The sequence below is a fragment of the Nycticebus coucang genome, chromosome X, assembly GCF_027406575.1.
Source record: "Nycticebus coucang isolate mNycCou1 chromosome X, mNycCou1.pri, whole genome shotgun sequence".
In the NCBI taxonomy this organism is placed as follows: domain Eukaryota; kingdom Metazoa; phylum Chordata; class Mammalia; order Primates; family Lorisidae; genus Nycticebus; species Nycticebus coucang.
In genome coordinates this window covers 62,472,046-62,544,134 of record NC_069804.1, presented here as the reverse complement: position 1 = coordinate 62,544,134, position 72,089 = coordinate 62,472,046, and the positions used below count along the sequence as shown (strand labels likewise).

The following is a 72,089-nucleotide window of genomic DNA, read 5'->3' as shown; positions in this document are numbered from 1 at the left end:
AATTTGGGTATCGAGTTTTTCGAAGGTCCAGTGGTCATTTTTAATCCTTTCGCCAGTGTGGAAGTTGGAGTTTGATCCGATGTTTCTGAGTGAGTTTACTTTTGTGGTATAGGATTGGGTTGGACATTGTGGAGGATAGGTCTGAGAACATCCTGAAGAGCTGGTTTACTTATGGCAAATTTTTTCAACATATGAATGTCATTGAAGTATTTAGTTTCTACATCATAGATGAAACTCAGTTTAGCTGGATACAAGACCTGGGTTGAACGTTTTTTTGCTTTAGGAGATTAAAAGTTGATGACCAGCCTCTTCTGGCTTGAAAAGTTTCAGCAGAGAGATCTGCAGTTATTCTAATATTCTTACCTTTGGACGTTATAGTTTTCTTTCACCGGGCTGCTTTGAGAATCTTCTCTTTCATGTTAACTTTAGTGAAGCTAGTTATGATATGTCTGGGGGATGACTTATTGGGGTTGAATCGTGCTGGGGTTCTGAAGCTGTCCGCTATCTGAATTTCAGATTCTTTAGGCATGTCTGGAAAACTTTCTTTCATAATTTCATGCAGAAGGGCCTCTTTGCCCTCGGAGGCGACCTCATAGTTCTCAGAAATTCCTATAATCCTTATGTTGCTTTTTTTCGAATTATCTGAGAGTTCTCTGAGTGAGTGATCCGTTTTTGCTCTCCATTTCTCTTCCTCTTTGAGAGATTGGGAGCGTTCGAAGACTTTATCTTCATTGTCAGAAATCCTTTCTTCTGCTTGCTCCATTCTGTTACTGAGGCATTCTACTGTATTTTTCATATCTTTGAGGGCTGTAAGTTCTTGCTTCAGTGTGTCTAAGTCTTTGGTGGTTTTGTCTTTAAATTCGTTAAATTCTTGAGACAATTTTTGAATTTCTCCTCGAATTCCTAATTCCATTTTATTAATCTCTGCAATCCAAATTCTGAATTCGATTACTGACATCTCAGCCAGTTGTTTATGAATGGGATCTTCCATCACATCTGCTGTATCTTTTCTTGGGGGGGGTTGATCTATTCTGGTTATTCATGTTACCAGATTTTTCCGCTGATTCCACCCCATGGTTATTTGACTCCCTTTGGTTTTTCCCCTGGGGTTTTATCGAGGGCCCGTGCTGTGTTGTGGCCTGAGAAACTGGGGCCCTGTCTGGTGTGGTGGAGCAAAGTGATTCTGTCTTGCTTTCAGCTGGTTTCTGTTCGATCCTATTGCAACTTCTACTCTGGCTTGAAGTCTCAGCTGTGTGGAAAAATCAGCAATTAAGTCACCCCACTTGCCCACCTCTGGCCCCAGTTGGAAAAGGAGAATCAAACCTTCCTACAATCGCACACCCAGGGCACCACCTGAAAGGTCCTCAGTCTATTAGCCCAGTTCAAAAGTTCCAAATCAACTGTCTCAATAGGCACTTGTCTCGGGTGGGAGAGTTCAAGAGGTCTCTGGGAACTGGATCACAGAGTCCTTTTGAGTCCTCTGACACGGCTCACCCCAGTGCAGCGTGGAGTCAGGAGGAGCCACCCAGCAAACAGAGCAGTCTAGGAAGGTTGACGTCTCCTTCCCCACTTTGCCCCTCCGTCGGACCCAGTCAGTGGTATCTCTGCAGATGGCTAACCCAGTTGCCTGCAGTGAACAGACACTCCAGGGGTTTGCACCTGCCTGAATCACAAGGAAGTTTGCCAGGCCCCCGCAGACTGCCGCTATCTAGCAGGAGGAGATGGGGCCTGACATCTTTGAGTGTTTGATGCAAGTGATGGGAAGGAGGTGTTCACTCAGGCTTAGCCCTTTCCCTGATGGGTGCTGCTAACAGAAAAGAACAGAACAGACAACTTTGCGGGGTTCTGTCTCTGTTCCTGTCGAAATCGCCTACAGAAGAAGGGCTGTTTTGAGTTCAAACGTCTTTGCTCCTGGATATTTGCGTCCGAACACCTCTCTGTGTCGGCCCCGCCCTGGAAGCTTCCCGGGTTTGTGAGCCCTGTCAAGAAATCCCCTGCTCACCTGTGGCCTCCTCTGGTTGCCCAGGGAGACAGGGGGTGTGGCCTCAGAATCCAGAAGTGAGCATTCTGCCGTTAAAGAAAAAACGGCTGTTGATCTACCTCCAGGGAACTGCTGCTCTGGTGTGGGCACTCAGGCGACCCTTTTCTCCTCTGTCCCGCGCCCCAGTGTCAGCACTGAGTGGCCACAGTTTGTGCTGGGTCCACACCCCTCAAGAGATCCCCCAAGAATCAGAACTCTTGGGGGATGGGCCCCCAGGCCCCGATTGGGAGTGGGGGGGTAAGCTAGAGTTTCATTCAGTTTTACGCAACACTACGGCCCGGGGAGGGCTCCTGCACTGCACCGCAGGGAAGTGCCACCAAGGCTTGATTTCCCCTCATCAGAGTGCCCTCTCCTCGCTCACGTGTCCCAGAGTCAGCGCTGACCTGACGCAGCTCAGGCACTGTGCACTCCCCTTGAGAAATCACCCAAGGATCCGAACTCCTGGGGGATCGGCCCTCAGACCCCGAGTGAGAGTAGGGGCTCTCAGCTCTCAGCGGGGAAGCTAGAGTCTTATTCAGTCTTGTGCCCCGTAATGTTGCCCAGGGAGGGTTGCTGTACTGCACCGTAGGGAAGTGCCGCCAAGGCGTGACTCCCCTTCAGCCCGGTGCCCTCTCCTCACTCGCGTGCCTCAGAGTCAATGCTGACCAGTCGCAACTCGGGGACTGTCCACTCCCCTTGAGAAATCACCCAGGGATCCAAACTCCTGGGGGACAGGCCTCCAGACCTCAGTGGGCGAGAGGGGACCGCCGGGGATTCAGGGTTGCCGGCAAAGGATTCCCAAAGTTTTATTCAATTTTATGCCCGGCGGGAGAACGCCACGGCACCCCAGTAGGGGAGGTAGGTCCAGTTTTTAGAAGGTCTCTCCCTGGAGTGTAGTGGGAGGACCTATAATTTCTGCCCGCTTGTTCAATTGTGGGGCTCTTGAGCCGGTCTCATGGGGGAGGTGGACTCCCATCCGCTTGGTGGTAGATTTTGTACTTTTGTTTGCATCCTTGTGATCACAGCTTGCCTCAGCGGTGTTGATGTGCGTTCTTCAACCTTCTCTCTTGGTGAGGCTCAAGTCCACCAGGATACTTACTAAATTCCTGTCCCTTAACTCTCCTTCTGGACGGGAGCCTCTGTTGAAAGCTGGCTTCAGTCTGCCACCTTTTCTCCCCTCCTCTCCATCTTTTTTTAATGCTGTATAGTATTCCATGGTATACATATACCACAATTTATCAATCCATTCATAGTTCGATGGCCATTTAAAATAAACACAACACTGGGTAACCTCTATACTGTTTGAGTAAGACATTCAACATCGTTTTGCTGTCCACATTCTTATTAGGCTTGGTTAATCTTGAGAAATGTATAAAATCTAGGCAGGTTTTGTAGCTGTAGTCCCAGTTACTCAGGAGGCTGAGGCAAGAGAATTGTCTAAGCCAAGGAGTTGGAGTTTGCTGTGAGCTGTGTGACAGCACAGCACTCTACTGAGGGCAATAAAATGAGACTGTCTCTACAAAAAAAAAAAGAAAGAAAGGAAAAGAAAAGAAAAAAAGAAAAGAAATGCATAAAATTTTGGTTTCCGTTTTTCACACTGAATTGTTTCCTTGCTCATTTCAAATAAGTTTAAAAAGGGGGGGGTTCACGGTGGGTTTAGTACACCTTTTGCGGGCAGGGCACAGGCATAAGAGGGTTTTTATCTTACAAATGCAATCAATGTAACCTGGTTCTTTGTATCCTCAATGAATCCCCAACAATAAAAAACAAACAAACATACAACAATAATGAACAAAACAAAGGGAGGGTAGGTTTTGACCAGACCTTTCGAATATTTAAGAACAGTATCACCAGTGCTTTTTTTTACATCTTAATGTAAGGTTTTCAAGGTCATCTTTTTTTTTATTAAATCATAACTGTATACAATACTGCATTTATGGGGTACAATGTGCTGATTTTATACACAATTTGGAGTGCTTCCATCAAACTGGATAACAGCCTTCACCTCACTTACTTATTTGTTGTGTTAGCACAACTATATTCTTCTCTTAAAAAACAAATGACACATACCTTTGCAGTATGCATAATAGGTAAGGTCCCATCGATTACCCTGCCTTCACCTAGAAACACCCACACTCTCCCCTCACCCTCCTCTTCCCTCTTTCATTCTGGGCTATAGTTGTGTTTTATCATTCATATGAAAGTGTGGGTGATTATATATTGGTTTCACAGTAGTATTGAGTACATTGGATATTTTTTCTTCCATTCTTGAGATACTTTACTAAGAAGAATATGTTCCAGATCCATCCATGTAAACATAAAAAAGGTAAAGTCTCCATCTTTTTATGGCTGCATAATATTCCATGGTATACATACACCACAATTTGTTAATCCGTTCATGGGTCAATGGGCACTTGGGCTGCTTCCATGACTTGGCAATTATGAATTGGGCTACAATAAATATTCTGGCACAAATATGTTTGTTGTAAAATGATTTTTGGCCATCTGGAAATTTATGTAGTAGAGGAATTGCAGGATCCAACAGCAGGTCTACTTTTAGTTCTCTAAGTGTTCTCCAAACTTCCTTCCAAAGGGGATGTATTAGCTTGCAGTCCCTCCGGCAGAGCAGAAGTGTTCCCTTCTCACCACATCCACACCATCATCTATAGTTTTGGGATTTTGTGATGTGGGTTACTCTTACTGGAGTTAGATGATATCTCAAAGTGGTTTTGATTGGCATTTCCCTGATGATTAAAGATGATGAGCATTTTTTCATGTGTTTGTAGGCCATGCACCTGTCTTCTTCAGAGAAGCTTCTGTTCAAGTCTCTTGCCGACAATGAAATGGGATCACTTGTTCTTTTCCTACTAATGACTTTGAGTTCTCTGTGGATTCTAGTTATCAAACCTTTGTCAGAAACATAACCTACAAATATGTTCTCCCATTCTGAGGGCTGTCTGCTTGCTTTACTTACTTTGTTGCTGGCTGTGCAGAAGCTTTTTTTTTTTTATTAAATCATAACTGTATATCCCAGTAATATATTTTTGGTGTTACTTCAATTCCTGGGGGAACTCCTCATAAAATATTCTCCCAGGCCAATATCTTCAAGTTTTTTCCCTGCCTTCTCTTCTAGTATCTTTATAGTTTCATGTCTTAAGTTTAAATCTTTTATTCAGTCTAGTGGATTAAAAATCATACTTACCACAACAGCCATCAATCTCATAAATCATCTGAGGAATTGCTGAAAATAAGATATTCTCCTGGGAAGCCTGGAAATCTCTTATCACTTGGAGGCAAGCCACCAAGTAACTCAGTAATCCCAGAGGAGCAAATATCAATCCTGTGGTAGTAAGGCTGATGTTAAACAGGAACTGTTTATGGTAGTTCCTTGAAGAATTAGTGAAGGAAATTGCATGTAGTCTTTTTGGAAATCATTTCCTTGAATACATAAATTTTTACCATCTTTTGTTTACCAATATGAGATCATTTTCTTGAGCACATAGCCCCTGAAGCACATGGTCCCTGAGCACAAAGCCGCTGCATGTCTTTTCTTAGTAGTTTTTCTGACCATTATGTATCTTCTCAATAAAAGAACTCTGCAAGAAGTGCTCAGTGCTATCCTGCACCTATGGTTAGCCTCACCTCTTGCAGCGTTTACTGTCAATCCGTGTCTTGCATGATCATTTATGTGGTCATGACCATCCAGTGAGAATCAATTTTTGTTAATAGTTAAAGGTGGGGGGTCCAGTTTTAGTCTTGTACACGTCAACAGCCAATTCACCCAGCACCATTTTTTTAAACAGGGAATCTTTCCCCAAATTTATGTTTTTGATAGGCTTATCAAGAATCAAATGACAATAAGTAGCTGGGTTCATCTCTTGGTTCTCAGTTCTGTTCGATAGATCTACCTCTCTATTTTTGTGCCAGTACCATGCTGTTTTGATCACTATTGATTTATAATATAGCCTAAAGTGTGATTCCTTCTGATTTATTTTTATTGCTGAGTAATGTCTTGGCTATTTGAGTTTTTTTCTGATTCCATATAAAAGAAAGTACTATTTTTTCCCCAGATCTTTAAAGTATAACAATGGTGCTTTAATAGGGATTGCATTATATTTGTATATTGCTTTGGGAAGTATGGACATTTTAACAATGTTGATTCTTCCCAGCCATGATCTGGTACGTTTTTCCATTTGTTATCATCTTTTGCTATATCATTTCTCAGAGTTTCATAGTTGTTTTATAGAGCTCTTTCACATCCTTCATTAGGAAAATTCCCAGATATTTCATCTTCCTTGGCACTACTGTAAGAGAAATAGAGTCCTTGACTATATTTTCACCTTGACTATTGTTGGCATATACAAAAGGTACTGATTTATAAGTATAGAACATGTACCCTGAGATGCTACTTTATTCCTTGATCACTTATAAGAGTTTCATAATTGAGTCCCTGGGGTTTAACAGGTATAAGATGATGTCATTCACGAAGAGTGACAATTTGATATCCTCTGACCCTGTCTGGATTGCCTTGATTGCCTTCTCTTGCCTGATTGTGATGGCTAAGACCAAGTGGCCATCAATTTGTGAGTGTATTAACAAAACGTAGTATAGTATACCATGTGATACTATTTAGCCATGAGGAAGAATGACTTAATGCCTTTTACAGCAATTTGGATGAAACTAGAGACCATTATCCTAAGTGAAGTATATACAAAGAATGTAAAATTAAACCCCACATGTTCTTGCTGTTAAGTGGGAACTAAATGATGAGAACACATGTGCAGAAAGAAAAGTAAAACTCCATGGAAATCAAGCATGGGAGAAGGGAAAGTAGAAGAAAAGGAGATTGAAGAAAAACTACCTAAGGGGTACAATGAACACTATCTGGGTGATAGACACACTTATAAGCATGACTCTAGCATTATTAAAGGCATCCAATTAACCAAAAATATTTGTATCCATGTAATACTTAAAAATAAAAAATTACTATATTAAAAAAGATAAATTTGCCTGCTTCTGATAAATGCAAAAATAGAATGATATATTGCCAGTATTAACAGTAATGATACCCCCGTCTATCTATAAAAATAAAAAAAAATAAAAAAAAGTAGTGGTGAGTAGTTGCATATGCCTGTAGTCCCAGCTACTCTGGAGGCTGAGGCAGGCTAGCTTGAGTCCAGGAGGGTAAGATTTTAGTGAGTTAATGATCACACCGCTGCATTCTAGCCTGAACAGCAAGATTCTGTCCCCCCAAAAAAATAAAATAAAAATTTTGTACAATGCCAGTCACGTATCTGTCACTGGCACATCTAACATCACTTCAATGGAATTATGATGACCTTAATTCACATTACAAACCTCACTTACCTAAAAAATCACAGAATCTGCAAATTCCAAAGCAGCGTCACTATCTGTGTGATTCCAATTTTAGTATATGTGCTGCTGAAACGAGCACATCATCACCATCTATGAAGAGGTACAGTGGTTTCTGTCATTCATTTGTGCCTGTACAGCTTCTGTGGAGTAAAATAATTTCCCTCACTCATTACACCACACATAAATCTTCCCAACACCAACTTTATTTCCTGGAAAAATAATTTGAGTAAAAACATAAAAGAAGCTTTTTGAAACTCAGTTAAGTCTCTCCACTTATATTTCCAATTCAAAAAAACATTCGTCAAGGTTTTGGTTTTCACAAAATAAGCAAACAATAACATCAAAATTGGTTACAAACACACAGCTAATTTTGCCTTGGGACCAGTCTCCCAATAATGTGGTATTTCCTAATTAAAAGGAAAATTATTATACTTACCTAAGTATTTAATCAAGTCCCTTAAGATCTGAAAGATAATATACATCAGAAATAAAGAAGCGGCAGAGGCAGAGCATGATGGCGGACAGGACGGACGTGTAGCCCACCTCTCCCAAGCCACCAGGTGAGAGGAAAGGCGGTCTGGACCTTCCCTGTGTGTGGATTATTGGAGTGGACAGACAGCTGGAGATGCCCAGGGAACTGGCGGTTTGCTATATATGAGGGGTAATTTAAAAATCACAGACTCTGTTGTAGAGATTCATCCCTGCTCGGCCATGCCGGCCAGCAGGCCCCTCCACCACGGAGGTCAGCAGCTTGTAAATGCTGACAAAATCCAATTGACAAGTAATTAATCCTGAACTGAGGGAGGCATCCGAAAGGAGAGCCACTCAAAACCACAGGGAGCTGGGCAAACTGTTGGACAATTGAAGGGAAGGGATCCTACCCGGGAAACAGACATTTTGAACTACCCAAAAGGGCGGGCACCTTTCCCCCAGGTGTTGGAGGGGGCTGGCGGTTCAGGCTGCGCAGCAAACTGGCGGACGCCCATCCAAAACTCTGAACCATAAAACTCAGAATAAATCCCCCAAGCGCTCCAACCACGGAACAGCTTGAAGCCTAGGATCCGGCTTTGCCTTCTGGGGCCGTGGAGCAACTGAAGCCACGGACCGGCTTTGGCTGCTGAAGCCCAGGGAACCAGCTACAGGAGATAATGCGCGAACTCAGCACCACTCCCCTTATGGCCAATTGCAGTTGCCAGTTTGCGGGGGAACCTGGGAGCAGAGTGGAGGGACTTAGGAAGCGTGGACACCTGCACTGAGTGCGAGGGTCAGTCGCAAGTGCTGTCCGGAGGAGAACAGCCAAGGTTGCACAATTCTTAGGCGACAAACTTTTACAGAAACTCCAAAATGGTGATCGGCCATGGAAGGTGGTTACCATGGTAACGGTATAAACTGTAAACCAGGTATAAGTCTCAAAACAACTCACAGCGCCACCTGGTGTCCAGAAAGTATATTGCAGTATGAATATATTCCTATGAAAGTTGATCCCTATAGCAGACATATAGATATTTATAGGTATATTTCTACCACAAGAATATTTTTGCAGTTGGTGCCGTTTTGTTTTGTTTTGTTTTTTGTTTTTGTGGGGGGGTTTTTGTTTGTTTTATTTTGCTGTTGTTTTCTTTTTGTCTGATTTTTCCTCACCATTTTCTTAGAGGACATTTTGATAATTTTTTATTATTACATTTTATATAGATATATTTTTAATTTCTATGTCTTCTAATTTTAATTTCTTCTTTCTTCTCACTTAACATTCCTTCTAACACCACTTTTTTCTCTTTTTTTCCTTTCTTTCAATTATTTTACGATTATCACTATTTTTATTGCAGTTGTTCTTATATTGCTGTTGTCGTGGCTATTGCTTGTATATTTATGTGTTTCCGTCTATCTCGATATCTATGGGCCCATGTGCTGGTAACCTTTGTATCTGTTTATTTGTTCATTTGGTCTCAATGAGCTTGGTGTTACGACCTGTAACCCTGAGCTCCTAACACCCCCCTCCACTCTCACTCTGTGATCTGGAGACCTGCCCCCTCAGGAGTACAGATTCTTGGCTGAACTCTCAAGAGGTATAGACAGGACCTGGACTGCACCTGGTCAGTGCTGACTCTGTAGCAAAGGAGCGAGAAGACAACGGTCGGCTGAGAGGGAATTACATTGGAGCGGTGGTGCCCCAAGGTGCAGAGCAACAGCCATCTTCAGCAATAACAAGGCCCACCCCCAGATATCCCATAGCCTCTCCTCCTGTCTTCCTGGGCAACAAGATGAGGCTGAGCATCTTCTCAGATGGCAACCACCATGGAACAGACCTGGGACTGAAACACAGGCCCTGTGAGTAAAGGGTTTAACTGAGACAGTACCGACCTGGGTAGAACACGGGGACTAGAAAACATACCCACAGAGCAGGGAAACTCCTAGGGTGGGGCTGATCCAGAGAACCGCTCTACTGAGCCTAAGACGCACCTGGCCCTTAGGGGATCACCAGCCTATAGACAAAGGAGACCAAGAGGCTACAGCCAACAACTGATCGTGCTGCGAATACAAACCCGCAGGACTAAAGACAGGGCCTGAGACACAGGTTCTCAGAACTCAAATCAGCCTCTCCTCTGCAGAGGAATCTGGCAAGGACAGAAACAAACTCCCACAGGGTTGTTCCCTTCACCCAGTAACATAAACTAAGGGTGGGGCTGGAACTGAGTGAACACCTCCAGCCTCCATCAAGTGCCTGAGGTTGACAGGCCACACCACTCCCTACTGGATAAAGACAGAGAATAGCAGCCTAGTCGAGCAGACACAGACTACCCTGTGACTTAGGCAGGTGCAAACACCTGGAGTATCTGCTTACTGCAGACAACTGACTGAGTCACAGCCCTGTGGGGCTAGCAGAGACTGGGTGTGACAGAGCTGCAAGGTGGGGAAGGAGGCATCATTCTTCCCAGACTGATGTAATTACTGGTGGCCCTTCCTGACTCCACGCAGCACTGGAGCAAGCCATTTTAGAGCAGTCACCAGACCCCTGTGACCCAGTTCCCAGGGACCTCTCGAACTCTCCCACCCGAGGCAGCTGCTGACTGAGACAATTGACTTGGACCTTTTGAACTGAGTCACTCACCTGGGAACTATCAAGGTGGTGCCCTGGGTGTGTGGTTGTAGGAAGGTTTGATTTTCCTTTTCCATTTGTTGCCTGTGGTGGGTGGGGTGACTCAATTGCTGGTATTTCTCCACAGCTGAGACTTCAACCCAGAGTAACTGTTTCATTAGGGTCACATAGAAACCAGCTGAAAAAAGTCAGAACAACTTACCCCTCTACACCAAACAGGGCCGCAGTTTCTCAGGCCACAGCACTGTACGGGTCCTCGACAAAACAACAGAGGAAAATCAAAGGGAGTAAAACAATCATGGGACGGAATCAGTGGAAAAACTCTGGTAACATGAATAACCAGAATAGATCACCCCCCCAACTAAAGATGCAGCAGACGTAATGGAAGATCTCATTCACAAACAACTTGCTGAGATGTCAGAAATCGAATTCAGAATTGGATGACAAACAAGATTAACAAAATGGAATTAGGAATTCGTGGAGAAATTCAAAAGCTGTCTCAAGAGTTTAACGAATTTAAAGACAAAACCACGAAACACTTAGACACACTGAAACAAGAATTTGCAGCCCTCAAAGATATGAAAAATACAGTAGAATCCCTTAGCAACAGAATGGACCAAGCAGAAGAAAGGATCTCTGACATTGAAGATAAAGCCTTTGAACGATCCCAAACTCTCAAAGAGGAAGAGAAATGGAGAGCAAAAATGGATCACTCACTCAGAGAGCTCTGGGATAACTCAAAGAAGGCAAATATCCGTCTCATAGGAATTCCTGAAACAGATGAAGTGGCCTCACTGGGTGCAGAGGCCCTTCTGCATGAAATTATGAAAGAGAATTTTCCAGACATGCCTAGAGAACCTGAAATTCAGATAGCAGATAGCTTCAGAACCCCAGCACGACTCAACCCCAATAAGACATCCCCCAGGCATATCATAATTAACTTCACTAAAGTTAATATGAAGGAGAAAATTCTCAAAGCTGCCAGGAGAAAGAAATCTATTACCTTCAAAGGGAAGAACATTAGAATGACTGCAGAACTCTCTGCTAAAACTTTTCAAGCCAGAAGAGGGTGGTCATCAACGTTTAATCTCCTCAAGCAAAATAACTTTCAACCACAGATCTTGTACCCAGCTAAACTGAGTTTCATTTACGATGGAGAAATTAAATACTTTAATGACATACATATGCTAAAGAAATTTGCCGTAACTAAACCAGCTCTTCAGGATATTCTCAGAACTATCCTCCATAATAACCAACCCAATCCTCTACTACAAAAGTAAACTCACTCAGAAACTTCTGATCAAACTCTAACTTCCACAATGGCAAAAGGATTAAAAATGCCCACTGGACTTTCAAAAAACTCAATACCCCAAATTTCACCAAACTTATCAATGCTCTCCATTAATGTGAATGGCTTAAACTGCCCTCTGAAGAGACATAGGTTAGCTGACTGGATACAAAAACTCAGGCCACACATTTGTTGCATACAAGAGCCACATCTTAATTTAAAAGACAAATACAGACTCAGGGTGAAAGGATGGTCATCCATATTTCAGGCAAATGGTAACGAAAAAAAGCAGGAGTTGCAATTTTATTTGCGGACACAATAGGCTTTAAACCAACAAAAGTAAGGAAGGACAAAAATGGTCACTTCATATCTGTTAAGAGTAAGACTCAATATGATGAGATTTCAATTATTAATATCTATGCACCCAACCAGAATGCAACTCAATTTATAAGAGAAACTCTAACAAACATGAGCAACTTGATTTCCTCCAACTTTATAATAGTCAGAGATTTTAACACTCCTTTGGCAGTGCTGGATCCATCCTCCAACAAAAAGCTGAGTAAAGAAATTCTAGATTTAAATCTAACCATCCAGCATTTAGATTTAGCTGACATCTACAGAACATTTCATCCCAACAAAACTGAATACACATACTTCTCATCAGCCCACGGAACTTACTCCAGAATCGATCACATCTTAGGTCACAAGTCTAACCTCAGCAAATTTAAAGAAATAGAAATTATTCCATGCATCTTCTCGGACCATCATGGAATAAAACTTGAGATGAGTAACAACAGGAATCTACATACACATACAAAAACATGGAAGTTAAATAACCTTATGCTGAATGATAGCTGGGTCAGAGATGAGATCAAGAAGGAAACTGCCAAATTTCTGGAACAAAACGACAATGAAGACACGAACTATCAGAACCTCTGGGACACAGCAAAGGCAGTTCTAAGAGGGAAATTTATAGCACTGCAAGCCTTCCTCAGGTGAAGGGAAAAAGAGGAAGTAAGCAACTTAATGGGACATTTCAAGAGACTGGAAATGGAAGAACACTCCAACCCCAAATCCAGTAAAAGAAAAGAAATAACCAAAATCAGAGCAGAACTAAGTGAAATTGAAAACAAAAGAATAATACAACAGATCAATAAATCAAAAAGCTAGTTTTTTGAAAAGGTCAACAAAATAGATAAACCTTTGGCCAACCTAATCAGGAAAAAAAGAGTGAAATCTCTAATCTCATCAATCAGAAATAACAAAGACGAAATAACAACAGACTCCTCAGAAATCCAAAAAATCCTTAATGAGCGGGGGGCGGAGCAAGATGGCAGCCGAGTAACAGCTTCCTTGCATCTGGGCACCGTGAGTCTGGGGAGATAGGACTCCAGGCATCTCTGGCTGGTGGGAACTGCCTATCATCACTCCTATGAGGATACAGGGAGTCAGCGAGAGACTTCTGGACCCCAAGAGGAGGACTAAAACAGTGGAAAACCGGCAAGTGGTCACGTGTGTTCAACCCGTCTAAACCCGCCCACAACTGTAAGTTCAGTAGCAGCGAGACTGCAAACCAGAAAGGCCTTACCTGTGAACTCTTTTGATGTCCTTGGACTTGGCACTGAGTTGAACTGCCTTGGGGAAGGCCTGAGTGGGAGTGCGGAGAACTTTGGCCGTTGTCTAGGGCCCCAGTCTGAGCCGCTGAGCCAGACGGAGCTAATAGTGTTTGGCGGTGGGTCACACGGATCCATTGTCAGTGATCTGCCCCGGCAAGCTCCGCCCTCAGGGTAGCAGAGCTAGAAACGGGTGGGAGCTGGTAACCCAGCAACCAAGTAGCCTAAGGGTGGGGTCTGAGCCGCCTTGCAGCCCTAACCCTCAGGGGCAGAGTGAGACCGGTTTTGGCACACTGAGTAAGTGGATAGCCACTTCAGCAGTGATTCCAGCGAGAAAGCTGGGAAAGCTTCTGCTCAGCAAGTTTACAAGTTCAAAGTGCCTTTTAAGTGGGCTGAAGAGAGATTTAGGGTGTCTACCTGCTGGGGTTCGAGAAATCAGCAGCCTCCAGTCGTATCAGAACTGTGACTAACATCTCATACCCCAAAAGACCACGTGTTGCCCAGACAATATTCAACAACATATACAAACTGCTTTGTTTTTGGTTGTGTATTTTTTTTCTTTTTTTTTTTGTTTGGTTGGGTTTTTTTGTTTGTTTATTTTGACGTTGTTGATGTTCTTTTGTTTCTTAATTTCAATCTTTTCCATACAGATCCCTTTTTCTTTCTCAATTTTTCTAGTTTAATTATAATTTCCCATTGCTGCCTTTTTTAATAACTACAACTTCATTTTTGCTAGTGTTTCTACCGCTATCACTTGGTTTTTCACCCAATTTTATAGCCATAAAGTTTTCTGTTTGCTTGTTTTAGTTTGATTTATAGCATTTTTGTCTTTCCTCTCTACTTGGTGGAGGTGGGGTACTGTGTCTGACCAGGTTAGCAAAGAGCTGCTGACCTCAAGGGAACCACCCAACTGGGCACCCAACCCCCAGAAGGTGGGGTTTTTTAAGGTTGTGTCAAAGTACCCTACTGTACACCTATATTGCCCTGTTTCCCTCTTTCTGTGCCTCTCTTCTTTTTGTCAATATTCCTTATCCCTACCCCCTCTCCTTTCTCTATCTTTCTTTTTTTTCTTATCACTCGGTCCTCCTTTCTTTCATCCCTTTTTTGCTCTTCAACCTTCTCACCTTTCTGGTCCTGTAACCCTTAGTCCACAGGCACAAGAACTTAAAGAGCAAGAGGAAGTGAAAGGAAAATTAGGGCAAGGAAACAGATAAAAGAAATCACTCATGAGGAAGAATCAGCAGAAAACTCCAGGCAACATGAAGAACCAGTCCAGAACAACCCCGCCAAGGGACCATGAGGTAGCTACTGCAGAGGATTCCACCTATACAGAAATGTTAGGAATGACAGAAAGGGAATTTAGAATACACATGTTGAAAACAATGAAAGAAATGATGGAAACAATGAAGGAAACTGCTAATAAAGTGGAAAATAACCAAAAGGAAATCCAAAAACAGAATCAAATCAGAGATGAACGATATGAAGAATATAAAAAGGATATAGCAGAGCTGAAGGAAATGAAACAGTCAATCAGGGAACTTAAAGATGCAATGGAAAGTATCAGCAACAGGTTAGACCATGCAGAAGAAAGAATTTCAGAGGTAGAAGACAAAGTTTTTGAGATAACTCAGATAGTAAAAGAGGCAGAAAAGAAGAGAGAGAAAGCAGAACGTTCACTGTCAGAATTATGGGACTTTATGAAACGTTCCAACATACGAGTTATAGGAATTCCAGAAGGGGAAGAAGAATGCCCCAGAGGAATGGAAGCCATACTAGAGAATATTATAAAAGAAAATTTCCCAAACATCACCAAAGATTCTGACACACTGCTTTCAGAGGGCTATCGGACCCCAGGTCGCCTCAACTCTAACCGAGCTTCTCCAAGACACATTGTGATGAACCTGTCCAAAGTCAAGACAAAAGAAAAGATTCTGCAAGTTGCCAGGAGTAAGCGCCAGTTGACCTACAGGGGCAAATCCATCAGAGTGACCTCAGACTTCTCTAATGAAACTTTCCAAGCAAGAAGACAATGGTCATCTACCTTTAATCTACTTAAACAGAACAATTTTCAGCCCAGAATTCTGTACCCTGCTAAGCTAAGCTTCAAAATTGATGGAGAAATCAAATCATTTACGGATATACAAACATTGAGGAAATTCACCACAACAAGACCAGCTCTACAGGGAATACTTCAACCTGTTCTGCACACTGACCACCACAATGGATCAGCAGCAAAGTAAGAACTCAGAAATCAAAGGACAGAACCTAACCTCCACACTGATGCAAAAGATAAAACTAAGCAATGGACTCTCACCAAATAAGACGAATAGAATACTACCACACTTATCAATTATCTCCATAAATGTTAATGGCTTGAATTCCCCACTGAAGAGACATAGATTGGCTGACTGGATTAAAAAACACAAGCCATCCATTTGCTGTCTGCAAGAAACACACCTGGCTTCAAAAGACAAATTAAAGCTCCGAGTCAAGGGTTGGAAGACAATTTTTCAGGCAAATGGAATTCAGAAGAAAAGAGGAGTTGCAATCTTATTTTCAGATACATGTGGATTTAAAGCAACTAAAGTCAAAAAAGACAAAGATGGTCACTTTATATTGGTCAAGGGAAAACTACAACAAGAAGACATTTCAATTCTAAATATCTATGCACCAAATTTAAATGCTCCCAGATTCTTGAAACAGACCTTACTCAGTCTGAGCAATATGATATCTGATAATACCATCATAACAGGGGACTTTAACACACCTCTTACAGAGCTGGACAGATCCTCTAAACAGAAATTAAACAAAGATATAAGAGATTCAAATGAGACCCTAGAACAATTATGCTTGATAGACGCATATAGAACACTCCACCCCAAAGATAAAGAATATACATTCTTCTCATCACCCCATGGAACATTCTCCAAAATTGATCATATCCTGGGACACAAAACAAATATCAACAGAATCAAAAGAATTGAAATTTTACCTTGTATCTTTTCAGACCATAAGGCACTAAAGGTGGAACTCAACTCTAACAAAAATGCTCGACCCCATCCAAAGGCATGGAAATTAAACAATCTTCTGTTGAATAACAGAAGGGTGCAGGAAGAAATCAATCAGGAAATCACTAACTTCCTTAAGCATAACAACAATGAAGACACAAGCTACCAAAACCTGTGGGATACTGCAAAAGCAGTTTTGAGAGAAAATTCATCGCTTTAGATGCCTACACTCGAAAAACAGACAGAGAGCACATCAACAATCTCACAAGAGACCTTATGGAATTGGAAAAAGAAGAACAATCTAAGCCTAAACTCAGTAGAAGAAAAGAAATCTCCAAAATCAAATCAGAGATCAATGAAATTGAAAACAAAAGAATCATTCAGAAAATTAATGAAACAAGGAGTTGGTTTTTTGAAAAAATAAATAAAATAGATAAACCATTGGCCAGACTAACTAGAAATAGAAAAGTAAAATCTCTAGTAACCTCAATCAGAAATGATAAAGGGGAAATAACAACTGAGCACACAGAGATACAAGAGATCATCTCTGAATACTACCAGAAACTGTATGCCCAGAAATTTGACAATGTGAAGGAAATGGATCAATATTTGGAATCACACCCTCTCCCTAGACTTGGCCAGGAAGAAATAGACCTCCTGAACAGACCAATTTCAAGCACTGAGATCAAAGAAACAATAAAAAAGCTTCCAACTAAAAAATGCCCTGGTCCAGATGGCTTCACTCCAGAATTCTATCAAACCTTCAAGGAAGAGCTTATTCCTGTACTGCAGAAATTATTCCAAAAAACTGAGGAAGAAGGAATCTTCCCCAACACATTCTATGAAGCAAACATCACCCTGATACCAAAACCAGGAAAAGACCCAAACAAAAAGGAGAATTTCAGACCAATCTCACTCATGAATATAGATGGAAAAATTCTCAACAAAATCCTAGCCAATAGATTACAGCTTATCATCAAAAAAGTCATTCATCATGATCAAGCAGGCTTCATCCCAGGGATGCAAGGCTGGTTCAACATACGCAAGTCCATAAACGTTATCCACCATATTAACAGAGGCAAAAATAAAGATCACATGATCCTCTCAATAGATGCAGAAAAAGCATTTGATAAAATCCAGCATCCTTTTCTAATTAGAACACTGAAGAGTATAGGCATAGGTGGCACATTTCTAAAACTGATTGAAGCTATCTATGACAAACCCACAGCCAATATTTTACTGAATGGAGTAAAACTGAAAGCTTTTCCTCTTAGAACTGGAACCAGACAAGGTTGTCCTCTGTCACCTTTACTATTCAACGTAGTGCTGGAAGTTCTAGCCAATACAATTAGGCAAGACAGGAAATAAAGGGAATCCAAATGAGAGCAGAGGAGGTCAAACTCTCCCTCTTTGCTGACGACATGATCTTATACTTAGAGAACCCCAAAGACTCAACCACAAGACTACTAGAAGTCATCAAAAAATACAGTAATGTTTCAGGATATAAAATCAATGTCCACAAGTCAGTAGCCTTTGTATACACCAATAACAGTCAAGAGGAGAAGCTAATTAAGGACACAACTCCCTTCACCATAGTTTCAAAGAAAATGAAATACCTAGGAATATACCTAACGAAGGAGGTGAAGGACCTCTATAAAGAAAACTATGAACTCCTCAGAAAGGAAATAGCAGAGGATATTAACAAATGGAAGAACATACCATGCTCATGGATGGGAAGAATCAACGTTGTTAAAATGTCTATACTTCCCAAAGCAATCTACCTATTCAATGCCATTCCTATCAAAGTACCTACATCGTACTTTCAAGATTTGGAAAAAATGATTCTGCGTTTTGTATGGAACCGGAAAAAACCCCGTATAGCTAAGGCAGTTCTTAGTAACAAAAATAAAGCTGGGGGCATCAGCATACCAGATTTTAGTCTGTACTACAAAGCCATAGTGCTCAAGACAGCATGGTACTGGCACAAAAACAGAGACATAGACACTTGGAATCGAATTGAACACCAAGAAATGAAACTAACATCTTACAACCACCTAATCTTCGATAAACCAAACAAGAACTTACCTTGGGGGAAAGACTCCCTATTCAATAAATGGTGTTGGGAGAATTGGATGTCTGCGTGTAAAAGACTGAAACTGGACCCACACCTTTCCCCACTCTCAAAAATTGATTCAAGATGGATAAAGGACTTAAATTTAAGGCACGAAACAATAAAAATCCTCAAAGAAAGCATAGGAAAAACACTGGAAGATATTGGCCTGGGGGAAGACTTCATGAAGAAGACTGCCATGGCAATTGCAACAACAACAAAAATAAACAAATGGGACTTCATTAAACTGAAAAGCTTCTGTACAGCTAAGGTGACGATAACCAAAGCAAAGAGACAACCCACACAATGGGAAAGGATATTTGCATATTTTCAATCAGACAAAAGCTTGATAACCATGATCTATAGAGAACTCAAATTAATCCACATGAAAAAAGCCAACAATCCCTTATATCAATGGGCAAGAGACATGAATAGAACTTTCTCTAAAGACGACAGACGAATTTCTAACAAACACATGAAAAAATGTTCATCATCTCTATATATTAGAGAAATGCAAATCAAAACATCCCTGAGATATCATCTAACCCCAGAGAGAATGGCCCACATCACAAAATCTCAAAACTGCAGATGCTGGCGTGGATGTGGAGAGAAGGGAACACTTTTACACTGCTGGTGGGACTGCAAACTAGTACAACCTTTCTGGAAGGAAGTATGGAGAAACCTCAAAGCACTCAACCTAGACCTCCCATTCGATCCTGCAATCCCATTACTGGGCATCTACCCAGAAGGAAAAAAATCCTTTTATCATAAGGACACTTGTACTAGACTGTTTATTGCAGCTCAATTTACAATCGCCAAAATGTGGAAACAGCCTAAATGCCCACCAACCCAGGAATGGATTAACAAGCTGTGGTATATGTATACCATGGAATACTATTCAGCCATTAAAAAAATGGAGACTTTACATCCTTCGTATTAACCTGGATGGAAGTGGAAGACATTATTCTTAGTAAAGCATCACAAGAATGGAGAAGCATGAATCCTATGTACTCAATCTTGATATGAGGACAATTAATGACAATTAAGGTTATGGGGGGGGAAGCAGAAAGAGAGAGGGAGGGAGTGTGGTGGGGCCTTAGTGTGTGTCACACTTTATGGGGGCAAGACATGATTGCAAGAGGGACTTTACCTAACAATTGCAATCAGTCTAACTGGCTTATTGTACCCTCAATGAATCCCCAACAATAAAAAAGAAAGAAAAAAAAAATCCTTAATGAATATTACAAGAAACTATACTCTCACAAATATAGAAATCTGAAGGAAATCGACCATTACTTGGAAACACGTCACATTCCAAGACTTAATCAAAAACAAGTGGAAATGTTGAACAGGCCCATATCAAGTTCAGAAATATCATCAACCATACAAAATCTCCCCAAAAAGAAAAGCCCGGGACCAGATGGATTCATGTCAGAATTCTACCAAACCTTTAAAGAGGAATTAGTACCTATACTACTCAACATGTTCCAAAAGGTAGAGAAAGAAGGAAGACTACCCAACATATTCTATGAAGCAAACATTACCCTGATCCCCAAACCAGGAAAAGTCCCAACAAGAAAATAAAATTATAGACCGATATCACTAATAAATATAGATGCAAAAATATTCAACAAGATTCTAACAAACAGAATCCAGCAACATATCAAACAAATCATACATCATGACCAAGTCGGTTTTATCCCAGGGTCTCAAGGCTGGTTCAATATACGTAAATCTATAAATGTAATTCAGCACATAAACAAATTAAAAAACAAAGACCATATGATTCTCTCAATCGATGCAGAAAAAGCTTTTGATAACATCCAACATCCATTCATGATTAGAATACTTAAGAAAATTGGTACAGAAGGGACATTTCTTAAACTGATAGAGGCCATCTACAGCAAACCCACAGCCAATATCATATTGAATGGAGTTAAATTGGAATCATTTCCACTTAGATCTGGAACCAGACAAGGCTGCCCATTGTCTCCATTGCTCTTTAACATTGTAATGGAAGTTTCAGCCACCACAATTAGGGAAGAAAAGGCAATCAAGGGTATCCACATAGGGTCAGAAGAGATCAAACTTTTGCTCTTTGCAGATGATATGATTGTATATCTGGAAAACACTAGGGACACTACTACAAAACTCTTAGAAGTGATTAAGGAATACAGCAGTGTCTCAGCTTACAAAATCAACATTCATAAATCGGTAGCCTTTATATATACCAACAATAGTCAAGTTGAAAAAACAATTAAGGACTCTATCCCATTCACAGTAGTGCCAAAGAAGATGAAATACTTGGGACTTTATCTAACAAAGGACGTGAAAGATCTATATAAAGAGAACTACGAAACTCTAAGAAAAGAGATAGCTGAGAATGTTATCAAATGGAAAAATATACCATGCTCATGGTTGGGAAGAATCAACATTGTTAAAATGTCTATACTACCCAAAGCAGTATATAATTTCAACGCAATCCCCATTAAAGCTCTACTGTCATACTTTAAAGATCTTGAAAAAATAATTCTTCGTTTTATATGGAATCAGAAAAAACCTCAAATAGCCAAGACATTACTCAAAAATAAAAACAAAACAGGAGGAATCACGCTACCAGACCTCAGACTATACTACAAATCGATAGTGATCAAAACAGCATGGTACTGGCACAAAAACAGAGAAGTAGATGTCTGGAACAGAATAGAGAACCAAGAGATGAATCCAGCTACTTACCGTTATTTCATCTTTGACAAGCCAATTAAAAACATTCAGTGGTGAAAAGATTCCCTATTTAACAAATGGTGCTGGGTGATCTGGCTGGCAACCTGTAGAAGACTGAAACTGGACCCACACCTCTCACCATTAACCAAGATAGACTCTCACTGGATGAAAGATTTAAACCTAAGACATGAAACTATAAAAATACTAGAAGAGAGTGTAGGGAAAACCCTTGAAGAAATTGGGTTGGGCGAGTTTTTTATGAGAAGGACTCCCCGCGCAGTTGAAGCTGCTTCAAAAATACACTATTGAGACTTGATCAAACTAAAAAGCTTCTGCAGAGCCAAGAACACAGTAAGTAAAGCAAGCAAACAGCCCTCAGAATGGGAGAAGATATTTGCAGGTTATGTCTCCGACAAAGGTTTAATAACCAGAATCCACAGAGAACTCAAACACATTAGCAAGAAAAGAACAAGGGATCCCATTGCAGGCTGGGCATTGGACTTGAAGAGAAACTTCTCTGAAGAAGACAGGCGCATGGCCTTCAGACATATGAAAAAATGCTCATCATCTTTAATCATCAGAGAAATGCAAATCAAAACTACTTTGAGATATCATCTAACTCCAGTGAGACTAGCCTATATCACAAAATCCCAAGACCAGAGATATTGGCACGGATGTGGAGAAAAGGGAACACTTTTGCACTGCTGCTGGGAATGCAAATTAATACATTCCTTTTGGAAAGAGATATGGAGAAAACTTAGAGATCTAAAAATAGATCTGCCATTCAATCCTGTAATCCCCCTACTGGGCATATACCCAGAAGACCAAAAATCACACCATAACAAAGATATTTGTATCAGAATATTTATTGCAGCCCTATTCATAATTGCTAAGACATGGAAAAAGCCCAAGTGCCCATCGATCCACGAATGGATCAGTAAATTGTGGTATATGTACACCATATATACATGGAATATTATGCAGCCTTAAAGAAAGATGGAGACTTTACCTCTTTCATGTTTACATGGATGGAGCAGGAACATATTCGTCTTAGTAAAGTGTCTCAAGAATGGAGGAAAAAGTACCCAATGTACTCACCCTTATTATGAAACTAATGTAGGACCTTCACATGAAAGCTATATCCCAGTTATAACCTAAGAATAGGGAGAAAGGGGAAAGGGACGGGATTGAGGGGGAGGGAGGGGGAAGGAGGGAGAGTAATGGGATCACACCTGCGGTGCATCTTACAAGAGTATATGTGAATCCTAGTAAATGTGGAATGCAATGGTCTTAGCAAAATAACTAAGAAAATGCTACAAAAGCTATTTTAACTAATGTGATGAAAATGTGTCAAACGATCTATGAACCAAGTGTATGGTGCCCCACGATCATACTAATGTACACAGCTATGGTTTAATAAAAAAATAAATAAATAAATAAATAAGCTTTGGACTTTTTTATTATTTAGTTTTTATTTCATAATCATAAACTTAACTCTGCAATCCAGTTAGACATGGAGAGGAATAAGGAAAATATGCAACCCAAAGAACTGTAATGAGAGCACAGAGATTACAGGATATTGTGAGCAAATGGGGTAAAGGGGTGCTCTCCTGAGCTACAGAAGGAATGGTTTAGTGGTTGAAACATTAAGTCAAATGTATTACAGCTGTCCAAAGTCAGTAATGGTGATCTTCTTGCTGGTCTTGCCATTCTTGGACCCAAAGCAGTCCATGGCTTCCACAACTTTTATGCCTTTTTTCACCTTGCCAAAGACCACATGCTTGCCATCCAACTACTCAGTCTTGGCAGTGCAGATGAAAAACTAGGAACCGTTTTTGCTTGGTCCAGCATTTGCCGTGGACAAGATGCTGGAACCTGTATGCTTCAGGAAGAATTTTTAATCTTCAAATTTCTCCCCTTAGATAAACTTGCTACCAGTGCCATTATGGTGTGTGAAGACACCACTCTGGCACATAAACCCTGGAATAATTCTGTGAAAATAGGAACCCTCATAACCAAATCCTTTTTCTCCAGTGCTCAGAGCATGAAAGATTTGGGCCGTCTTTGGAACTTTGCATACAGCTCAAAGGAGATGCAGCCCAAGGACTTGCAGTCGGTGGCAATATCGAAGAACTGGCTGAGGTTGACAATGGCTGATACCAGACGACTATAAGAAGCAGCAGCGTCTGCAAAGCCAAAGCTTTGGACTTCTGTCAAAAAAACAAGTTATGGAAAGAGAGGAAGTTAGCAACTTAATGGGACATCTCAAGCAACTGGAAAAGGAAGAACACTCCAACCCCAAACCCAGTAGAAAAAAAGAAATAACCAAAATCAGAGCAGAACTAAATGAAATTGAAAACAAAAGAACAATACAACAGATCAATAAATCAAAAAGCTGGTTTTTTGAAAAGGTCAACAAAATAGATAAACCGTTGGCCAACCTAATCAGGAAAAAAAGAGTAAAATCTCTAATCTCATCAATCAGAAATGACAAAGACGAAATAACAACAGACTCCTCAGAAATAAAAAAAATCCTTAATGAATATTACAAGAAACTTTACTATCAGAAATATGGAAATCTGAAAGAAAGGGACAAATACTTGGAAGCTCATTACCTTCCAAGACTTAACCACAATCAAGTGGAAATGTTGAACAGGTCCATTTCAAGTTCGCAAATAACATCAACCATACAAAACCTCCCCAAAAAGAGAAGTCCGGGACCAGATGGTTTCACGACTGAATTCTACCAAACCTTTAAAGAGGAATTAGTACCTATATTACACAAACTGTTCCAAAATGTAGAAAAAGAAGGAAGACTCCCCAACACATTCTATGAAGCAAACATCATCCTGATCCCCAAACCAGGAAAAGACCCAACAAGAAAAGAAAATTATAGACCAATATCACTAATGAATATAGAAGCAAAAATATTCAACAAGATCCTAACAAACAGAATCCAGCAACATATCAAACAAATCATACATCATGATCAAGTTGGCTTTATCCCAGGGTCTCAAAGCTGGTTCAATATACGTAAATCTATAAATGTAATTCAGCACATAAACAAAGTAAAAAACAAAGATCATATGATTCTCTCAATCAATGCAGAAAAAGCTTTTGATAACATCCAACATCCCTTCATGATTAGAACACTTAAGAAAATCAGTATAGAAGGGACATTTCTTAAACTGATAGAGGCCATCTACAGCAAACCAACAGCCAATATAATATTTAATGGAGTTAAATTGAAATAATTTCCACTCAGATCAGGAACCAGACAAAGCTGCCCATCGTCTCCATTGCTTTTCAACATTGTAATGGAAGTTTTAGCCACTGCAATTACAGAAGAAAAGGCGATCGAGGGTATCCACATAGGGTCAGAAGAGATCAAACTTTCACTCTTTGCAGATGATATGATTGTATATCTGGAAAACACTAGGGACTCTACTACAAAACTCTTAGAAGTGATCAAGGAATACAGCAACATCTCAGGTTACAAAATCAACATTCATAAATTGGTAGCCTTTATATATACCAACAATAGTCAAGCTGAAAAAACAATTAAGGACTATCCCATTCACAGTAGTGCCAAAGAAGATGAAATACTTGGGACTTTATCTAACAAAGGACGTGAAAAATCTATATAAAGAGAACTATGCAACTCTAAGAAAAGAGATAGTCGAGAATGTTAATAAATGGAAAAACATACCATGCTCATTCCTGGGAAGAATCAACATTATTAAAATGTCCATACAACCCAAAGCAATATATAACTTCAATGCAATCCCTATTGAAGTTCCACTGTCATACTTTAAAGATCTTGAAAAAACAATACTTCGTTTTATATGGAATCAGAAAAAAACTCGAATAGCCAAGACATTACTCAAAAATAAAAACAAAGCAGGAGGAATCACGCTACCAGGCCTCAGACTATACTACAAATTGATAGTGATCAAAATAGCATGGTATTGGCACAAAAACAGAGAAGTAGATGTCTGGAATAGAATAGAGAACCAAGAGATGAACCCAGCTACTTACCGTTATTTAATCTTTGACAAGCCAATTAAAAACATTCAGTGGGGAAAAGATTCCCTATTTAACAAATGGTGCTGGGTGAACTGGCTGGCCACCTGTAGAAGACTGAAACTGGATCCACACCTTTCACCACTAACCAAGATAAACTCTTACTGGATTAAAGACCTAAACTTAAGACATGAAACTATAAAAATACTAGAGGAGAGTGCAGGGAAAACCCTTGAAGAAATTGGGCTGGGTGAGTATTTTATGAGGACCCCTCAGTCAATTGAAGCAGCTTCAGCGATACACTACTGGGATGTGATCAAAATAAAAATCTCTGCACAGCCAAGAACACAGTAGGTAAAGCAAGCAGACAGCCCTCAGAATGGAGAAGACATTTGGAGGTTTTGTCTCCAACAAATGTTTAATAACTAGAATCCACAGAGATGTCAAACATATTAGCAAGGAAAGAACACATGATCCCATCTCAGGCTGGGCAAAAAACTTGAAGAGAAACTTCTCTGAAGAAGACAGTCACACGGCCTACAGACATGTGAAGAAATGCTCATCATCATTAGTCATCAGAGCAATGCAAATCAAAACTACTTTGAGGTATAATCTAACTTCAGTAAGATTAGCCCATATCACAAAATCTCAAGACCAGAGTTTTTGGTGTGGATATGGAAAAAAGGGAACACTTCTACAGTGCTGGTGGGAATGCATATTAATACATTCCTTTTGGAAAGATGTTTGGAGAACACTTAGAGATCTAAAAATAGACCTGCCATTAAATCCTATAATTTCTCTACTAGGTATATACCCAGAAGACCAAAAATCACATTATAACAAAGATATTTGTACCAGAATGTTTATTGCAGCCCAATTCATAATTGCTAAGTCATGGAAAAAGCCCAAGTGCCCATCGATCCACGAATGGATTAATAAATTGTGGTATATGTACACCATGGAATACTATGCAGCCATAAAGAAAGATGGAGACTTTACTTCTTTCATGTTTACATGGATGGAGCTGGAACATATTCTTCTTAGTAAAGTATCTCAAGAACGGAAGAAAAAGTATCCAATGTACTCAGTTTTACTATGAAACTAATTTATGGCTTTCACATGAAAGCTATAACCCAGTTATAACCTAAGAATAGAGGGAAGGGGGAAAGGGGAAAAATGAGGGGCAGGAGGGGGGAGGTGGGCTGAGGGAGCAGGATTGTTGGTATTACAACTGTGGTTCATCTTACAAGGGTGTATGTGAAACTTAGAAAATGTAGAATGTAAATGTCTTAATACAATAACTAAGAAAATGCCAGGAAGGCTATGTTAACCAGTGTGATGAAAATGTTTCAAATGGTCTATAAAACCAGTGTACGGTGCCCCGTGATCACATTCATGTACACAGCTATGATTTAATAAAAAAAAAATACCGGTGCACAGCCTACAGACATATGAAAAATGCTCATCATCTTTAATCATCAGAGAAATGCAACTCACAACTACTTTGAGATATCATCTAACTCCAATAAGATTAGCCCATATCACAAAATACCAAGACCAGAGATGTTGGCGTGGATGTGGAGTAAAGAGAACACTTCTAGACTGCTGTTGGGAATGCAAATTAATACATTCCTTTTGGAAAGAGGTTGGAGAACACTTAGAGATCTAAAAATAGATCTGCCGTTCAATCCTATAGTTCCTCTACTAGACATATACACAGAAGACCAAAAATCACATCATAACGAAGATATTTGTACCAGAATGTTTATTGCATCCCAATTCATAATTGCTAATTCATGGAAAAAGCCCCAGTGCCCATCGATCCACGAATGGATTAATAAATTGTGGTATATGAACACCATGGAATATTATGCAACCTTAAAGAAAGATGGAAACTTTATCTCTTTAATGTTTACATGGATGGAGCTGGAACATATACTTCTTAGTAAAGTATCTCAAGAATGGAAGAAAAAGTACCCAATGTACTCAGCCCTACTACGAAACTAATTTAGAGTTTTCACATGAAAGCTATAACCCAGTTACAACCTAAGAATAAGGGAAAGGGAGAAAGGGAGGGGAGGGAGGGGAAGGTGGATGGAGGGAGGGTGATTGCTGGGATTACACCTGCGGTACATCTTACAAGGGTATATGTGAAACTTAGTAAATGTGGTATGTAAATGCTTTAGCACAATAACTAAGAAAATGGCAGGAAGGCTATGTTAACCAGCGTGATGAAAATGTGCCAAAAGGTCTATGAAACTAGTATATGGTGCCCCACGATCGCATTAATGTACAAAGCTATGATTTAATAATTAAGAAAAAAAAAAGAGGGGGAGAGACAAGATGGCGGACTGAAGCCAGCTTTCCGCAGAGGCTCCCATCCAGAAGGAGAGTTATGGGACAGGAATTTAGTAAGTATCCTGGTGGATTTGAGCCGCACCAAGAGAGAAGGTTGAAGAATGCACATCAACACCGTTGAGGCAAGCTGTGATCACAAGGATGCAAACAAAAGGTACGAAATCCACCACCAAGCGGACGGGAGTCCCCCTCCCCCGTGAGACCGGCTCAAGAGCCCCACAATTAAACAAACGGGCAGAAATTAAAGGCCCTCCCACTACACTCCACGGGAGAGACCTTCTAAAAACTGGACCTACCTCCCTTACTAGGGTGCCATAGCATTCTCCTGCAAGGCATAAAACTGTATAAAACTTTAAAAATCCTTTGCCGACAACCCTGAATGCCCAACACTCCCCTTCCGCTCACTGAGGTCTGGAGGCCTGTCCCCCAGGAATTCGGATTCTTGGGTGATTTCTCAAGGGGAGTGGACAGTCCCTGAGCTGCAACTCGTCAGCACTGACTCTGAAGTATGCGAGTGTACAGAGGGCACCGTGCTGAGGGGGAGTCACACCTCAGCAGCACTTCCCTGCGGTGCGGTGCAACAGCCCTCCCCGTGCATCAATACGGCCAGGCATAAAACAGAATGAAGCTCTAGCTTCCCTGGTGAGCTCTCAGCACTCCCCCCCACTCTCACTTGGGGTCTGGGGGCCTGTCCCTCAGGAGTTCGGATCCTTGGGTGATTTCTCGAGGGGAGTGCACAGTGCCCGAGCTGCAACTGGTCAGCGCTGACTCTGAGACAGGCGAGTGAGGAGAGGGCACTCGAGAAGAGGGCACTCGGCTGAGGGACAGTCACGCCTTGGCGGCACTTCCCTGCGGTGCAGTGCAGTAGCCTTCCCCGTGCAACAATACGGCCAGGCATAAAACTGAATGAAACTCTAGCGTCCCCTCACTCTCATTCGGTGCTCTGGGGGTCTGCCCCCCAGGAGTCCGGATTCTTGGGAGATCTCTCGAGGGGTGTGGACAGAGCATAAACTGCGGCCACTCAGTGCTGGCTCTGGGGCGCGAGACAAAGGAGAAAAGGGTCGGCTGGGTGCCCACACAAGAGTGGCAGTTCCTGGAGGCAAATCAAGAGCCATTTTTTCTTTAACAGCAAAACGGCTCACTTCTGGATATTCTGAAGCCACACCCCCTGTCTCCCTGGGCAACCAGAGGAGGCCAGCAGGGAGCAAAGGATTTCCCTGACACTGCTCACAAACCCAGAAAGCTTCCAGGGCAGGGCCGACTCAGAGAGGTAATCAGACACAAACCTCCAGCAGCAAAGACGTTTGAACTCAGAACAGACAGTCTTCTGTAGGCAATTTTAGCAGAAACAGAGACAGAACCCCGCAAAGTTGTCTGTTCTGCTCTGTTCTGTTAGCAACATCAATCAGGGATGGGGCTAAACCTGAGTGAACACCGCTCTCCCACCACCTGCATCAAGCACTCAAAGATGTCAGGCCCCATCTCCTCCTGCTAGATAGCGGCAGACTGCAGGGGCCTGGCAGACTTCCTTGCAATTCAGGCAGGTGCAAACCCCGGGAGTATCTGTTCACTAGAGGCAACTGGGTTAGCCATCTGCAGAGATACCAGTGACTGGGTCCGACAGAGGGGCAAAGTGGGGAAGGAGACATCAACCTTCCCAGACTGATCTATTTGCTAGGTGGCTCCTCCTGACTCCATGCAGCACTGGAGTAAGCCATATCAGAGGAGTCACCAGACCCCTGTGATCCAGTTCCCAGAGACCTCTTGAACTCTCCCACGGGAGACAGGTGCTGATTGAGACAACCGATTTGGACCTTTTGAACTGAACTAATAGACTGAGGACTTTTCAGGCGGTGCCCTGGGTATGTGGTTGTAGGAAGGTTTGATTTTCCTTTACCTTTTCAAATTGGTGCCAGACGTGGGCGGGCGGGGTGACTTAATTGCTGGTTTATCCACACAGCTGAGACTTCAAGCCAGAGTAAATGTTACAATAGGTTCGAACAGAAACCAAATGAAAACAAGACAGAACCACTTCGCCCCCCCACACAAAACAGGGCCCCAGTGTCTCAGGCCACAACACTGTACAGGCCCTCGATAAATCCCCAGGTGAAAAATCAAAGGGAGTAAAATAGCCATGGGGCGGAATCAGTGGAAAAACTCTGGTAACATGAATAACCAGAATAGATCAACACCCCCAAGAAAAGATACGGCACATGTGATTGAAGATCCCCTTCATAAACAACTGGCTGAGATGTCAGAAATCAAATTCAAAATTTGGATTGCAGACAAGATTAATAAAATGGAATTAGGAATTCGAGCAGAAATTCAAAAGTTGTCTCAAGAATTTAACGAATTTAAAGACAAAACCACCAAAGACTTAGACACACTGAAGCAAGAATTTACAGACCCCAAAGATATGAAAAGTACAGTAGAATCCCTCAAAAACAGAATGGAGCAAGCAGAAGAAAGGATTTCTGACATTGACGATAAAGTCTTCGAATGCTCCCAATCTCTCAAAGAGGAAGAGAAATGGAGAGCAAAAACGGATCACTCACTCAGAGAACTCTCAGATAATTCGAAGAAAAGCAATAAACAAATAATTGGGATTTCGGAGAATGATGAAGTGGCCTCAAAGGGCACAGAGGCCCTTCTGCATGAAATTATGAAAGAAAATTTTCCAGACATGCCTAGAGAATCTGAAATTCAGATAGCAGACAGCTTCAGAACCCCAGCACGATTCAACCCCAATAAGTCATCCCCCAGGCATATCATAATTAGCTTCACTACAGTTAACATGAAAGAGAAGATTCTCAAAGCAGCCCGGCGAAACAAAACTATTACGTACAAAGGAAAGAATATTAGAATAACTGCACATATCTCTGCTGAAAATTTTCAAGCCAGAAGAGGGTGGTCATCAACTTTTAATCTCCTAAAGCAAAATAACTTTCAACCCAGGATCTTGTATCCAGCTAAACTGAGTTTCATTTATGATGGAGAAATCAAATACTTCAATGACATTCATATGTTGAAAAAATTTGCCATAAGTAAACCAGCTCTTCAGGATATTCTCAGACCTATCCTTCACAATGACCAACCCAATCCTATACCACAAAAGTAAACTCACTTAGAAACTTCAGATCAAACTCCAACTTCCACACTGGCGAAAGGATTAAAAATGTCCACTGGACCTTTGAAAAACTCGATACCCAAAATTCCACCAGACTTATCAATACTCTCAATTAATGTGAATGGCTTAAACTGTCCTCTAAAGAGGCATAGGTTAGCTGACTGGATACAAAAACTCAAGCCAGATATTTGTTGCATACAAGAGTCACATCTTAACTTAAAAGACAAATACAGACTCAGGGTGAAAGGATGGTCATCCATATTTCAGGCAAATGGTAATCAGAAAAAAGCATGTGTTGCAATTTTGTTTGCAGATACAGTAGGCTTTAAACCATCAAAAGTAAGGAAGGACAAGAATGGTTACTTCATATCTGTTAAGGGTAATACTCAATATGATGAGATCTCAATTATTAATATCTATGCACCCAACCAGAATGCACCTCAATTTATAACAGAAACTCTAAAAGACATGAGTAACTTGATTTCCTCTAGCTCAATAATCGTCGGAGATTTCAACACTCCCTTTGCAGTATTGGATCGATCCTCCAGCAAGAAGCTGAGCATAGAAATCTTAGATTTAAAACTAACCATCCAATATTTAGATTTAGCAGACATCTGCAGAACATTTCGTCCCAACAAAACTGAATACACATACTTCTCATCAGCCCATGGAACTTATTGCAAAATTGACCACATTTTAGGTCACAAGTCTAACGTTAGTAAATTTAAAGGAATAGAAATTATTCCTTGCATCTTCTCGGACCATCATGGAATAAAACTTGAATTGAGTAACAACAGGAATCTGCATACTCATACAAAAACATGGAAGTTAAATAACCTTATGCTGAATGATAGCTGGGTCAGAGATGAGATTAAGAAAGAAATTGCCAATTTTTTGGAACAAAACGACAATGAAGACACAAACTATCAGAACCTCTGGGACACCGCAAAGGCAGTTCTCAGAGGGAAATTTATAGCACTGCAAGCCTTCCTCAAGAGAATAGAAAGAGAGGAAGTTAACAGCTTAAAGGGACATCTCAAGCAACTGGAAAATGAAGAACATTCCAACCTGAAACCCAGTAGAAGAAAAGAAATAACCAAAATTAGAGCAGAATTAAATGAAATTGAAAACAAAAGAATAATACAACAGATCAATAAATCAAAAGCTGGTTTTTTGAAAAGGTCAACAAAACAGATAAACCTCTGGCCAACCTAATCAGAAAAAAGAAGTGTAAAATCTCTAATATCATCAATCAGAAACAACAAAGACGAAGAAAAAAAAGAGTAAAATCTCTAATATCAACAAATCAGAAACAACGAGTCTGCCAGACTCGTCAGAAATCAAAAAAATCCTTAATGAACATTACAAGAATCTTTATTGTCAGAAATAAGAAAATCTGAAGAAAATTGACCGATACTTGCAAGCACACCACCTTCCAAGACTTAGCCACAATCAAGTGGAAATGTTGAACAGACCCATATCAAGTTCAGAAATAGCATCAACTATACAAAACTTCCCTAAAAACAAAGCCCGGGACCAGACTTTTTTTTTTTTTATTGTTGGGGATTCATTGGGGGTACAATAAGCCAGGTTACACTGATTGCAATTGTTAGGTAAAGTCCCTCTTGCAATGATGTCTTGCCCCCATAAAGTGTGACACACACCAAGGCCCCACCACCCTCCCTCCGTCCCTCTTTCTGCTTTCCCCCCACATAACCTTAATTGTCAATAATTGTCCTCATATCAAAATTGAGTACATAGGATTCATGCTTCTCCATTCTTGTGATGCTTTACTAAGAATAATGTCTTCCACTTCCATCCAGGATAATACGAAGGATGTAAATTCTCCATTTTTTTTTAATGGCTGAATAGTATTCCATGGTATACATATACCACAGCTTGTTAATCCATTCCTGGGTTGGTGGGCATTTAGGCTGTTTCCACATTTTGGCGACTGTAAATTGAGGTGCAATAAACAGTCTAGTACAAGTGTCCTTATGATAAAAGGATTTCTTTCCTTCTGGGTAGATGCCCAGTAATGGGATTGCAGGATCAAATGGGAGGTCTAGCTTGAGTGCTTTGAGGTTTCTCCATACTTCCTTCCAGAAAGGTTGTACTAGTTTGCAGTCCCACCAGCAGTGTAAAAGTGTTCCCTTCTCTCCACATCGATGCCAGCATCTTGATTTCTCCATCAATTTTAAAGCTTAGCTTAGCAGGGTACAGAATTCTGGGCTGGAAATTGTTCTTTTTAAGTAGATTAAAGGTAGATGACCATTGTCTTCTTGCTTGGAAAGTTTCATTAGAGAAGTCTGCAGTCACTCTGATGGATTTGCCCCTGTTTATCAAACTGGCGCTTACTCCTGGCAGCTTGCAGAATCTTTTCTTTTGTCTTGACTTTGGACAGGTTCATCACAATGTGTCTTGGAGAAGTTCGGTTAGAGTTGAGGCAACCTAGGGTCCAATATCCCTCTGAAAGCAGTGTGTCAGAATCTTTGGTGATATTTGGGAAAGTTTCTTTTATAATATTCTCTAGTATGGCTTTCATTCCTCTGGGGCATTCTTCTTCCCCTTCTGGAATTCCTATAACTCGTATGTTGGAATGCTTCATAAGGTCCCATAATTCTGACAATGAACGTTCTGCTTACTCTCTCTCTTCTTTTCTACCTCTTTTACTATCTGAGTTATCTCAAAAACTTTGTCTTCTACCTCTGAAATTCTTTCTTCTGCATGGTCTAACCTGTTGCTGATACTTTCCATTGCATCTTTAAGTTCCCTAATTGACTGTTTCATTTCCTTCAGCTCTGCTATATCCTTTTATATTCTTCATATTGTTCATCTCTTATTTGATTCTGTTTTTGGATTTCCTTTTCGTTATTTTCCACTTCATTAGCATTTTCCTTCATTGTTTCCATCATTTCTTTCATTGTTTTCAACATGTGTATTCTAAATTCCCTTTCTGTCATTCCTAACATTTCTTTATAGGTGGAATCATCTGCAGTAGCTACCTCATGGTACGTTAGCAGGGTTGTTCTGGACTGGTTCTTCATGTTGCCTGGAGTTTCCCACTGATTCTTCCTCATGAGTGATTTCTTTCATCAGTTTCCTTGCCCTAATTTTCCTTTCACTTCCTCTTGCTCTTTAAGTTCTCATGCCTGTAGACTAAGGGTTACAGGACCTGAAGGGTGAGAAGGTTGAAGAGCAAAAAATGGATGAAAGAAAGGAGGACCAAGTGATAAGATAAACAAAGAAAAAGAGAGAAAGGAGAGGGGGTGGGTAAAAGGAATATTGACAAATGAAGAGAGGCACAGAAAGAGGGAGACAGAGCAATATAGGTGTACAGTAGGGTACTTTGATACACCCTTAAAAAAAAACCCACCTTCTGGGGGTGCCCAGATGGGTGGCTCCCTTGAAGTCAGCAGCTCTTTGCTAACCGGATCAGACACAGTACCCCACATCCACCAAGTAGAGAGGAAAGACAAAAATGCTATAAATCAAACCAAAACAAGCAAACAGAAAACTTTACAGGATAAAATTGTGGGGAAAACCAAATAATAGCGGTAGAAACACTAGCAAAAATGAACTTCTAATTATTGAAAAAGGCAGTATGGGAAATTATAATTAAACTAGAAAAATTGAGAAAGAAAAAGGATCTGTATGGAGAAGGTTGAACTTAAAAAACAAAACAACATCAACAACATCAAAATAAACAACAACAACAAAAAAACCAAACCAAAAAAAAAGAAAACACAACCAAAAACAAAGCAGTATGTATATGTTATTGAATATTGTCTGGGCAACACGTGGTCTTCTGGGGTATGAGATGTTAATCACAGTTCTGATATGACTGGAGGCTGCTGATTTCTCAAACCCCAGCTGGTAGACACCTTAAATCTCTCTTCAGCCCACTTAAAAGGTACTTTGAACTTGTTCACTTGCTGAGCAGAAGCTTTCCCAGGAAAGTGCTTGTCGCTGGAATCACTGCTGAAGTGGCTATCCACTTACCCAGTGTGCCAAAACTGGTCTCACTCTGCCCCTGAGGTTTAGGGCTGCAAGGCGGCTCAGACCCCTCCCTTAGGATGCTTGGTGGCTGGATTACTAGCTCCCACCCAATTCTAGCTCTATGACCCTGAGGGCGGAGCTTGCCGGGGCAGATCGCTCACAATGGCTCCCTGTGACCCACAGTCAAACACTATTAGCTCCATCTGACTCAGAGGCTCAGACTGAGCCCATAGACAAAGGCCAAAGTTCTCCGCACTCCCGCTCAGGCTCTCCCCAAGGCAGTTCAACTGAGTGCCTACTCCAAAGAAACCAAAACAGTTCACAGGTAAGGTCTTTCTGGTTTGCAGTCTCGCTGCTACTGAACTTATAGTTGCGGGCGGGTTTAGACGGATTGAAAGCATGTGACCACTTGCCATTTTTCCACTGGTTTAGTCCTCCTCTTGGAGTCCAGAAGTCTCTCGCTGACTCCCTGTATCCTCGCAGGGGTGATAATAGGAAGATCCCACCAGCCAGAGATGCCTGGAGTCCTCAAATATAAATATCTTAACACAATAACTAAGAAAATGCCAGGAAGGCTATGTTAACCATGTCGGGACCAGATGGTTTTACGTCAGAATTCTACCAAACCCTTAAGGAGGAATTAGTACCTATATTACTCAACCTGTTCCAAATGGTAGAAAAAGAAGGAAGACTACCCAACACATTTCATGAGGCAAACATCACCCTGATCCCCAAACCAGGAAGAGACCCAACAAGAAAAGAAAATTATAGACCAACATCACTAATGAATATAGATACAAAAATATTCAACAAGATCCTAACAAACAGAATCCAGCAACACATCAAACAAATTATACATCATGACCAAGTCGGTTTTATCCCAGGGTCTCAAGGCTGGTTCAATATATGTAAATCTATAAATGTAATTCAGCACATAAACAAATTAAAAAACAAAGACCATATGATTTTCTCAATTGATGCAGAAAAAGCTTTTGATAATATCCAGCATCCCTTCATGATCAGAACACTCAAGAAAATTGGTCCAGAAGGGACTTTTCTTAAACCAATACAGGCCATCTACAGCAAACCCACAGCCAATATAATGTTGCATGGAGTTAAATTGGAATCATTTCCACTCAGATCAGGAACCAGACAAGGTTGGCCATTTTCTCCATTGCTTTTTAACATTGTAATGGACGTTTTAGCCACCGCAATTAGGGAAGAAAAGGTGAGCAAGGGTATCCATATACGGTCAGAAGAGATCAAACTTTCGTTCTTTGCAAATGATATGATTGTGTATCTGGAAAACACTAGGGACTCTACTACAAAACTCCTAGAATTGATCAAGGAATACAGCAGCGTCTCAGGTTACTAAATCAACATTCATAACTTGGTATCCTTTATAGATATCAACAATAGTCAAGTTGAAAAAACAGTTAAGGACTCTATCCCATTCACAGTAGTGCCAAAGAAGATGAAATATTTGGGAATTTAACTAACAAAAGACGTAAAAGATCTCTACAAAGAGAACTATGAAACTCTAAGAAAAGAAATAGCTGAAAATGTTAACAAATGGAAAAACATACAATGCTCATGGCTGGGAAGAATCAACATTATCAAAATGTCCATACTACCCAAAGCAATATATAATTTCAACGCACTCCCTATTAAAGCTCCACTGTCATATTTTAAAGATCTTGAGAAAACAATACTTCGTTTCATATGGAATCAGAAAAAACCTTGAATAGCCAAGACATTACTCAAAAATAAAAACAAAACAGGAGGAATCACACTACCAGACCTCAGACTTTACTACAAATCGATAGTGATCAAAACAGCATGGTATTGGCACAAAAACAGAGAAGTAGATATCTGGAACAGAATAGAGAACCAAGAGATGAATCCAGCTACTTACCACTATTTGATCTTTGACAAGCCAATTAAAAACATTCAGTGGGGAAAAGATTCCCTATTTAACAAATGGTGCTGAGTGGGGGCTGGCAACCTGCAGAAGACTGAAATTAGACCAACACCTTTCACCATTAACTAAGATAGACTCTCATTGGATTAAAGATTTAAACTTAAGGCATGAAACTATAAAAATACTAGAGGAGAGTGCAGGGAAAACCGTTGAAGAAGTTAGTCTGGGCGAGTATTTTATGAGGAGGAACCCCCGGGCAATTGAAGCAGCTTCAAAAATACACTACTGGGACTTGATCAAACTAAAAAGCTTCTGCACAGCCAAGAACACAGTAAGTAAAGCAAGCAAACAGCCCTCAGATTGGGAGAATATATTTGCAGGGTATATCTCTGACAAAGGTTTAATAACCAGAATCCACAGAGAACTCAAACGCATCAGCAAGAAAAAAACAAGGGATCCCATCGCAGGCTGGGCAAGGGATTTGAAGAGAAACTTCTCTGAAGAAGACAGGCGCAAGGCCTTCAGACATATGAAAAAATGCTCATCATCTTTAATCATCAGAGAAATGCAAATCAAAACTACTTTGAGATATCATCTAAGTGCAGTGAGACTAGCCTATATCACAAAATCTCAAGACCAGAGATGTTGGCGTGGATGTGGAGAAAAGGGAATACTTCTGCACGGCTGGTGGGAATGCAAATTAATACATTCCTTTTGGAAAGATATATGGAGAACACTCAGAGATCTAAAAATAGATCTGCCATTCAATCCTGTAATTCCTCTGCTGGGCATATACCCAGAAGACCAAAAATCACAATATAACAAAGATATTTGTACCAGAATGTTTATTGCAGCCCAAGTGCCCATCGATCCATGAATGGATTAATAAATTGTGGTATATGTACACCATGGAATATTATGCAGCCTTAAAGAAAGATGGAGACTTTACCTCTTTCATGTTTACATGGATGGATCTGGAACATATTCTTCTTAGTAAAGTATCTCAAGAATGGAAGAAAAAGTACCCAATGTACTCAGCCCTACTATGAAACTAATTTGGGGCTCTCACATGAAAGCTATAACCCAGTTACAACCTAACAATAGGGGGAAGTGGAAAGTGAGGGGAGGGAGTGGGTGATGGGTAGAGGAAGGGGGATTGGTGGGATCGTACCTGTGGTGCATCTTACAGGGGTATTTGCAAAGCTTGGTAAATGTAGAATGTACATGTTTTGGCACATTAACTGAGATAATGCCAGGAAAGCTATGTTAACCATTGTGATGAAAATTTGTCAAATGGTCTATGAAGCGAGTGTATGATGCCCCATGATCATATCAATGTATACAGTCATGATTTAATAAAAAAAATGAATTAGGCTTCAATAAACATTCTGGTAGAGATGTCTTTGATAGATTACGATTTTTGGTCTTCTGGGTATAAACCTAGTAAAGGAATTATAGGATGGAATGGCAGGTCTATTTTTAGGTCTCTAAGTATTCTCCAAACATCCTTCCAGAAGGAACGTATTAGAGTGCATTCCCACCAGCAGTGTAAAAGTGTGCCCTTTTCTCCACATCCACGCCAACATCTCTGGTTTGGGGATTTTGTTATGTGGGCTACTCTTACTGGGGTTAGGTGATATCTCAAAGTAGTTTTGATTTGCATTTCTCTGATGATTAAGGATGATGAGCTTTTTTTCATGTGTTTGTAGATCATTTGTCTGACTTCTTTAGAAAAGTTTCTGTTCAAGTTCCTTGCCCACCCTGAGATGGGGTCACGTGTTCTTTTCTTGCTAATGCATTTGAGTTCTGTGTGGATTCTGGTTATTAGAATTTTATCGGAAGTATAACCTGCAAAGTGTATGCGGCTGGTGCTCTAGCCGCTCAGCTACAGGCACCGAGCCCCTATTCAGGTTTTTATAGTGGGTTTTACTGGCCACCAAGACTACATATAACAAGTACATTAATCAATTAATTTGTTATGCTGCAAGTAACTTCAAACACTATTTAACTGACTCAAATAACAAAATGCATTATCTCACGCAAGAAATCTCAAGGGAACAGGGCTTCAGGGTTGCTTGATTCAGTACCTCATGCACTCAGTCCTTTCCACATTGCAATTCTGTAAGACTCAGTGCAGTAACTATGTTCTTAGAGGCTACTTTGCCTTGCTGGCTGCTGAGCATCACTTCCAGTCTGGGTTCCACACTTTGAATATTTGACTCTCTAAACTTCATGTTGAAATGATCCCCAATCTTGAAAGTGGAGCCTAATGACAGGTATTTGTATCATGAGGGCAGATCCTTCATGAATGCTTTGAGGTCATCCTAGCTGTAATGGATGAGTCCTCGATCTACTAGTTTCCTTCAGAGTTCGCCCATGAGCTGGTTGTTTAAAATAGTCTGACACACCTCTCCTTTCTCTCTCTATCTCCTCCCCCTTTTCTCTGTCATCATGTGTTCCACACATGCTGGCTCCCCTTTATTTTTCACCATGACTAGAAGCTTCCTGAGGCTATCATCAAAAGCCAAGAAGATATTTGTGCCATGCTTCTTATGTGACGTGCAGAATCATGAACCAGACAAAACCTCTTTCTGGGAGTGATGGTGTGCCTATAGTTTCAGCTACTCAGAATGCTGAGGATTGCTTGAACTCAGGGGTCTGAGGCTTCAGTAAGCTATGATAGTGCCACTGCACTCCAACTTGGATGACAGAGAAAAACAATAATAACAAATTTTAAAACTCCTTTAAATTAAAAATAAATTACTCAACATCAAGTATTCCTTTATAGCAATGAAAATGGACTAAAACACAGGACAATATCAAGAGACAAACCAACATGGCTTAACATTCTATGCTTTAGGGGAGGGAGACAAGATGGCGGACTGAAGCCAGCTTTCAACAGAGGCTCCGTCCAGAAGGAGAGTTAAGAGACAGGAATTTAGTAAGTATCCTAGTGGACTTGAGCCTCACCAAGAGAGAAGGTTGTAGAATGCACATCAACACCGCTGAGGCAAGCTGTGATCACAAGGACGCAAACAAAAGGTACAAAATCCACCACCAAGCGGACGGGAGTGCCCCTCCCCCATGAGACCAGTTCAAGAGCCCCACAATTGAACAAGCGGGCAGAAATTAAAGGCCCTCCCACTACACTCCAGGGAGAGACCTTCTAAAAACTGGACCTACCTCCCCTACTGCGGTGCCGTGGCGTTCTCCTACTGGGCATAAAACTGAATAAAACTTTGGGAATCCTTTGCCAGCAACCCTGAATCCCCGGCGCTCCCCTCCCACCCACTGAGGTCTGGAGGCCTGTCCCCCCGGAGTTCGGATCCTTGCGTGATTTCTCAAGGGGAGTGGAAAGTCCCCGAGTTGCGACTGGTCAGCATTGACTCTGAGGCGTGCGAGTGAGGAGAGGGCACTGGGCTGAAGGGGAGTCACGCCTTGGCGGCACTTCCCTGCGGTGCAGTGCAGCAACCCTCCCCGGGCAACATTACGGGGCACAAGACTGAATAAGACTCTAGCTTCCCCGCTGAGAGCTGAGAGCCCCTACTCTCACTCGGGGTCCGAGGGCCTATCCCCCAGGAGTTCGGATCCTTGGGTGATTTCTCAAGGGGAGTGCACAGTGCCTGAGCTGCGTCAGGTCAGCACTGACTCTGGGACACGTGAGCGAGGAGAGGGCACTCTGATGAGGGGAAATCAAGCCTTGGCGGCACTTCCCTGCGGTGCAGTGCAGGAGCCCTCCCCAGGCCGTAGTGTTGCGTAAAACTCAATGAAACTCTAGCTTCCCCCTCCTACTCCCAATCGGGGTCTGGGGGCCCATCCCCCAAGAGTTCTGATTCTTGGGGGATCTCTTGAGGGGTGTGGACCCAGCACAAACTGCGGCCACTCAGTGCTGACTCTGGGGTGCGGGACAGAGGAGAAAAGGGTCGCCTGAGTGCCCACACCAGAGCAGCAGTTCCCTGGAGGTAGATCAACAGCCGTTTTTTCTTTAACGGCAGAACGCCCACTTCTGGATATTCTGAGGCCACACCCCCTGTCTCCCTGGGCAACAAGAGGAGGCCACTGGTGAGCGGGGGATTTCCTGACATGGCTCACAAACATGGGAAGCTTCCAGGGCGGGGCCGACCCAGAGAGGTGTTCGGACGCAAATCTCCAGAAGCAAAGACGTTTGAACTCAAAACAGCCCGTCTTCTGTAGGTGATTTCGACAGGAACAGAGACAGAACCCCGCAAAGTTGTCTGTTCTGTTCTGTTAGCAGCATCCATCAGGGACGGGGCTAAGACTGAGTGAACACCTCCTTCCCATCACCTGCATCAAACACTCAAAGATGTCAGGCCCCATCTCCTCCTGCTAGATAGAGGCAGTCTGCGGGGGCCTGGCAGACTTCCTTGTGATTCAGGGGGATTTCCTGACATGGCTCACAAACCTGGGAAGCTTCCAGGGCGGGGCCGACCCAGAGAGGTGTTCGGACGCAAATCTCCAGCAGCAAAGACGTTTGAACTCAAAACAGCCCGTCTTCTGTAGGCGATTTCGACAGGAACAGAGACAGAACCCCGCAAAGTTGTCTGTTCTGTTCTGTTAGCAGAACCCATCAGGGACGGGGCTAAGACTGAGTGAACACCTCCTTCCCATCACCTGCATCAAACACTCAAAGATGTCAGGCCCCATCTCCTCCTGCTAGATAGCGGCAGTCTGCGGGGGCCTGGCAGACTTCCTTGTGATTCAGGCAGGTGCAAACCCCTGGAGTGTCTGTTCACTGCAGGCAACTGGGTTAGCCATCTGCAGAGATACCACTGACTGGGTCCGACGGACGGGCACATTGGGGAAGGAGACATCAACCTTCCTAGACTGCTCTGTTTACTGGGTGGCTCCTCCTGACTCCACGCTGCACTGGGGTGAGCAGTGTCACAGGAGTCACCAGGCCCCTGTGATCCAGTTCCCAGAGACCTCCTGAACTCTCCCACCCGAGACAAGAGCCGATTGAGACAGTTGATTTGGACCTTTTGAACTGGGCTAATAGACTGAGGACCTTTCAGGCGGTGCCCTGGGTGTGCGATTGTAGGAAGGTTTGATTCTCCTTTTCCAACTGGGGCCAGAGGTGGGCAGGTGGGGTGACTTAATTGCTGATTTTTCCACACAGCTGAGACTTCAAGCCAGAGTAGAAGTTGCAATAGGATCGAACAGAAACCAGCTGAAAACAAGACAGAACCACTTTGCTCCACCACACCAGACAGGGCCCCAGTTTCTCAGGCCACAACACTGTACGGGCCCTCGATAAAACCCCAGGGGAAAAAACCAAAGGGAGTAAAATAACCATGGGGCGGAATCAGCAGAAAAACTCTGGTAAAATGAATAACCAGAATAGATCAACCCCCCCAAGAAAAGATATGGCAGATGTGATTGAAGATCCCATTCATAAACAACTGGCTGAGATGTCAGACATCGAATTCAGAATTTGGATTGCAGACAAGATTAATAAAATGGAATTAGGAATTCGAGGAGAAATTCAAAACTTGTCTCAAGAATTTAACGAATTTAAAGACAAAACCACCAAAGACTTAGACACACTGAAGCAAGAACTTACAGCCCTCAAAGATATGAAAAATACAGTAGAATCCCTCAGTAACAGAATGGAGCAAGCAGAAGAAAGGATTTCTGACAATGAAGATAAAGTCTTCGAACGCTCCCAATCTCTCAAAGAGGAAGAGAAATGGAGAGCAAAAACGGATCACTCACTCAGAGAACTCTCAGATAATTCGAAAAAAAGCAACATAAGGATTATAGGAATTTCTGAGAATGATGAAGTCACCTCCGAGGGCACAGAGGCCCTTCTGCATGAAATTATGAAAGAAAATTTTCCAGACATGCCTAGAGAATCTGAAATTCAGATAGCAGACAGCTTCAGAACCCCAGCACGATTCAACCCCAATAAGTCATCCCCAAGACATATCATAATTAGCTTCACTAAAGTTAACATGAAAGAGAAGATTCTCAAAGAAGCCCAGCGAAAGAAAACTATAACGTACAAAGGTAAGAATATTAGAATAACTGCAGATATCTCTGCTGAAACTTTTCAAGCCAGAAGAGGCTGGTCATCAACTTTTAATCTCCTAAAGCAAAAAAACGTTCAACCCAGGATCTTGTATCCAGCTAAACTGAGTTTCATCTATGATGGAGAAATTAAATACTTCAATGACATTCATATGTTGAAAAAATTTGCCATAAGTAAACCAGCTCTTCGGGATGTTCTCAGACCTATCCTCCACAATGACCAACCCAATCCTATACCACAAAAGTAAACTCACTCAGAAACTTCGGATCAAACTCCAACTTCCACACTGGCGAAAGGATTAAAAATGTCCACTGGACCTTTGAAAAACTCGATACCCAAAATTCCACCAGACTTATCAATACTCTGCACCAATGCGAATGGCTTAAACTGTCCTCTAAAGAGGCATAGGTTAGCTGACTGGATACAAAAACTCAAGCCAGATATTTGTTGCATACAAGAGTCACATCTCAACTTAAAAGACAAATACAGACTCAGGGTGAAAGGATGGTCATCCATATTTCAGGCAAATGGTAATCAGAAAAAAGCAGGTGTTGCAATTTTATTTGCAGATACAGTAGGCTTTAAACCATCAAAAGTAAGGAAGGACAAGAATGGTCACTTCATATTTGGTAAGGGTAATACTCAATATGATGAGATCTCAATTATTAATATCTATGCACCCAACCAGAATGCACCTCAATATATAAGAGAAACTCTAACAGACATGAGTAACTTGATTTCCCCCAGCTCCATAATCGTTGGAGATTTCAACACTCCCTTGGCAGTGTTGGATCGATCCTCCAGAAAGAAGCTGAGCAAAGAAATCTTAGATTTAAACCTAACCATCCAATATTTAGATTTAGCAGACATCTACAGAACATTTCATCACAACAAAACTGAATACACATACTTCTCATCAGCCCACGGAACTTACTCCAAAATTGATCACATTTTAGGTCACAAGTCTAACCTCAGTAAATTTAAAGGAATAGAAATCATTCCATGCATCTTCTCGGACCATCATGGAAAAAAACTTGAATTGAGTAACAACAGGAATCTGTATACCCATACAAAAACATGGAAGTTAAATAACCTTATGCTGAATGATAGCTGGGTCAGAGATGAGATTAAGAAAGAAATCGCCCATTTTTTGGAACAAAACGACAATGAAGACACAAACTAACAGAACCTCTGGGACACTGCAAAGGCAGTTCTAAGAGGGAAATTTATAGCACTGCAAGCCTTCCTCAAGAGAACGGAAAGAGAGGAAGTTAACAACTTAATGGGACATCTCACGCAACTGGAAAAGGAAGAACATTCCAACCCCAAACCCAGTGGAAGAAAAGAAATAACCAAAATTAGAGCAGAATGAAATGAAATTGAAAACAAAAGAATAATACAACAGATCAATAAATCAAAAAGCTGGTTTTTTGAAAAGGTCAATAAAATAGATAAACCTCTGGCCAACTTAATCAGGAAAAAAAGAGTAAAATCTCTAATATCATCAATGAGAAACAACAAAGACGAAATAACCACAGACTCATCAGAAATCCAAAAAATCCTTAATGAATATTAAAAGAAACTTTATTCTCAGAAATATGAAAATCTGAAGGAAATTGACCAATACTTGGAAGCACACCACCTTCCAAGACTTAACCAGAATCAAGTGGAAATGTTGAACAGACCCATATCAAGTTCAGAAATAGCATCAACTATACAAAACCTCCCTAAAAAGAAAAGCCAGGGACCAGATGGTTTCACGTCAGAATTCTACCAAACCTTTAAAGAGGAATTAGTACCTATATTACTCAACCTGTTCCAAAATGTAGAAAAAGAAGGAAGACTACCCAACACGTTCTATGAAGCAAACATCACCCTGATTCCAAAACCAGGAAAAGATCGAACAAGAAAAGAAAATTATAGAGCAATATCACTAATGAATATAGATGTAAAAATATTCAACAAGATCCTAACAAACAGAATCCAGCAACACATCAAACAAATTATACATCATGACCAAGTTGGTTTTATCCCAGGATCTCAAGGCTGGTTTAATATACGTAAATCTATAAATGTAATTCAGCACATAAACAAATTAAAAAACAAAGACCATATGATTCTCTCAATTGATGCAGAAAAAGCTTTTGATAATATCCAGCATCCCTTCATGATCAGAACACTCAAGAAAATTGGTCTAGAAGGGACTTTTCTTAAACTGATAGAGGCTATCTACAGCAAACCCACAGCCAATATCATATTGAATGGAGTTAAATTGGAATCATTTCCACTCAGTTTGGGAACCAGACAAGGCTTCTCATTGTCTCCATTGCTTTTCAACATTGTTATGGAAGTTTTAGCCACTGCAATTAGGGAAGAAAAGGCGATCAAGGGTATCCATATAGGGTCAGAAGAAATCAAACTCTCGCTCTTCACAGATGATATGATTGTGTATCTGGAAAACAGTAGGGACTCTACTACAAAACTCCTAGAAGTGATCAAGGAATACAGCAGCGTCTCAGGTTACAAAATCAACATTCATAAATTGGTAGCCTTTATATACACCAACAACAGTCAAATTGAAAAAGCATTTAAGGACTCTATCCCATTCACAGTAGTGCCAAAGAAGATGAAATATTTGGGAATTTACCTAACAAAAGACGTGAAAGATCTCTATAAAGAGAATTATGAAACTCTAAGAAAAGTAATAGCTGAAAATGTTAACAAATGGAAAAACATACCATGCTCATGGCTGGGAAGAATCAACATTATCAAAATGTCCATACTACCCAAAGCAATATATAATTTCAACGCACTCCCTATTAAAGCTCCACTGTCATATTTTCAAGATCTTGAAAAAACATTACTTCGTTTTATGTGGAATCAGAAAAAACCTCGAATAGCCAAGACATTACTCAGAAATAAAAACAAAACAGGAGGAATCACACTACCAGACCTCAGACTTTACTACAAATCGATAGTGATCAAAACAGCATGGTATTGGCACAAAAACAGAGAAGTAGATATCTGGAACAGAATAGAGAACCAAGAGATGAATCCAGCTACTTACCGCTATTTGATTTTTGACAAGCCAATTAAAAACATTCAGTGGGGAAAAGATTCCCTATTTAACAAATGGTGCTGGGTGAACTGGCTGGCAACCTGCAGAAGACTGAAATTGGACCCACACCTTTCACCATTAACTAAGATAGACTCTCATTGGATTAAAGATTTAAACTTAAAACATGAACCTATAAAAATACTACAGGAGAATGCAGGGAAAACCCTGAAGAAATTGGTCTGGGTGAGTATTTCATGAGGAGAACCCCCCGGGCAATTGAAGCAGCTTCAAAAATACACTACTGGGACTTGATCAAACTAAAAAGCTTCTGCACAGCTAAGAACACAGTAAGCAGAGCAAGCAGACAGCCCTCAGAATGGGAGAAGATATTTGCAGGGTATATCTCTGACAAAGGTTTAATAACCAGAATCCACAGAGAACTCAAACGCATCAGCAAGAAAAAAACAAGGGATCCCATCGCAGGCTGGGCAAGGGATTTGAAGAGAAACTTCTCTGAAGAAGACAGGCGCAAGGCCTTCAGACATATGAAAAAATGCTCATCATCTTTAATCATCAGAGAAATGCAAATCAAAACTACTTTGAGATATCAGCTAACTCCAATGAGACTAGTCTATATCACAAAATCTCAAGACCAGAGATGTTGGCGTGGATGCGGAGAAAAGGGAACACTTCTGCACTGCTGGTGGGAATGCAAATTAATACATTCCTTTTGGAAAGATATATGGAGAACACTCAGAGATCTAAAAATAGATCTGCCATTCAATCCTGTAATTCCTCTGCTGGGCATATACCCAGAAGACCAAAAATCACAACATAACAAAGATATTTGTACCAGAATGTTTATTGCAGCCCAATTCATAATTGCTAAGTCATGGAAAAAGCCCAAGTGCCCATCGATCCACGAATGGATTAATAAATTGTGGTATATGTATACCATGGAATACTATGCAGCCTTAAAGAAAGTTGGAGACTTTACCTCTTTCATGTTTACATGAATGGAGCTGGAACATATTCTTCTTAGTAAAGTATCCCAAGAATGGAAGAAAAAGTACCCAATGTACATATCCCTACTATGAAACTAATTTGGGACTCTCACATGAAAGCTATAACCCAGCTACAACTTACCAATAGGGGGAAGTGGGAAAGGGGGTGGGTGGGTAGAGGGAGGGGGATCGGTGGGATCACACCTGTGGTGCATCTTACAGGGGTATTTGCGAAACTTGTTAAATGTAGAATGTAAATATTTTGGCACAGTAACTCAGATAACGCCAGAAAGGCTATGTTAACCACTGTGATAAAAATGTGTCAAATGGTTTATGAAGCGAGTGTATGATGCCCCATGATCATATCAATGTATACAGTTATGATTTAATAAAAAAAAAGAAAAGAAGAAAAAAGGAAACAAAAACATTCTATGCTTTAAAAAAATAGAGAGATGTACCAAGGAACAGTTGTTTCCTTGTTTTTTTTTTTTTTTTTTTTTTGTTTTTTTAGATCAAGCAAACAGTGGAGAGAAGGGAATACTTTTACACTGTTGGTGGGACTGCAAACTAATTATGGCCTCTATGGAAAAAAGTATGGAGAATCCTCAAAGAACTCAAAATAGACCTTCCATTTCATCCCCAAATCCCATTACTAGGCATCTACCTAGAAGAAGAAAAATATCATTTTATCATAAGGACATTCGCACTAGATTGTTTATCACAGTTCAATTTATAATCACTGAAGTGTGGAAACAACCTAAATACCTATCAATCCAGGAATGGATTAATAAACTGTAGTATATGTATACCATGAACTACTATTTAGTCATAAAAAGATGAGGGCTTTATGTCTTTTGTATTAATCTAAATGGAGTGGAAACACTTTCTTCTTATTATGATATCACAATAATGAAAAAGCAAGTATTCAATGTACTCAATTATAATATGAAGCCAGTAGATGAACTAATATACACCCACAGGAGGAAAACTCAATTCAATTCAAGTTGGGGAAGGGGGTACAATAGAGGGGATAGAGGGGAGGTGGGAGGGGGATTGGTGTGCTTTCACTTAATGGGCACAATGTAAAGGTATATGTCACACCTCTTGGATGTAGGACACAACTACAATAGGAACTCTACCTTACAAATGCAAACATTATAACCTAATTGTTTGTACCCTCACATTAATCTAGAATTTATAAAAGAAAAAAAAAAATATTGAGGAAACATTTCCCAGAACACCACCCTCTTTCTGTCTCATGAGTCAGGACATTGCCACATTCTCCTATAGAAATGAGATCCCTGATCGGGTTAAACCTATGGTTCTCAAATTTCTTGACCTCAGGACATCTTCATGCAGTTTTTCCTATATTTCTACATAGATGCAAGGAAAACTTTGGGATTTAAAAGTAATGATTTATTAGATAACAATAAGGTTACAGGTATTATAGGAGTTAGATATAACTGAAGATACTAGTAATATAGCATAGTAGAAGTAGTGAGATCAAACTGAATCAATCTCTGAAAACACATTCTAAATCTTAGAAAATTCTAGAAAATATAAGAATATACAAGTACACATTCTACTCACTGTCCAAGTGATGACATCCTATGTCATGTGATCTCTAGAAAACTTCTTTGGTATAATTGTGAAAGAATGAGAGTGAAAATTCAAGGCAAATAACATTATGAAAAGAGTTTTGACTTTGCTATCTGAAAGAACCTTTGGGATCCCAGGGGTTCTCAGATCACACTTGGAGAATTACTTAAATCAATTAGGACTTAGAGTAATCCCTGGAACCAAAGAAGGGCCCTGACAGCCTGGAAGAAGGGAGCCACTGACAAGGCTTGTTACAGTGGTGTCAGAGAGAATTCCCCACAGACAACCAGGCTATGGTTAGTAAGGAGGAAAGAGAGTTTGGGCAAACTGAGAGGTTCTGGACCCAAAGATCAAAGATTATTCTGAGGTGTGAGACAAAAGGAAAATGGAGTCCCAATTCTGTGTGTTAAAAATGGCTTTTATTCCACCTAGGTGCAGGTGAGATGAAATTCCTGACTGGAAAGAAATCCATACATGGGCTATGGTGGATGGGGATTTTAAAGGGTCAGAGAGGCAGGGATTGGTCCATGCACTACGTCCTGGGAAGGACATACACTCAGTCCTTCCTAGGTGGGTCAGTTATAACTGGGCAGGTGGGTGGGAAAAGGTCAGAGAGTTGGGATTGGTCCATTCACTGTTTCCTGGAAGGGACATGTTCTTGATCCTTCTTGGGCTAGTTCTACCTGGGTAGGTCAGTAATCTGATTCTATCATTCTGGTCATTCTAATCTAGTATAAGGAGGCAGGGTGATTGGCATGGTGTCTCTTAGGCTGCTTCCTGCAGGAAAGGGACTGAGTGGCCAGCCTGTAAAAAAGAGAATGGGAAGGGGAGGGGAGTGACATTTATAGGAACATTCCTGGGTTTTCAGCCTGAGCTGGTTGGTATCCAGTAAGGTGAGGATATGAGCAGTTGTGAGATGAGACAGAGGATTATTGGTCAGCAACTGAGGATGAGAAAGATCATAATTGGTGGCCTCATCCTAAATAATAACCAAAGAGTCCATGATTCCAGGCCACAAGGATGGAGCAGTCTGAGGGTGCAGTAAATTATCATTAATTCCCACCACTGAGATCTGTTTGTTTTAGAGGGCCTTTATAAGGTGGCAGTGTGGAAGAAGTTTCTCCCATGTTTATTAGAAAAGAGAAAAGAGGTTGGTTTACTCTCCAATAGTAAAAATACCCATAATTTAGTTTTCCAGGCTAGCATCCAGGGGGCATTCTGATTTTCCGAGGGTTGTCAGTCTTCTTCAGCTAGGCTCAGGAGGTTGGGAATTCTCACTAGATGAAATGAGAAGATCCCGGGTCTTTCTGCCAAGGATCTTCAGAAAGACCTGGGCAATCAGACTTCCAGTGAGGACCTTCATAGTTTGACTGCTTTGCCCAAAAGCCTGATCTACTGCACTTAAAGCATGGTCCTGAGGAAGATTTTTTTCATGTTTCTTTTTCTTTCGTTTTTTTTTTTTTTTTAAAGGTCACTTTTACAAAGCAGCATTTAAAAATGAATATTCTCATAACCTCAAACAATTATGATAGCACTACCCTCACAGTGGTCAGCCAATATTCACTTTGTGTTTGCCACATGCCAGGCACACAGACAGCTCTTCCCTCTTCCTGTGAAAACACCCTCAGCTCTTCTTCCAGGTAAACTTTCTGTGGGCTCCCTCCTGGCCTGGCTTCTTCTGTTCTCTGACTTTGGGGTCTGTAGTTAGCATTCCAGCTTGTCTCATCCACTCCACCTCATCCTCAGTGACAAAGCCACACAAGGCTTTGGCCATTGCCAAGCAGATCCCTCCAGCCTGTGCTGACCTCCCACTCCCTGAGACTGTGCAGGTCACGTCACATTTTCCAAGCCGGTCAAGGAAGTGAAAAGGGAACATCAGCTGTTCTCTGTCCTGTGTGACTGGAAAGTACAGCAGATAGTCAATTCCATTTGCTTTTATTTTTCCACTTCCACATTCATAAACAATGGCTTTTGCTTTTGCACTCTTTCTTTTACCTTCACTTGTGCTAAAGGCCATTCCTTGCTCATCATACTGCACAGGTTCAATTAGCTTTTTTTTTTTTATTGAATAGTTACACTTCTACAAAACCTCTGTATAAATTCTTCCTCAGCAGCACCACACTGCAATGTCAATAACTTTTCTAGCAGCTGAATGAAGTGCATATAATCTTGATCTGGCAGTTTTTCCCCTAACATTTCTTCTAGTTCCTCCTTAATCAGCCATCTGCTGCCAAACAGGTCTCTGGTTTCAGTTTTTTTCTGGCAGGAGATCTTTGGCTTGTGATTGATTTTGATGTTTTTCCATTTTGAGTAACTTTTCATATACATCATGCATTAATGAATAATAGGATTGTTTGCCACTATAGAAGAGAAAATGAAAAGGGTGGCCATTTTCTCCCCACTGGATTGCTCTTTGTTTTGGAAAAATCTGTTCAGGATGCTTCTTCACTGGCCTGGCTCATTTCTCAAACAAATCACTTGGAAAAAGGTAAGCAATAGCTCTATCAATATTCTCTTGGGTAAATTTTTCTGATGGTCTCCCATCATGTTGGCTAAATGTCTCTTTCCTATGTTGAACTCTTCAATCTGCTTTTTAATAAAATCCTCTGTGTAAGTTTCATGTCTTACAGCTGCAACCTTTTTCTTTGTTGTTACAATGGTGGCATTTATTTGCCTAAATATCTGGGATCCAGTACATGTCTGAAACTCAGCTACCATGATTTTCCAGCGTCTGTGGATCCAGGGAAGGCTAACCTCACCCCCAAGAAAGGCCAGTAGGAAACTGCTCTGCTACAGGACACACATGGAGCCACCATGTTAACTATGGGAAAATTGGAAGTTTTTTTTTTTTTTATTTTAGAGTGCCCTGTGGAGTTTCAAGAAGTAGCTGGGTTTGTCTAATGGTGGAAACCAATAACTGGAGCTCTGAGAGGCGCTGCCTTACCTCGAAAGCCAGATCAATGAGATCTCACTGCTGAGTCTGAGAATGGAATGTTCAAAGGTTTGGCTGGACCTAGTATGGGGCGGGGATATTGGGTCTGCCCCCCACTTTTTTTTCTATAACATACAGTGGGAAGTGGGTGGAGGGTTCTGGGGGGATGGGGCATTGTTTAAGGGAAGGATATGGATGTGGGGATTGGAAGGCAATGAGAATTAATGAATGGTGGGAAGCTATACGGAAGAGAGGTATCCCACACAGAGGAATTTATCCGGAGTTCTGATTGAGAGACTGGAGGGATTGTAGGTGAGGGGTTGGAGAGGAGCAGGAGGAGCTGTGGAAGGGCAGAAGGGGGAGGGCTGTCTGCCAGTTCAGGAATAAATAATGGAGATTCCAATGGGTCAGGGCAAGCAGGTGTTACCCATGTGAAGAGAATCTGAGAAGGTTCTCAAGACAAACACAGAAAAAGAATGTTTAGGAGCAACAGAAATGCCTGGATGTAGGGGATCTCTGACTATTTGCCTAATTTTTGATAGTAATTATTGAGATCAGTGAGAATTGAGAGATCAAAGGTGCCATGTTCAGGCCAATGTGAGCCACTGTCAAGTTTGTATGTAGGTCAAGAGGTATTACAGAAAAAGATGAGACATTTAGGTTTAAGGTCAGGATAGAATGGTAGAAGCTTGAGGTGAGTTAAAAGACAGCTTAAAGGTGAGGAAGGGGGAATCTGTGACTGGGATGTGCCCATTTTGAAAACTGAAAATTAAATGAGATTCAAGTGAAGATGTAAAGAGAATTTTCAAGGGGGAAAAGGAGGGATGAAATGGTTGAGGCTGCAGCCAGAGAGGACCTGGCCTCTGCATGTGGCGGCCAGCCAGAAAAGTGATCCAGACCCCTGGGAGTGTATTGGACGGTTGAGCCTAGCTTGCAGAGGCGGGGGTTTAGTCCATGACCAGAAGAAACACCGACTACCGAGAATGGTCCAGCCCCACAAGAGGGCGCAAGACTGGCGAGCCTGACTCATGGAGGCTGGGATCAGGGAATACCAATCTCCATATATGATCTTGGTCAAAGTGGGTCTGGCCTCTGAGTGTGACTTTAAGCATCCAGAAAAATCTAGGGCCACAGTAGGGTACCAGATGGACGAGTCTGGCTCACTGAGGTTAGCCCATGACTAGAAAAGACACAGGCGAATGGAAATGGCCCAGCCCCACAGGAGGGCATTGGGCAGACAAGCCTGGCCCAGTGAGGTTAATCCGTTACTGGAAGAGACATGGATCACCGGAATATCAGCATATAAAATGGGGACAGGGAAGGAAGTATTAAAAGGCGCCAAGAAACTAGATATGAATACTTTTAAAAAGGCACAGAGATAGAGTGGGAGGAGAAGAATTAGAGTAGGGAGGGGAAGAAAAAAGAAGTTCAGAAAAGGAGTTAGGACAAAGACTTACATGGATAAATTTTAGGCAGGGTTGGAGGGTGTCCCATTTCCCTTCATCTCATGGGAACAAGGGTCTGTTTGGTTGGGTCTGATGGGGTTCATTCTTGGCCCACCAAGGGGGATTCTCCCTATCCAAGTCATGGCACCATACGAGAGGTTCCAAACTCAAAGATGAAAGATTATTCCGAGGCCCGAGAGGAAAGGAAAAGGAAGTCCCAGTTCTGAGCTATCAAAGTGGCTTTTATTCCACCTGGGTATAGGTGGGGTGAAATTTCTGACCAGAAGGAAGTCCACACGTGGGCTATGGCCGATGGGGATTTTAAAGGGTCAGAGAGGCAGGGTTTGGTCCATTCACTATTTCTTGGGAGGGACATATACTTGATCCTTCCTGGGCGGGCTAGTTCTACCTGGGCAGGTCAGTAATTGATTCTATCACAAACAACAATCAAGAAGCTGTATCGTTGTCAAATCTCCTCTGGACAGGCTTAACTACACTCTTTTGGTCCTGTATCTCTGCTTTTCAAGGTTGGGCACACTTGTCTATGGAACCATTTTTCCACCATGTGCAAGCATTTGACCCCCTTCTCTTACATATTTATTTCACTATATCAGTGTTTCCCAAATAGCAGCCACTGGAGAACCACAGTAGAATGTTTGCCAAGACCAAGTACCATGTTGGCTGTTATTTACTTAATCCCCATCTTTAAATCAACTTGATTTATTTAAAAAAAAATTATTCACTATCTACCCCACTGATTGAAAGTCTCTTTAAGCTTTTCCATGCAGTATCAGGGAAAATGATCCACCAGACTATCGATTCTTCATTAAAATTGTATTTGTGTGTGGGTTAAATTGATTTTAAAAATCTTTCCTGTTTTCATTGGATTATCAGATGCTGTGGTCCTCTGGCAAACCAAATGTTTAAATGATTCAGTTTCTTTTTTTCTTTTTTTTAGAGTATTTTTTTATTTTTATTTATTTTTTATTTTTTAAATTTTATTTTTTAAGCCTTTTGTACATAGATCATAAATACATTTATGCCCATTTCAGTGTGTTGATTATTTGTACAAATTGGAGTGCTTACATCATACTAATCAGCATAGCTTTCATCTCATTTACCCAATTATAGCATCAGGACATTTGTGTTCTACACATGATAGATCCAACTTGTACTTGCAATGTGCTCCATAGTTGTGGTCCCCCTACAATCCCTCCCACTCCCTCCCCATCCCTTCCCTCCCCTTCCCTCCTTCATCATAGCCTAAAGTTGTGTTTCATTTTTCATAGGCAAGTGTGAGTTATTAAAAATTGGTTTCACAGTAGTACTGAGTACATTGGATACCTTTTTTTCCATTTCTGAGATACTATTCTGAGAAGAATATTTTCCAGCTCCATCCATGTAAACATAAAGGAGGTAAAGTCTCCATTTTTTTTACTGCTGCATAATATTCCATGGTATACATATACCACAATTTATTAATCCATTCATGGGTCAAAGGGCACTTGGGCTTCTTCCATGAATTGGCAATTATGAATTGAACTGCAATGAACAATCTGGTGCAAATATCTTTATTGTCAAATGATTTTTGGTCCTTTGGGTATACACCTAGTAGAAGAATTGCAGGATCAAACTGCAGGTCTACATTAAGATCCCTGAGTGTTCTCCAAACTTCCTTCCAGAAGGAACGTACTAGCTTGCATTCCCACAAGCAGTGCAGAAGCGTTCCCTTTTCTCCACATCCACACCAACATCTGTAATTTTGGGATTCTGTGATGTGGGCTACTCTTACTGGAGTTAGATGGTATCTCAGAGTAGTTTTGGTTTGCATTTCTCTGATGATTAAAGATAATGAGTATTTTTTCATGTGACTGTAGGCCATGCTCCTATCTTCTTCAGAGAAGCTTTTGTTCTTGTCTTTTGCCCACAATGAAATGGGATCGCTTGTTTTTTGCTTAATAATAAGTTTGAGTTGTCTATGGATTCTGGTTATTAGACCTTTGTCGGTAGCATAACTTGCAAAAATCCTCTCCCATTCTAAGGGCTATTTGCTTTACTTAGTGTGTTCTTAGCAGCACAGAAGTTTTTAATTTGATCAGATCCCAGTAATGTATTTTTATGTTGCTTCAATTCCCCAGGGTGTCTTCCTCATGAAGTATTCTCCCAGGCCAATTTTCTCAAGTGTTTCCCCTGCACTCTCTCTAAGAATATTTATAGTTTCATGTCTTAAGTTTAAGTCCTTTAACCAGTGAGAGTCAATTTTTGTTAGAGGAGAAAGGCGTGGGTCAAGTTTCAGTATTCTACAAGTTGCCAGCCAATTCATCCAGCACCATTTATTGAATAGGGAATCTTTCTCCAAATTTATATTTTTCATATGCTTATCAAAAATCAAATGACGATAAGTGTCTGGGTTCACCTCTTGGTCTTCAATTCTGTTCCATACATCTACCTCTCTGTTTTTGTGCCAGTACCATGCTGTTTTGATTACTATCAATTTATAATAAAGTCTGAAGTCTGGAAGCGTGATTCCTCCCAATTTGTTTTTATTTCTGAGTAATGTAAATGATGCAGTTTCTTTTCTTTTTTTTTTTTTTTTGAGGTAATAATGAATTTATTTATTTTTTTAATAAATTATTTTTATTGTTAAATCATAGCTGTGTACATTAGTGCAATAAAGGGGTACAATGTGCTGGTTTCATATACAATCTGAAATATTCTCATCAAACTGTTCAACGTAGCCTTCACGGCATTTTATTAGTTATTGTATGTAGGCATTTGTTTTCTGCATTTAGTAAGTTTCCCCTGTACCTATTCTAAGATGCACCGTAGGTGTGGCCCCACTCATTACCCTCCCTCCACCCTAACCTTCCCCCTCCCTTCCCCTTCCTTGGCCCTTTCCCCATAGTATTGTGCTATAGTTGGGTTATAGCCTTCATGTGAAAGCTATAATTTAGCTTCATAGTAGAGTAGAATACATTGGATACTTTTTCTTCCATTCCCGAGATACTTTGCTAAGAAGAATATGTTCCAGCTCCATCCATGTAAACATGAAAGAGGTAAAGTCTCCATCTTTCTTTAAGGCTGCATAACATTCCATGGTATACATGTACCACAATTTGCTAGTCCATTCGTGGGTCGATGGGCACTTGGGCTTCTTCCATGACTTAGCAATTATGAATTGGGCTGCAATAAACATTCTGGTACAGATGTCTTTGTTATATTGTGATTTTTTTGGTCTTCTGGGTATAAACTGAGTAAAGGAATTACAGGATCGAATGGCAGGTCTATTTTTAGGTCTGTAAGTATTCTCCAAACATAGAATGAACATTCTTCATTCTTCCAGAAGGAACATATTAGTGTGCATTCCCACCAGCAGTGTAGAAGTGTGCCCTTTTCTCCACATCCACCCCAACATATCTGGTTTTGGGATTTCGTTATGTGGGCTACTCTTACTGGGGTTAGGTGATATCTCACAGTAGTTTTGATTTGCATTTCTCTGATGATTAAGGATGATGAGGTTTTTTTCATGTGTTTGTAGATCGTGTGCCTGTCTTCTTTAGAGAAGTTTCTCTTCAAGTCTCTTGCCCACACTGAGATGGGGTCACGTGTTCTTTTCCTGCTAATATGTTTGAGTTCTCTGTGGATTCTGGTTATTAGACCTTTATTGGAGGTATAACCTGCAAATATGTTCTCCCATTCTGAGGGCTGTCTGCTTGCTTTACTTACTATGTTCTTGGCTGTGCAGAAGCTTTTTAGTTTGATCAGGTCCCAGTAGTGTATTTTTGATACTGCTTCAATTGCCTGAGGGGTCGTCCTCATAATATATTCACCCAGGCTGATTCCTTCAAAAGTTTTTCCGAGCACTTTCTTCAAGTATTTTTATAGTTTCATGTCTTAAGTTTAAATCTTTTATCTAGGGATGAGACAAGATGGCTGACTGAAGCCAGCTTTCCACAGAGGCTCCCGTCAAGAAGGAGAGTTAAAGGACAAAAATTCAGCAAGTAACCTGGTGGATTTGAGCTGCACTAAGAGAGAAGGTTGTACAATGCACATCAACCCCACTGAGGCAAGCTGTGACCACAAGGATAGAAACAAAAGGTACAAAATCCATCACCAAGCAGACGGGAGTCTCCTCCCCCATGAGAACAGCTCAGAGTGCCCCACAAACAACCGGTCAGAGTTCAAAGGTCCTCCCACTAAACTCCACAGGAGAGACCCTCTAAAAATTGGACCTACCTCCCCTACTAGGGTGCCACGGCATCCTCCTGCCAGGCATAAAACGGTATAAACTGTATATAGTCTCTACCTGGAATTCTGAGCTCCCAGCACTCCCCTTCGGTCACACTGGGGTCTGGAGGCCAGTCCCAGTTGGTGGGCGGAGAGGGGACTGCAGCGGAGTGACAGTTCCATGAGGCACAATGTGACAGCCATCTTTTGGTGACAATACGGCCAGGCATAAAACTGTGTAAAGCTCTATGGGTTCTCTGCCCGCAAACCCAGGCTCCCAGGGCTCCCCGGACTCCCCTTTGCTGTTGCTCCAAGGTCTGGAGGCCTGTCCCACAGGGGTCCAGCCTCTTGGGCGATTGCTCGAGGGGTGTAGACAGTGCTGGGCTGCAGCCTATTGGTGCAGACTCTGGGGTACAGGAGAGGAGGAGGGGAGCTACACCGTAGCAGCCGTTGCCCGAGCCATAAGGCAGCAGCCCTCTTCTGCTAGCAATACGGCTCACTACTGAATATTCTGAAGCCACACCCCCTGTCTCCCTGGGCAATCAGAGACTCTGAGTTTGCCTGAGGCAACTCCAACTTGCAAACCAGGGAAACTCCCAGGGCGGGGCTGACCAGGAGGTCCGCTTTACTAAACCTAAGACACACCTGCCCTCAGGGGATCGTCAGCCTATAGACAACTCAAGAGCAAACGCAAGCTGATTTGGAACTCAACTCAGCTTCTCTTCTGCAGGTTAACTGCAGAGTTGTTCTGTTCTGTTCTGTCAGTAACATTAATCAGGGGCAAGACAACCTGAGTGAAAACCCATCAACCTTCATCGAGCACCTGAGGTTGACAGGCCTCACCTCCTCCTGCTGGAGAGAGGCAGAGCGCAGCGGCCTGGCAGACTTCCTTGGAATTCAGGCAGGTACAAACTCCTGGAGTATCGATTCACTACAGGCAACTGGGTCAGCCAAATGCAGGGCTATCAGTGACTGGGTGTGAAGTGGTGCAAGGTGGGGAAGGAGGCAGCAACCTTCCCAGACTGATTTATTGGCTGGGTGGCTTCTTCTGACTCCACGCAGCACTGGAGCAAGCCACACCAGAGTAGTCACCAGACCCCCGTGACGCAGTTCCCAGAGACCTCTTAAACTCTCTTACCCGAGACAGGTGCAGACTGAGACAATTGATTTGGACGTTTTTGAACTGAACCAATCACCTGAGGACAAATCAGGTGGTGCCCTGGGTGCACGGTGATAGGAAGGTTTGATTTTTCATTTCCGATTGTTTGCCGGTGGGGGGGTGGGGTGACTTAATTGCTGATATTTCACCACAGCTGAGACTTCAATCCAGAGTATCTGTTTCACTAGGGTGGAACAGAAACCAGCTGAAAACAAGACAGAACCACTTAGCCCCACCACACCAGACAGGGCCCCAGTTTCTCAGGCCACAACACTGTACAGGACCACAACAAAGCCCCAGGGGGAAAAAATCAGAGGGAGTAACACAACCATGGGGAAAAATCAGTGAAAAAACTCTGGTAACATGAATAACCAGAATAGATCAACCCCCCAAAGGAAAGATATGGCAGATGCAATTGAAGATCCCATTCATAAACAACTGGCTGAGATGTCAGAAATCGAATTCAAAATTTGGATTGCAGACAAGATTAACAAAGTGGAATTAGCAATTCAAGGAGAAATTCAAAAGTTGTCTCAAGAATTTCATGAATTTAAAGACAAAACCACCAAAGACTTAGACACACTGAAGCAAGAATTTGCAGCATTCAAAGATAAGAAAAATACAGTAGAATCTCTCAGCAACAGAATGGAGTAAGCAGAAGAAAGGATGTCTGACATCGAAGATAAAGCCTTTCAATGCTCCCAAACTCTCAAAGAAGAAGAGAAATGGAGAGCAAAAACGGATCACTCTCTCAGAGAGCTCTGAGATAATTCAAGCAAGGCGAATATCCAAATCATAGGAGTTCCACAAATTGATGAAGTGGCCTCGCTGGCACAGACGCACTTCTGCATGAAATTATGAAACAGAATTTTCCAGACATGCCTAGAGATTCTGAAATTCAGATAGCGGACAGCTTCAGAACCTGAGCACGACTCAAACCCAATAAGACATCCCACAGACATGTCATAATTAACTTCACTAAAGTTAATATGAAGGAGAAAATCCTCAAAGCTGCCAGGAGAAAGAAAACCATTACCTTCAAAGGGAAGAATATTAGAATGACTGCAGATCTCTCAGCTGAAACTTTTCAAGCCAGAAGAGGGTGGTCACTGACTTTTAATCTCCTAAAGCAAAATAACTCTCAATGCCGGATCTTTGATTCAGCTAAACTGAGTTTCATTTATGATGGAGATATTAAATACTTTAATGACATTCATATGTTGAAGAAATTTGCCATAACCAAACCAGCTATTCAGGATATTCTCAGACCTATCCTCCATAATGACCAACCCAATCCTATACCACAAAAGTAAACTCACTCAGAAACTTTTGATCAAACTCCAATTTCCATACTGGTGAAAGGATTAAAAATGCCCACTGGACTTTAGAAAAACTCAATACCCAAAATTCCACCAGACTTATCAATATTCTCCATTAATGTGAATGGCTTAAACTGTCCTCTAATGAGACATAGGTTAGCTGATTGGATAAAAAACTCAGGCCAGATATCTGTTGCATACAAGAGTCACATCTTAAATTAAAAGAGAAATACAGAATCAGGGTGAAAGGATGGTCGTCCATATTTCAGGCAAATGGTAATCAGAAAAAAGCAGGTGTTCCAATTTTATTTGCAGATACAATAGGCTTTAAACCAACAAAAGTAAGGAAGGACAAGAATGGTCACTTCATATTTGTTAAGGGTAATACTCAATAAAATGAGATCTCAATTATTAATATCTATGCACCCAACCAGAATGCACTTCAATTTCTAAGAGGAACTCTAACAGACATGAGCAACTTGATTTCTTCCAGCTCCATAATAGTCGGAGATTTTAACTCTCCTTTGACAGTGTTGGATCGATCCTCCAACAAGAAGCTGAGCAAAGAAATCTTAGATTTAAACCTAACCATCCAACATTTGGATTTAGCAGACATCTACAGAACACTTCATCCCAACAAAACTGAATACACATACTTCTCATCAGCCCATGGAACTTACTCCAAACTCGATCACATCTTAGGTCACAAGTCTAACCTCAGTAAATTTAAAGGAATAGAAATTATTCCTTGCATCTTCTCGGACCACCATGGAATAAAACTTGAATTGAGTAACAACAGGAATCTGCATACCCATACAAAAACATGGAAGTTAAATAACCTTATGCTGAATGATAGCTGGATCAGAGATGAGATTAAGAAAGAAATCGCCAATTTTTTGGAACAAAACAACAATGAAGACACGAACTATCAGAACCTCTAGGACACTGCAAAGGCAGATCTAAGAGGGAAATTTATAGCACTGCAAGCCTTCCTCAAGAGAACTGAAAGAGAGGAAGTTAAAAACTTAATGGGCCTATGTACTCAATCTTGATATGCCCCTATGTACTCAATCTTGATATGAGGACAATTAATGACAATTAAGGTTATGGGGGGGGAAGCAGAAAGAAGGATGGAGGGAGGAGGGGGGGGCCTTAGTGTGTGTCACATTTTATGGGGGCAAGACATGATTGCAAGAGGGACTTTACCTAACAATTGCAATCAGTGTAACTGGCTTATTGTACCCTCAATGAATCCCCAACAATAAAAAAAAAAGAAAGTTTAAAAAAAATAAATAAATAAAAAAAAAAAAAAAAACTTAATGGGACATCCCAAACAACTAGAAAGGAAGAACATTCCAAGCCCAAACCCAGCAGAAGAAAAGAAATAATCAAAATTAGAGCAGAATGAAATGAAATTGAAAACAAAAGAATAATATAACAGATCAATAAATCAAAAAGCTGGTTTTTTGAAAAGGTCAATAAAATAGATAAACCTTTGGCCAACCTAATCAGGAAAAAAAGGGTAAAGTCTCTAATCTCTTCAATCAAAAACAACAAAGACGAAATAACAACAGACTCCTCAGAAATCCAAAAAATCCTTAAGGAATATTACAAGAAACTATTCTCAGAAATATGAAAATCTGAAGGAAATTGACCAATACTTGGAAGCACGTCACCTTCCAAGACTTAGCCAGAATCAAGTGGAAATATTGAAAAGGGCTATATCAATTTCGGAAATAGCATCAACTATACAAAACCTCCCTAAAAAGAAAAGCCCAGGACCAGATGGTTTCACATCTGAATTCTACCAAACCTTTAAAGAGGAATTAGTACCTATATTACTCAACGTCGTCCAAAACGTAGAAAAAGAAGGAAGACTACCCAACACGTTCTATGAAGCAAACATCACCCTGATCCCCAAACCAGGAAAAGAACCAACAAGAAAAGAAAATTATAGACCGATATCACTAATGAATATAGATGCAAAAATATTCAACAAGATCCTAACAAACAGAATCCAGCAACACATCAAACAAATACTACATCATGACCTAGTTGGTTTTATCCCAGGGTCTCAAGGCTGGTTCAATATACGTAAATCTATAAATGTAATCCAGCACATAAACAAATTAAAAAACAAAGACCATATGATTCTCTCAATCAATGCAGAAAAAGCTTTTGATAACATCCAACATCCATTCATGATTAGAACACTTAAGAAAATTGGTATAGAAGGGACATTTCTTAAACTGATGGAGACCATCTACAGCAAACCCACAGCCAATATCATATTGAATGGAGTTAAATTGGAATCATTTCCACTCAGATCGGGAACCAGACAAGGCTGCCCATTGTCTCCATTGCTTTTAAACATTGTAATGGAAGTTCCCACCGCAATTAGGGAAGAAAAGGCGATCAGGAGTATCCATATAGTGTCAGAAGAGATCAAACTTTCGCTCTTTGCAGATGATATGATAATATATCTGGAAAACACTAGGGACTCTACTACAAAACTCTTAGAAGTGATCAAGGAATACAGCAGCGTCTCAGATTACAAAATCAACATTCATAAATCGGTAGCCTTTATATATACCAACAACCGTCAAGTTGAAAAAACAGTTGACTCTATCCCATTCACAGTAGTGCCAAAGAAGATGAAATATTTGGGAATATATTTAACAAAGGACATGAGAGATCTCTATAAAGAGAACTATGAAACTCTAAGAAAAGAAATAGCTGAAAATATTAACAAATGGAAAAACATACCATGCTCATGGCTGGGAAGAATCAACACAGTTAAAATGTCTGTACTACCCAAAGCAATATATAATTTCAATGCAATCCCTATTAAAGCTCCACTGTCATACTTTGAAGATCTTGAAAAAACAATACTTCATTTTATATGGAATCAGAAAAAACCTCGAATAGCCAAGACATTATTCAGAAATAAAAAAAAAAGAAGGAGGAATTACGCTACCAGACCTCAGACCATACTACAAATCAATAGTGATCAAAAACATGGTATTGGCACAAAAACAGAGAAGTAGATTTCTGAAACAGAATAGAGAACCAAGAGATGAATCCAGCTACTTACAGTTATTTAATCTTTGACAAGCCAATTAAAAACATTCAGTGGGGGAAAGATTCCCTATTGAACAAATGGTACTGGATGAACTGGCTGGCAATCTGTAGAAGACTGAAAGTGGACCCACACCTTTCACCATTCACTAAGATAAACTCTCACTTGATCAAAGATTTAAACTTAAGACATGAAACTATAAAAATACTAGAGGAGAGTGCAGGAAAAACCCTTGAAGAAATTGGGCTGGGTGAGTATTTTATGAGGAGGAACCTCCGGGCAACTGAAGCAGCTTCAAAAATACACTACTGGGACTTTATCAAACTAAAAAGCTTCTGCACAGCCAAGAACACAGTAAGTAAATAAGCAAACAGTACTCAGAATGGGAGAAGATATTTGCAGGTTATGTCTCCGACAAAGGTTTAATAACCAGAATCCACAGAGAACTCAAACGCATTAGCAAGAATAGAACAAGGGATCCCATCGCAGGCTGGGCCAGGGATTTGAAGAGAAACCTCTCTGAAGAAGACAGGCCCGTGGCCTTCAGACATATGAAAAAATGCTCATCATCTTTAATCATCAGAAAAATGCAAATCAAAACTACTTTGAGATACCATCTAACTCTAATAAGATTAGCCCATATCACAAAATCCCAAGAGCAGTGATGTTGGCGTGGATGTGGAGAAAAGGGAACACTTTTGCACTGCTGGTGGGAATGCTAATTAATATATTCCTTTTGGAAAGAGATATGGAGAACATTTAGAGATCTAAAAATAGATCTGCCATTCAATCCTGTAATCCCTCTACTGGGCATATACCCAGAAGACCAAAAAGCACATCATAACAAAGATATTTGTACCAGAATGTTTATTGCAGCTCAATTCATAATTGCTAAGTTATGGAAGAAGCCCAAGTGCCCATCGATCCACGAATGGATTAATAAATTGTGGTACATGTACACCATGGAATATTATGCAGCCTTAAAGAAAGATGGATGTTTACATGGATGGAGCTGGAACATATTCTTCTTAGTAAAGTATCTCAAGAATGGAAGAAAAGTACCCAATGTTCTCAGCCCTACTATGAAACTAATTTAGGGTTTTCACATGAAAGCTATAACCCAGTTACAAACTAAGAATAGGGGGAGGGGGGAAAGGGAGGGTAGGGAGGGGGGAGGTGGGTAGAGGGAAGGGGATTGGTGGGATTACACCAGCAGTGCATCTTACAAGGTTATTATGTGAAACTTGGTAAACGGTCTATGAATCTAGTGAATGATGCCCCATGATCATATCAATGTACACAGCTATGATTTAATAAAAAAAAAAAGAAATAAAATTTAAGATGTAAATGAGAAATTTTAAAATGTTGAAGGAGGCCAAGACTAGAGGATGACCTGGGCTCACAAGTTCTAGACCACCCTGAGCTAGAGCAAGATCCCATCTCTAAAAATAGCTGGGCATTCTGGTGGACACCTGTAGTCCCAGCTACTGGTGAGGCTGAGGCAAGAGCATTGCTTGAGCCCAAGTGTCTGAGGTTGCTGTGAGCTATGATATCATGGCACTCTATGGGGTGTGACAAAGTGAGACTGTGCCTCAAAAAATAAAATATGAAAAAACAATGTTGAAGGATGCTGCATGTAAGTCACAAAGGTTTGTGAAAGAGAATTTAGAAAAAATTTCGTATGTGATTAAGTTCATTTTAATAAAAAGGAAATCTCTAATTAAAACAACAAAGTAGTTTGTTCTCAGTTTATAAGAATTATGTTTGAATCCTCTTCAATTTCTATTCTTGTATACATATTTAAAGTAATGAGAGGCTCGGCACCTGTAGCTCAAGCAGTTAAGGTGCCAGCCACATGCACCAGAGCTAGCTGGTTAGAATCCATTCCGGGCCTGCCAAACAACAATGACAACTACAACCAAAAACTAAACAGGCATTGTGGTGGGTGCCTGTAGTCCCAACTACTTGGGAGGCTGAGGCAAGAGAATCACTTAAGCCAAAGAGTTGGAGGTTGCTATGAGCTGTGATGCCATGGCATTGTACCCAGGGCAACAGCTTGAAACTCTGTCTCAAAAAATAATAATAATAAAATAAAATAATGAGAAAAAAATGCATCAAAACTCAGAACTCAAAGGGTCGATTTACCATTATAGAGTTAATACAAAGTTTATTAAAAACTATTTTTTCTATCTTTTTGCCTGCTAAAAACTCTGATTGATTTGTTATGAATAGCCTTAAGATAAGGTACTAGCACTCAGCAGAAGAGCCAAGGTCAGTTATTCGTTTGGAACTAAAGAAAAAAGAAAGAGTCCTCTTTACTTTTGAAACAGCAGCTGCTTTTCTTTCTGAATTAGCATTACTCTGTCTGGCTCTTACAGTAAATGAACATTTTTTTTTTTCTTTTTCAGACACAGAGTCTCACTTTGTTGCACTTGGTAGAGTGCCATGGCATCACAGCTCACAGAAACCTCCAGCTCTTGGGTTTAGGTGATTCTGTTGCCTCAGCCTGCTGAGTACCTCGGACTACAGGCACCCACCACAATGCCCAGCTATTATTTTGTTGCAGTTTGGCTGGGGCCGGGTTCAAACCTGCCACCCTCAGTATATGGGGACAGTGCCCTACTCAATGAGCCACAGATGCCACCCAACTGAACATATTCTTAAGAAATGACTTTATTCAACAAAATTCCTCCATGTTGGAAATTAACAGGAAACTACATACTGCCTACTGGCCACAAAATTTCAGGGAAAGTTGAAAACTTCAGTGAATCCAGGCTTTACCATTAGCATTGTTTAAAATCAGATATACTCTTATTAGAACAGGACACTCACCCTATAAAATCCTACATCGTGGGGCCCCTCCCATTTTAAGAAATTTACCAAGGACCCCAAGAGCACTGGAAGAAACAGAACGTACAAACTTACTAACCAACTAATATCATTAGGAAAAATAATGAAAAATGATTACAGAATGTATAGAATGGGTGAGTGATAGATATCCTGTTAGTATATCTCCCCCCCAGACCATCTCTATTCTCCAGATAACCAGATGTGGATTAAAGATTGGATCCTGGGGGGAGAAGACAAGATGAATGACTGAAGCCAGCTTTCCACAGAGGCTCCCGTCCAGAAGGAAAGTTAAAGGACAAAAATTCAGCAAGTAACCAGATAGATTTGAGCTGCACTAAGAGAGAAGGTTGAAGAACACACGTCAACCCCACTGAGGCAAGCTGCGACCCTAAGGATACAAACAAAAGGTACAAAATCCATCACCAAGAGGACGGGAGTCCCCTCCTCCATAAGAATGGCTCCGAGTGCCACACAAACAATCAGGCAGAGTTCAAAGGTCCTCCCACTACACTCCATGGGAGAAATCTTCCAAAAACTGAACCTACCTCCCCTACTAGGGTGCCACGGCATCCTCATGTGAGGCATAAAACTGTATAAAATTATATGTAGTCTCTACCTGGAATTCTGAGCACCCAGCGCTGCCCTCCACTCACACTGAGGTCTGGAGGCCAGTCCCCCAGGAGTTCAGAGTCTTGGGTGATTTCTCCAGGGGTGTGGACAGTGCCTGGACTACAGCTGGTCGGCGCCGGCTCCAGGGCACAGGAGTGAGGACAGGATGGTCCGTGGAGAAGGGACCACACCAGAGCAGTAGTTCCCTGAGGCACAGTGAGACAGCAGTCTTTTGGCAACAATACGGCCAGGCTTAAAACCGTATAAAACTGTGTGTGTCCTCTGCCCACAACCCTGGGCTCCCAGCACTCCCCTCCACTCTCACTCCAAGGTCTGGAGGCCTGTCCCCCAGGAGTCCAGACTCTTGGGTGATTTCACGAAGTGTGTAGACAGTGCCAGGGCTGCAGCCGGTCAGTGCAGACTCTGGGGCACAGGAGCAGAGAGAGGACGGTTGGCCAGAAGGGAGCTGCACCAGAGCAAGGGTTCCCTGAGGCATAAAACACCAGTGCTCTTTTGTTAGCAATAAGAATCACTACCGAACATTCTGAAGCCAAACCCCTGTCTCCCTGGGCAACCAGACTGTGAGTATAGGATTTGCCTGAGGCAACACCAACTTGCAAACTGGGGAAACTCCCAGGGCGGGGCTGACCCAGAGGTCCACTTTACTGAATGTAAGACACACCTCAGGGGATCATCAGCCTATAGACAATACAAGAGCAAAGACAAGCTGATTTGGAACTCAATTCAGCTTCTCTTCTGCAACAGAACAGCAAAGTTGTTCTGTTCTGTTCTGTCAGTAACATTAATCGGGGGCGAGACTGGACCTGAGTTAAAACCCCCCAACCTTCATCAAGGGCCCCAGGTTGTCAGGCCTCACCTCCTCCTGCTAGAGAGAGGTAGAGCGCAGCAGCCTGGCAAACTTCCTTGTGATTCAGGAAGGTTCAAACTCCTGGAGTACCGGTTCACTATAGGCAACTGGGTCAGCCAACTGCAGGGCTACCAATGACTGGCTGTGACAGTGGTACAAAGTGGGGAAGGAGGCATCAACCTTCCCAGACTGATCTATTGGCTGGGTGGCTCCTGACTCCATGCAGCACTGGAACAAGCCACACCAGAGTAGTCACCAGACCCCTGTGATCCAGTTCCCAGAGACCTCTTAAACTCTATCACCCGAGACAGGTGCAGACTGAGAATATTGATTTGGACCTTTTGAACTGAACCAATCGCCTGAGGACAAATCAGGTGGTGCCCTGGGTGCACATTGGTAAGAAGGTTTGATTTTTCATTTTCCAATTGTTTGCCTGTGGGGGGCAGGGTGAATTAATCGCTGATATTTCTCCACAGCTGAGGCTTCAATCCAGAGTATCTGTTTCACTAGGGTGGAACAGAAACCAGCTGAAAACAAAACAGAACCACTTAGCTCCATCACACCAGACAGGGCCCCAGTTTCTCAGGCCACAACACTGTACAAGCCCTCGACAAAGCACCAGGGGAAAAAAAAATCACAGGGAGTAAAACAACCATGGGGCGGAATCAGCAGAAAAGCTCTTGTAACATGAATGACCATAAGAGATCAACCCCACCAGGAAAGATATGGCAGATATAATTGAAGATCCCATTCATAAACAACTGGCTGAGATGTCAGAAATCGAATTCAGAATTTGGATTGCAGACAATATTAATAAAGGGGAATTAGGAATTCGAGGAGAAATTCAAAAGTTGTCTCAAGAATTAACGAATTTAAAGACAAAACCACCAAAGACTTACACTCACTGAAGCAAGAATTTGCAGCCCTCAAAGATATGAAAAATACAGTAGAATCCCTCAGCAACAGAATGGAACAAGCAGAAGAAAGGATTTCTGACATTGAAGATAAACCTTTGAACGCTCCCAAACTCTATAAGAGGAAGAGAAATGGAGAGCAAAAATGGATCATTCTCTCAGAGAGCTCTGGGATAATGCAAAGAAGGTCAATATCCAAATCATTGGAGTTCCAGAAACAGATGAAGTGGCCTCGCTGGGCACAGAGAAATGGAGAGCAAAACAGACCACTCTCTCAGAGAGCTCTCGGATAATTTGAAGAAAACCAATATTTGTCTTATAGGGATCCCCAAAAGTGACGAAGTGGCTTCACAAGGCACACAGTCTCTTCTCCGGCACAGAGTCTCTTCTCCATGACATTACGAAGGAAAACTTTCCAGAAATGCCAAGAGATTCCAAAATTCAGATAGCAGACAGTTTCAGAACTCCAGCAAGACTCAACCCAAATAAGGCACCCCCAGACACATCATAATCAATTTCACTAAAGTTAATATGAAGGAGAAAATTCTGCAAGCTGCCAGGAGAAAGAAAACAATTACCATCAAAGGGAAGAATATTAGAATGACTGCAGATCTCTCTGCTGAAACTTTTCAAGCCAGAAGAGGGTGGTCATCAACTTTTAATTTCCTAAAGCAAAATAACTTTCAACCCTGGATCTTGTATCCAGCTAAACTGAGTTTCATTTATGGTGGAGAAATTAAATACTTTAACGACATTCATATATTGAAGAAATTTGCCATAACCAAACAAGCTCTTCAGGATATTCTCAGACCTATCCTACATAATGACCAACACAATCCTATACTACAAAAGTAAACTCACACTCAGAAACTGCGGATCAAATGCAAATTTCCACACTGGTGAAAGGATTAAAACTATCCAATGGACTTTTGAAAAACTTGATACCCAAAATTTCACCAGACTTATCAATATTCTCCGTTAATGGGAATGGCTTAAAATGTCCTATAAAGAGGCATAGGTGATCTGACTGGATACAAAAACCCAGGCCAGATATTTGTTGCATACAAGAGTCACAATTTAACTTAAAAGACAAATATGGATTCAGGGTGAATTTCAGGCAAATGGTAACCAGAAAATAGTACCAAAAATGGTAATCAGAAAAAAGCAGGTGTTGCAATTTTATTTGCAGATACAATAGGACTTAAACCAAAAAAAAGAAGGAAGGACAAGAATGGTCACTTCATATTTGTTAAAGGTAATACTCAATATGATGAGATTTCAATTATTAATATCTATGCACCCAACCAGAACGCACCTCAATTTATAAGAGAAACTTTAACAGACATGAGCATCTTGATTTCCTCCAGTTCCATAATAGTCGGAGATTTCAACACTCCTTTGACAGTGTTGGATCCATCCTCCAACAAGAAGCTGAGCAAAGAAATTTTAGATTTAAACCTAACCATCCAAAATTTGGATTTAGCAGACATCTACAGAACATTTCATCCCAAGAAAACTGAATGCACATACTGCTCATCTGCCCATGGAACTTACTCCAAAATCGATCACATCTTAGGTCACAAGTCTAACCTCAGTACATTTAAAGGAATAGAAATTATTCAATGCATCTTCTCGGACCACCATGGAAAAAAACTTGAGCTGAGTAACAACAGGAATAGGCATACTCATACAAAAACCTGGAAGCTAAATAACCTTATGCTGAATGATAGCTGGGTCAGAGATGAGATTAAGAAAGAAATCACCAAAAAATATATTTAGGAGAGATTAAAGATGGCGGCCGAGTAACAGCTTCCCTGCAACTGGGAACAGCGAGTCTGGGGAGACAAGACTCCAGGCATCTCTGGCCGGTGGGATCTGCCTATAATCATCCCTTTGAGGATACAGGGAGCCAGCAAGGCACTTCTGGACCCCAAGAGGAGGACAAAAACAGTGGAAAACTGGCAAGAGGTTGCATGTGTTCAATCGACCTAATCACGCCAGCAACCTAAGTACAAGCAGCAGTGAGACTGCAAACCGGAAAGGCCTTACCTGTGAACTGTTTTGGTGTTCTTGGACTTGGCACTCAGATGAACTGCCCTGGGGAGAGCTTGAGCAGGAGTGTGGAGAACTTTGGGCATTGTCTGGGGCCCCAGACTGAGCCACTGAGCTGGGTGCAGGAAGCCATTGTGAAACAACTGCCCAGCAAGCTCCGCCATCAGGGTCTCAGAGCAAGGATTGGGCGGGTCAAAGTAACCTACTGACTGAGCATCCTAAAGATGGGGACTGAGCTGCCATACAGCCTTAATACTTAGGGGCAGAGTGAGACGGTTTTGGCACACTGGAGCATTGGGCTGTTGCCCTGGGTAGAGTGCCGTGATGTCACAGATCATAGCAAACTCAAACTCCTGGGCTTGGTGCCGCCCAGACCTCCATAAGAGCTGTGCAGCAACCCCCGACCTGTGACCTGCACCCACCGGGCCTCCACATTCCCTGACCAGGAACTGCGGGAGCCACGCAACCCTGCGTCCTCCCTCCAGTGTCTTCCAAGCTTCCACACTAGCCTGTTCATCTGGACAGGGACTCTGGTAGCTGTGTGCCCTTTGGAGCCCTCCCTGACTCTGCGCAGAGCTCTTCTCCTGGGCAGAGACTGCTGGAGCCTTGGGCTCTCTGTGCCGAAGTCACTGGGTGCCTGGAACTCCCAGAACCGTGCGCACCACCTGCAGCCCTGTTGCTGGATCCAGGTGTGTCACAAACCGGAGCTGCTTCCACAACTAGAACTCCCTAGCTAGAGCAGCCCCAGAGGAACTACATAGGGTCACTCCCTACAAAGATCCAGCAACAATAGAGTGATCCCGCTAGGGTCTAATCTTGGAGAGACACATCCCCAACACTGAGGACAGCCAGAGGCAATGGTGAAATACAATCATGAGGCGAAATCAACAGAAAAACTCTGGCAATATGAATAATCAGAGTAGATCAACTCCCCCAAGGATCAATGGGGCAGAAACAGCCCAAGACCCCATGCACAAACAAATAGCTGAGATGTCAGAAATTGAATTCAGGATCTGGATAGAAAATAAGATTGAATTAGAATTCCAAAAGTTATCTCAAGGATTCAATGGATTCAAAGACCAAATGACCAAAGATTTCGACACATTGAGACAAGAAGTTGCATCCCTCAAAGATCTGAGAAACACAGTAGAATCCCTCAGTAACAGAATGGACCAAGCAGAAGAAAGGATTACTGACATTGAAGACAAAGTTTTTGAACGCTCCCAAACCCTCAAAGAAGAAGAGAAATGGAGAACAAAAACAAACCATTCTATCAGAGAGATCTCAGATAATTTGAAGAAAACCAATATTCGTATTATAGGGATCCCCAAAAGTGTCGAGGTGGCTTCACAAGGCACAGAGTCTCTTCTCCATGAGATTTTGAAGAACTTTCCAGACATGCCAAGAGATTCTGAAATTCAGATAGCAGTTTCAGAACTCCAGCACGACTCAACCCAAATAACACATCCCCCAGACATATCATAATCAATTTCACTAAAGTTAATATGAAGGAGAAAATTCTGAAAGCAGCCAGAAGAAAGAAAACCATTACCTACAAGGGGAGAATATCAGAATAACTGCAGATCTCTCTGCTGAAACCTTTCAAGCTAGAAGAGGATGGTCATTGACTTTTAATCTCCTAAAACAAAATAACTTTCAACCCAGGATCCTGTACCCAGCTAAACTGAGCTTCATTTATGATGGAGAAATTAAATACTTTAACAACATTCACATGTTGAAGAAATTTACCACAACTAAACCAGCTCTCCAGGACATTCTTAGATCTATCCTCCATAAAGACCAGCGTAATCCTCCACCACAAAAGTAAACCCACCCCAAAAATTTTTGATCAAATTCCAACTTTCACAGTCGCAAAAGGATTAAAAATGTCCACTGGTCTCTCGAAAGGCTTATCAATACTCTCAATTAATGTGAATGGTTTAAATTGTCCTCTAATGAGGCATAGGTTGGCGGACTGGACACGTAAACTCAAGCCAGATATCTGCTGCATCCAAGAATCGCATCTTACATTAAAAGACAGATATAGACTCAAGGTGAAGGGATGGTCATCTATATTCCAGGCAAATGGAAAGCAGAAAAAAGCAGGCATTGCAATCCTGTTTGCAGATGCAATAGACTTTAAACCAACCAAAATAATTAAGGATAACGATGGACACTTCATATTTGTTAAAGGTAATACTCAATATGATGAGATCTCAATTATTAATATTTATGCACCCAACCACAACGCACCTCAATTT

The 72,089-nt window shown here is 41.3% G+C and overlaps 3 pseudogenes; all 3 read right to left on the bottom strand.

Moving 5' to 3' along the window:
- LOC128576834 (protein ECT2-like) overlaps positions 1 to 5,234 on the bottom strand; it is an 11,438-nt pseudogene extending 6,204 nt beyond the window's left edge.
- Positions 5,235 to 22,691: 17,457 nt separating this feature from the next.
- On the bottom strand, positions 22,692 to 49,737 carry LOC128576833 (peptidyl-prolyl cis-trans isomerase A-like; annotated as a pseudogene).
- A 261-nt stretch (positions 49,738 to 49,998) lies between these two features.
- Positions 49,999 to 51,096, bottom strand: LOC128576832 (28S ribosomal protein S9, mitochondrial-like; annotated as a pseudogene).
- Between the last annotated feature and the right edge of the window lie 20,993 nt (positions 51,097 to 72,089).